General features: G+C 36.9%; 4 protein-coding genes across 6 annotated transcripts; 2 read left to right on the forward strand and 2 right to left on the reverse strand.

The window, feature by feature from the left end:
* Positions 1 to 26,484: 26,484 nt before the first annotated feature.
* Positions 26,485 to 31,902, reverse strand: LOC132284066 (protein Asterix). The gene is made up of 3 exons (XM_059786127.1): positions 31,625 to 31,902; positions 31,203 to 31,303; positions 26,485 to 26,975 (listed from the first exon to the last, which is right to left on the reverse strand). Exons 1-3 carry the CDS (start codon positions 31,781 to 31,783, stop codon positions 26,912 to 26,914), a joined length of 324 nt encoding a protein of 107 aa, XP_059642110.1. The 5' UTR covers positions 31,784 to 31,902; the 3' UTR covers positions 26,485 to 26,911.
* A 332-nt stretch (positions 31,903 to 32,234) lies between these two features.
* LOC132282704 (uncharacterized) lies at positions 32,235 to 42,623 on the forward strand. 3 transcript variants are annotated; one of them, XR_009471827.1, is made up of 9 exons: positions 32,235 to 32,587; positions 32,696 to 32,780; positions 35,541 to 35,582; positions 38,684 to 38,852; positions 40,083 to 40,135; positions 40,276 to 40,497; positions 41,208 to 41,254; positions 41,674 to 41,901; positions 42,494 to 42,623. XR_009471827.1 is itself a non-coding variant. In XM_059784455.1 (8 exons), exons 1-8 carry the CDS (start codon positions 32,307 to 32,309, stop codon positions 41,726 to 41,728), a joined length of 954 nt encoding a protein of 317 aa, XP_059640438.1. In that variant the 5' UTR covers positions 32,235 to 32,306; the 3' UTR covers positions 41,729 to 42,260. The 3 variants fall into 3 exon arrangements, 2 of the variants coding, with proteins under 2 accessions (XP_059640438.1, XP_059640439.1); XM_059784455.1 differs by lacking the exon at positions 42,494 to 42,623 and having other exon boundaries at positions 41,674 to 42,260; XM_059784456.1 differs by lacking the exons at positions 35,541 to 35,582; positions 42,494 to 42,623 and having other exon boundaries at positions 41,674 to 42,264.
* LOC132282703 (uncharacterized) lies at positions 42,264 to 57,886 on the reverse strand. The gene is made up of 9 exons (XM_059784454.1): positions 57,707 to 57,886; positions 52,038 to 52,445; positions 49,195 to 51,809; positions 48,941 to 49,086; positions 45,773 to 47,701; positions 45,302 to 45,350; positions 44,959 to 45,206; positions 44,716 to 44,823; positions 42,264 to 43,423 (listed from the first exon to the last, which is right to left on the reverse strand). Exons 2-9 carry the CDS (start codon positions 52,213 to 52,215, stop codon positions 43,189 to 43,191), a joined length of 5,508 nt encoding a protein of 1,835 aa, XP_059640437.1. The 5' UTR covers positions 52,216 to 52,445; positions 57,707 to 57,886; the 3' UTR covers positions 42,264 to 43,188.
* Positions 57,786 to 60,265, forward strand: LOC132281838 (probable calcium-binding protein CML25). Its single transcript, XM_059783503.1, has 2 exons — positions 57,786 to 57,896; positions 59,816 to 60,265. The coding sequence occupies exons 1-2, from the start codon at positions 57,786 to 57,788 to the stop codon at positions 60,263 to 60,265; spliced, it is 561 nt and encodes a 186-aa protein (XP_059639486.1).
* Positions 60,266 to 60,948: the final 683 nt, after the last annotated feature.

The raw sequence follows: 60,948 nt of genomic DNA on the forward strand, positions 1-60,948 counted from the left end.
CTCTAGTTGATGTTCAAATTGATCATTTGAGGCCAGACTGAACCACAAAAATAGGTTCAGGACTTGGCGAGGAAGAGAAGCACCAGTTGATTGATTTTCTTTCCCAGAATGCGGATGTGTTCGCTTGGAGCCATTCGAACATGCTGGGAATCGACCCCTCTGTCTCTTATCATTCCCTTTGTGTAGATCCGAACGTTAAACCTGTACGGCAAAAGCAAAGAAGGTTCGCCCCGGAGCACAACCAGATCATTACGGATGAAGTTGATAGATTGTTAGAAGCTGGGTTCATCAGAGAGGTTCAGTACCTGATCTGGCTGTCGAACGTGGTTGTAGTGCAGAAGAAGAACGAAAAGTGGAGGGTTTGCATTGACTTCACCAATCTGAATAAAGCCTGCCCAAATGATTGCTTTCCTCTTCCGAAGATTGATCAAATGGTGGATGCTACAACGGGGTATGAACGATTAACCTTCCTGGATGCCTATTCAGGTTATAATCAAATCCCAATGGATCCAAACGATGAGGAAAATACCTTTTTTGTCACCGAACGAGGGACCTACTGTTACAAGGTCATGCCATTCGGACTGAAGAATGCTGGAGTTACGTACCAAAGGTTGGTCAGCAAGATTTTTATGAATCAAATGGGCAAGACTTTTGAAGCTTACATCGATGACATGGTAGTGAAGAGCAAACAGAAGGACCATCATTTGCAACATTTACAAAAGGTGTTCGATGTACTGAGAATGTATGGAATGAGGCTAAACCCAACCAAGTGCTCGTTCGGCGTGGGATCCGGGCAATTCCTTGGCCACATGGTAAATAACAGAGGGATTGAAGTCAGCCCAGCCCAAGCGGAAGCTTTACTAAAAAATGCAGAATCAAACACTATCAAATAAGTCCAAGCCCTCACCGGGCGCATAGCGGCACTAAGTCGATTCATCTCTAAGTTATCAGACCGATGCAAGCCATTCTTTGATACAATAAGAAGTCACGGAAAGCAATCTTGGGGGGATGAACATAGGCAAGAACTGACAAAGTTGAAGGAGTATATGCGAAACCCAAAGCCAGGTGAGAAACTTTTCTTGTACCTTGGAGTTTCCAATGTTGCAACTAGTGGTGTTTTGATACGATGTGAAGAAGGTAAGCAGTTCCCAGTTTTCTATGTCAGTAAAATGCTAACCGATCCAGAGAGAAGGTATTTGAAGGCTGAATGAGCAATATTATCCTTGATAAATGCAAAAAGGAAACTCAAGCATTACTTCGAGTCCCATCCTATAGTCGTTCTGACCACGTTTCCCATAAGGGTGATCCTGCATAAGCCTGATTTGTCCAGACAAATGTTGAAATGGGTAATAGAGCTGAGTTCTTTTGACATAACGTATGAACTCCGAATGGCCATCAAAGGGCAAGTTGTGGTTGATTTCCTACTGGAGTGTGATGTGGAAGAACCAGAGGAAAATCCTGAAGACTCTACGTGGAAGCTTTTCGTTGATGGTTCTTCGAATCAGATGGGGGCAGGAATTGGGGTTAAGTTACAGACACCAGAAAGCACCACACTGAGCCAAGTGATCAGACTTGAGTTCAGAGCAACCAATAATGAAGCAGAATATAAAGCACTACTGGCTGGATTGAAGTTGGCCAAGGAGCTAAAAGTCAAAAGCTTAGTCGCTTTTAATGATTCGCAGCTAGTAGTTCGGCAAGTAACTGGGGAGTATGGAACCAAAAATGAAACAATGGAGGCATCTCGTTCAGCCGTTGTGCAGGAGGCTGAGAGTTTTGATTAGATCAAGTTCATCCAATTGCCAAGGGAGCATAATGAGGACGCCAATCGATTGGCATGTAATGCGTCGAGTTCTGGGGAAACACTGACAAGGGTGATTCCAGTTGGTGTGTTGTACCAGCCATCTATCCTTGGAGAGTCATCAAGCTCGGATCCTTGGCAAGTGAATTTCATACCATATGAGCTGAGCTGGATAGATCCAATTATGATATACATACGAGATGGTGTTTTGCCCAAGCAGAGGGATGAAGCAAGGAAGATCAGATCGAATGCTGCAAAGTATGCCATAGTGCATAACCAGTTGTACAGGAGATCTTACTTAAGCCCTTACTTGAAATGTGTCACCCCCACAGAAACTCGGCAGATACTGCGAACTATCCACGAAGGTGTGTGTGGTAATCATTCAGGGGGGAGGTCTTTAGTACACAAAGCGATGACACAGGGGTATTTTTAGCCGAACATGTCACGAGATGCGGAGGAATTCTCAAGAAGGTGCGATAAGTGCTAAAGGTTCGGACCACTGATCCACCAACCACCAGAAGACTTGCATGTAATGGCCAAACCATGGCCTTTCGCGCAATGGGGGATGGATGTGGTTGGCCCCCTACTGACTGCCAGATCACATAATAAGTTCGTTCTACTTACAACAGACTACTTTACCAAATGGGTGGAGACAGAACCATATCTCAGCATGACTCAGACACAAGTGAGGTGCTTTATTTGGAGTAATATCATCTGTCGATTTGGTGTGCCGAAGTCGATTGTTATGGACAATGGGACTAATCTTGATAGCAAGCAAGTGAGAGAGTTGTTGGAAAAATATGGAATCAACCAAAAGTTAGCAGCGGTCAGCCATCCACAGGCAAATGGTCAAACTGAGATCACGAACAGAATGATCTTTGCTTGTATAAAGAAAAAGCTTGAAGAAGAAAAACGGAAATGGTTGGATGAGCTCCCGAACGTCCTATGGGCCTACAGAACGACTCCGAGACGACCGACCGGAGAGAGCCTATTTGTCATGGCATATGGGACTGAGGCAGTAATACTGGTTGAGCACCAAGTTCCCACCATTCGAAGCCTTGCATGGAATCAAGAGCAGAATGATCACATGTTAAAATTCAACCTCGATTTGCTTAAAGAGAAGAGGGATGCAGCGGCAGTAAGGCTGGCATCATATCAGCAGACACTTATGAACAATCACAACAAAAAGGTGAGGCATAGAGACTTTGCACCTGGTGATTTAGTTCTAAAAAGAAAGGTTGGAATTGTCAAAAAATGGTGTCACCTTGGGTAGAGTTGCAGAAGTCATAGGGAAAGGGGCATATGTCCTGGAGACCATGGTTGGAAGGCTAGTAAACAAGCCATGGAACACCACATCTTTGAAAAGGTATTACAAATAGGAAATTGAGTATTGAGTTCCAATCTGGTCAGAGTTTATTTCCAATTGTGTGCTTACAAATGTATAAAATTTCAAAAGATCTATAGAAAGTATTATTTTCTTCCAAAAAAGTGACCGAACGTTAAGCAATTAAGCAAAGTAAGTGGCAGCTGGCACAATGAGCCGAACGCCAAACACTTACTAAAAATAAAAAGCCATGTGACAAATGGCATTCAGCCGAGCGCTAGGCACTAAGCAAAGTAAATGGCAGCTGGCACAATAAGCCGAATACCAAAGACTTGCTAAAAATAAAAAGCCAAGTGGCAAGTGGCATTCAGCCGAGCGCCAGGCACTTAGTGAAGTAAGTGGCAGCTGGCACAATGAGCCGAATGCTAAACACTTGCTAAAAGTAAAAGGCCAAGTGACAAGTGGCATTCAGCCGAACGCCAGGCACTAAGCAAAGTAAGTGGCAGCTGGCACAATAAGCCAAACGCCAAACACTTACTAAAAATAAAAAGCCAAGTGGCAAGTTGTGATACCCCCGGATTTCCGGATGCGGGTTGGCCAGGCCCACGCCCGACTACCCGAGGATATCAAACAAATTAGCAATAAACGAACACAGAATACAATTAAGGAAACAGGAATAAATAAAAATTTGCTGAAAAGAAACTAGAATGATAAACCAAATACTGAAACCACAGAATAAAATTAAATTAATAAAGAATTATTCTAATACAACTAAATTCCCCATTTCTAATACAACTCGGGAATCCCTCTGGTGGACCCCTAATAAAAATCATCACTGAGAAATGAACCACCGAAAAAGAATCCAATGCTAAACCATACAGGAACCGCCTACGTCGTCGGAAGAATAAGAAGACGTCTCTGCTCAGCACGAACAAGCTCTAAGACCTGGAACCGTCCGTTACCTGAAAAATAATAGTGGGTCAGGCCCACTAACAAGTTCTATCCTAATTACAATCCAAACAGAGACCCGATACGCAGATACATCCTAGACATCTCAATCATATCTATATAGTCCGTAATAGATAAATATATATCCACACTACAGGACTCTCACTAACTATGCTGAGGGTCTCAACCTGAATAGAAGGTAACATGCAATACGCACCTGAGTGGGCATGACTACCTAAGCCTAACAGGGTATACCTCAACCAACATAGCTAGCTACGCATCCTACTGCATATACGCACCCTAACCGTCGACTATGAGACTCAAGCTCAAATCGCGGTACCATAATTTATATATATAAATTCCCATCCAAACCAATGTAGTGCCGCTCAACTGATTCATTACCATGACACGACATAAAATTAGGATTTAAATGTTTTAATTAAATCCCTACTCCAATTATATATATAAGTTCCTTCCAAATACAATGTTGTGCCGGTCAATAGTTCATTGGTCAAGACACAACATATAATCAAGATTTAAACATTTTAGTTAAAACCCTATCCATCCTAACGCAGAAACATAAACAACCATCCAGTATTTTGTTCAACTGTTTTAGTTGACAGGACATGAAACCATGTAGGATTTAACTGTTTTAGTTAATCCATTCCGTATATATGAATGGGTAGGAATTAGCATTGTGACCTAATCCATCCCTCCGTATGCCACCGTCCCATACCGGTGCATATATGCAAATGATCCGTAAATGATGCAACATTATAAGCAGTACATCAAATAAAGTCCACATTATCCATATAGTTGACAAACACAGAATTTAAACAAGTCATCAACTAAATATCCAGAATCCATCCATGTAATTAAACGAGACAAAGTTTACTAATTCGTCATGTTATAATCCAGCATTCATCCAGGTAATTGACAGAAAATATATTTAATTCTTCAATTAATTCCAAGCCAGTATCCAATTGAAGTCCAAACTCTAATCCAAATAATTGCAATGTAATGCTTAAAATTACCGCAACTAAAGTTCCAAGCTTAAATCCATGCATTGCATAAAAGTATTTAGTATTTCAACAATTAACATCCAGGAAATGCATAGATCACACTTGTTAATTAAATGATCCTAGCATGCCACCAGAATAAGATTTTTAAATATAAATATACTCCGTTAAATTACTGAAATTAAACTAGGCAATTAAATTCGTTCCTTCCATTAACAGCCTGCACCGCTGCACTTTCCCTCTTACTGTTAAATCCAATAGTACTAAGACAATAATTTATTATGTGAGGCTCTAATATAACATGGTAATATTGTTTGGAATCCATGTTCCAACCCTTTTTAATTCCTAGACATAGTTTGCATAATTAAATCCTCCCGGTCCGTTAAGTCCTTAAACAGCCTGCGACTTACTTTAGATTTTCCTACTGTTTAAAACATTAGCATAAAAACAAATTAATGCATCTTAGGGCTTTAATACTCCATGAATTAGTGTTTAAAAATCATCACAGTAGCCCAGACATTGTTCAAAAACCCACAGTTGGACCAAACAAGGCACAACTGCTTCAGTGTACGCACAAAAAGAAAGAGCCTGCTCCCAAAATAAGTGGAGCAGGCTCCACTTTGCCTAGAGCCGGCTCTCCCACAAGGGGGAGCCGGCTCTCCTTGCCTAGAGCCGGCTCTCTCCCCTTTGAGAGCCCCAGTTTGTTCCTTCGCCGTCTCCGACGATCTGCTCCATCTCTGACCCTTTCCTACCCCTCTGTTGCTTCTTAAATCTGGTCTTAAGAGTCCTAGAAACATCCAACAACAACCCTATGCCTTGTTCACAATAGTTCAATTCAAATACAGTATTTAAAACCTTAACCGATTAAACATGCTTCCACTCCAAACTAGAAACCAGAGGTACAAGAACTAAAACAGATTATTTCCACATATACAGACATCTGATTTAGCATATAACGAGCATGTATAAATTAACTAATGATCAATTAAAACCCTAGAGACAGTCTAAGGATGCACAGAACACAGGCAACGGGAGAGAGAAAGGAAAGAACTTGCCTTGACCGTCTCTGAATTTTTCGATGAAATCTCCGACGACCGTTCCACCTTTGTTGCTCTTGGTTTTACCAACAAGCTAACCTCTGCTCCTCCTCCTCCTTGGTTCAGCCCTAGCCTAAGGCAAAAAACCCTAGACTTTCTCCCTTTATCTCTCTCTGTAATTCCCTCTGTAACTCTCTCCGTTTTACCACCATTATGCTTACGTCTCTAAAACCCTAAACCACTGTAAAGCTTATATTTATAAGCTTATTACCATAACCCTAGTCCATATCCAATTAAAGACTAAGCCCTAATTCCAACCCCAGTCGGCCCATAGAAACAAAACCACAGTTGTCATCTACGACACCTACATACGTGACTTCCAAAAGACTGTAAATAAATAACGAAATAAAAACACTTATTTAACTTAATTACCCAATCATATAAAAATAATAATAATAAAGAAAAATTATAAAAACACTTAAGGACACACCTTCACACAAGTTAAATCCACTAATGTAATAAATGCAACTAATTCAAATAATACCAATTAAATCCTTAAACACTAAGTCCATAAACACAAATTAAAATTCCAAGCTTATCCTTTTGAAAACTAGGGTTATTACATTCTTCCCCCCTAACAAAAGGAATTCCGTCCTCGGAATTCACGAAACCCTGAATTATTCCTTTTAAAATTCATTTCCGTTCTCGTGTAGACTCCGCTCTATCAGTACGAATAGATTGAGTCAACTTGGCAACTAACCCATGCCTCCCTAAGTATAATTATTTATACTTTGGCAAATAAACCATGCCCCCTTTTTCGTATATTGTGTTAAACCGTTGCAAATCAACCATGCCGATAATTCAACCATGTTTGTGGCAAATCACCCATGCCGCCTTAAGTATAGTTATTATACTTGACAAATCAACCATGTCGACAATTCAACCATGCCTTTGGCAAATAAACCATGCCACCTGAAGTCTATTTAGTTAAACCTTAGCAAATCAACCATGCCTTAATTTAATCATATACCAATTTGAAACTGAACAAAGAACTAAATTACCCATAGTCCGAGCCTACATATCAAACGTATAACATTAATCTAAAACCAACCCATCCAGATAGACAAATTTTTATATATCCAACATTATCCGGTTCACTTGACCAGACATTTGATATCCTGATGTACCTTATAATCATCCGAGTGCAGGGAAAAGAAGTGCCGATTTTAAATCGCAACCCATTTTGACAACACTAATAGAAACCATTAAATCTCCGTCAGTACCTTAAGCTCTAGTTAAGTAAAGTAACACCTCCACAAAGATCAACCTTAATATTTACAGTTGTCTTCCTTAATTTCCGTGATAATAGCCTGTGTCATTATTATACAGGCGAAACTACAACTACGAACTCAACAATGAGTCGCAAGATATGAATATAAGATCGGTTGTTGAGAGCGTCCACCTCCCTATTCCTTTCCCCCCGAAGAGAACTTAATGCAAAGTGTGAATCACCAACTTGATGCATCGTCGTCTTGTATTCCCCTCTATTCAGATGAACTGATGACCCACTAGTTCGCAATAAACCAGAATTTAGCTGACTTAATAAAGAAACAAACCAACATCCTAACCAAATCCGAATCCAAATCCATGAAAAGGGTCTATCAATTGAACATAGAAAATGTCTACAAGGGTTTAGGAATCTCGAATGGTCCATCTCGATCATATTAGAAATGATGTCAAAATCACTATATCCCTCTGCTTGCCAATTCCCCAAACCTTGGCTTCACACCGTGAAACGTTTTGTTTTCACCAGGATAAATAAAGAACTAAGAGGTGTGAACCTCAGTCCTTACATCCTTCCTTCCCGTTTGTCTACAGAAAGTACCAACTGGTCTGGTACAACCAGTTTCTGTCTGCACCCATTGCTTACCTCGAAGCATCATCAAAAGTTAACCCTGCAACTATATTGTTGCATCACCAGTAAGTGATAAATTCACCGATAATAAAAATGAACCGGTACTTCCAGTCAGCGTAGGTTAACTCCTTGTCTCATTTCAATTGAATATGAAACCTTTGCCATCTTCCATATAGTCATCAGTATCGGAGCAACAGCTAATTATTGTAAAAGATAACCCTGAAAAAAAAAAATTTCCATTTTTTTATACAGTGTAGAAACTTTGGTTCCTCCTCCAAGTGTAACACCAGCAACTCCTCCAAATGACACCCTCATAAAATAATGTCTTGATTACGAATAGACTGCTAAAGATTTTATCAGCCGACTATCCTTTCTCAGCGTCATTCTAATAAGTACCTACCAGTACAAAATCCTCCGTCTGAACCATAGTGGAATTACAGTGATCTTTACCTACCACAACCTCACGAATCCCCGAGACACTAACAACCACCATTATTATAGCGGTGTAAAAACGAATCCCCACCTAGCATTGAGCATATCAAACTAATCCTTTTTTATTATTTGACTCATTTTGATAGTTTAACTATCCCATCCTAACTAGTACACCATATTGATGCATATCCAGATCCATTAGATTGGCTAGAAGTTTGTATTTCTACCCAATCCTATGACCATACTGTCACAAATCCTAGCGTACATAGCGCTATTATCCATGTTATCAACATAATAGTTGGTTGATCACGTACTTGTGTCCCCAACCACTCCATACTCCCAATCCGGATAAATTAACAAAAATGAAACACGTAACAACAGAACGAAACACATAATATCAAAATGCAACACATAGATACACACAATGCAACAAAACAACCAAAATATAATTCCCAATTTAAAACATCCTCCATTCCAGAGAAGAAAACCTCCTTTGAACTCAAGTTCTCAAAAGTTTATACCATAGTTTCGTTGGTAATTATCCAACCTCGAAACGTCTCCATTAACCGTAGTTTAACTGCACAATCGTTTGCTTAAACAAATATCCAAAAGCTTAACCCTCATCCTCCTAATATGCGGAATGTAAACCGTCTATCGTGGTTTTACAAACCAACTTAGAATGTCACAACCTAATCCCCATACTCTCCGGAATGTGATATAAAATCACGTCTTTGTTCTGGTAAGAACTCCATCCGATTCCTAAACTCCTAAAGGGTACTTTTCAATTGACTCTCTGAGAGACGACATGAAAATTCATCCATATATAGATTGGTTCACACCAACTCTACTAGTATCATGCATTGTATTGCTGGTGAACGAGAGCACCCTTGTGCGATCCTTCATCTTCAAGCTTCAATATCCCCTTTCTTGGAGACGCTGATATCTCTTCCCTTAGGATCCTTTTCAGAATCCTACTCTTCATTTGTCTCTTTTTTGAGATCATCCGAAGTTATGTTGGCCCCGACATGCGGTGACCTAACACCTACACTCTGATCCGTTCATGGCGTATACTTTCTAATTAATGCCAACCTTGGAACTAAACTTTCGATCCTAAGGTCTGCTTCTGGCAAAGAACTCGACAATCTACTCATTTACTCCTTTGGGTCTATATCGCTTTCGCCTTGAACCCCATCCTCCTCCTAGTGTCAACCATTTATGGAATATAATTGACATCAACTTCTCCGAACGAACCGTAAAGAGAGTACAACGAATCCTATTATGGCTCTGAGTTTTAAGAGACGCAACGCGGAAGTCTTATAATGGAAACACTCCTAAGGACACTAGAACCTGGAGTGCTCTGATACCAACTGTGATATCCCCGGATTTCTGGATGCGGGTTGGCCAGGCCCACGCCCGACTACCCAAGGATATCAAACAAATTAGCAATAAACGAACACAGAATACAATTAAGGAAACAGGAATAAATAAAAATTTGCTGAAAAAAAACTAGAATGATAAACCAAATACTGAAACCTAAGAATAAAATTAAATTAATAAAGAATTATTCTGATACAACCAAATTCTCCATTTCTAATACAACTCGGGAATCCCTTTGGTGGACCCCTAATAAAAATCATCACTGAGAAATTAACCACCGAAAAAGAATCCAATGCTAAACCATACAGGAACCGCCTACGTCGTCGGAAGAATGAGAAGACGTCTTTGCTCAGCACGAACAAACTATAAGACCTGGAACTGTCCGTTACCTGAAAAATAATATTGGGTCAGGCCCACTAACAAGTTCTATCCTAATTACAATCCAAACAGAGACCCGATACGCAGATACATCCTAGACATCTCAATCATATCTATATAGTCCGTAATAGATAAATATATATCCACACTACAGGACTCTCACTAACTATGCTGAGGGTCTCAACCTGAATAGAAGGTAACATGCAATACGCACCTGAGTGGGCATGACTACCTAAGCCTAACAGGGTATACCTCAACCAACATAGCTAGTTACGTATCCTACTGCATATACGCACCCTAACCGTCGACTATGAGACTCAAGCTCAAATCACGGTACCATAATTTATATATATAAATTCCCATCCAAACCAATGTAGTGCCGCTCAACTGATTCATTACCATGACACGACATAAAATTAGGATTTAAATGTTTTAATTAAATCCCTACTCCAATTATATATATAAGTTCCTTCCAAATACAATGTTGTGCCGGTCAATAGTTCATTGGTCAAGACACAACATATAATCAGGATTTAAACGTTTTAGTTAAAACCCTATCCATCCTAACGCAGAAATATAAACAACCATCCAGTATGTCGTTCAACTGTTTTAGTTGACAGGACATGAAACCATGTAGGATTTAACTGTTTTAGTTAATCCATTCCGTATATATGAATGGGAAGGAATTAGCATTGTGACCTAATCCATCCCTCCGTATGCCACCATCCCATACCGGTGCATATATGCAAATGATCCGTAAATGATGCAACATTATAAGCAGTACATCAAATAAAGTCCACATCATCCATATAGTTGACAAACATAGAATTTAAACAAGTCATCAACTAAATATCCAGAATCCATCCATGTAATTAAACGAGACAAAGTTTACTAATTCGTCATGTTATAATCTAGCATCCATCCAGGTAATTGACAGAAAATATATTTAATTCTTCAATTAATTCCAAGCCAACGTCCAATTGAAGTCCAAACTCTAATCCAAATAATTGCAGTGTAATGCTTAAAATTACCGCAACTAAAGTTCCAAGCTTAAATCCATGCATTACATAAAAGTATTTAGTATTTCAACAATTAACATCTAGGATATGCATAGATCACACTTGCTAATTAAATGATCCTAGCATGCCACCAGAATAAGATTTTTAAATATAAATATACTCCGTTAAATTACTGAAATTAAACTAGGCAATTAAATTCGTTCCTTCCATTAACAGCCTGCACCGCTGCACTTTCCCTCTTACTGTTAAATCCAATAGTACTAAGACAATAATTTATTATGTGAGGCTCTAATATAACATGGTAATATTGTTTGGAATCCATGTTCCAACACTTTTTAATTCCTAGAAATAGTTTGCACAATTAAATCCTTCCGGTCCGTTAAGTCCTTAAACAACCTGCGACTTACTTTAGATTTTCCTACTGTTTAAAACATTAGCATAAAAACAAATTAATGCATCTTAGGGCTTTAATACTCCATGAATTAGTGTTTAAAAATCATCACAGTAGCCTAGACATTGTTCAAAAACCCACAGTTGGACCAAACAAGGCGCAACTGCTTCAGTGTACGCACAAAAAGAAAGAGCCTGCTCCCAAAATAAGTGGAGCAGGCTCCACTTTGCCTAGAGCGGCTCTCCCACAAGGGGGAGCAGGCTCTCCTTGCCTAGAGCCGGCTCTCTCCCCTTTGAGAGCCCCAGTTTGTTCATTCGCCGTCTCAGACGTTCTGCTCCATCTCTGACCCTTTCCTACCCCTCTGTTGCTTCTTAAATCTGGTCTTAAGAGTCCTAGAAACATCCAACAACAACCCTATGCCTTGTTCACAATAGTTTAATTCAAATACAGTATTTAAAACCTTAATCGATTAAACATGCTTTGTAATACCCCTCATTTAAAAAGGATAGGTTTGGAATTTATTTTATTGTTTAAATTTTATTTTTATTTATTTAATTATGAATTGGTTTGTTTTAATTGAAAATTTATTTAAATTTCATTATGAGTTTATTGGGTTTTATGTTTATACCTTATTTTAGTTTAATTGTTTTCATGGTTGTGTTTTGATTGCATTTAATTATTTTTTTTTTATTAGGATTAAATGCTTTACTTGATTTAATTTAACTGTTTAATTGATTTAATCTAATTTAATAAAATGGTTTGATTAATTTAATTTAAGTGGTAATTATTTTAATTTAATTGTATTTTTAAATAGGGTTTTGTTTTAAAAGTAAGTTGTTGTCGACGTAGGTTTTATTAGGTTTCTTTGGGTCGGTGAGGATTTTTAGGAGGGTTGGAATTAATCTAGGGTTTAGTAAAACCCTATAAATATATGTGAGATGTCTGTATAGGGTTTTAGAAAACAAACAAAACCCTATTCACGTCTCTAGAGATAGAGAAGCAACAGAGTAGTTTTGCAGTGGGAATCGTCGGAAAGCTTTAGAGACGGCGTAGAGATTTTGAACAAAGATCTCAAAGGCAAGTTCTATCTTAACTCTCTCCCTTAGGCTTCGTGTTCTTTGCATACTTAAATAGTTTCAGGATCAATTACATGTTTAAAAAAAAAAACATGGTCTGTTTTCATGTTTAAACCTGGTTCTTAAGAATATTTTGTGTACACTTGCTGAATTGTTTAAACATGAATGTTTCTTGCATAAATCTCTGTTTAAACTCATGTTAGTCATGTAACAAGACTCAAACAAAGGTTGGAACCTACTTGTATCAAGCTAGAAATTCTGGGAACCCAAATACTGAAGTGTAGAAAGCGTAGACGATGCCGGAAAGCGAGAACACAGAGCAAAGGAGGGAGAGAGTCGGCTCTCCCTTGGAGGGAACCGGCTCTCCTTGGATCGGAGGCGGCTCCAATGGTCTAGGAGCTGGCTCTAAGGCCATTGGAGGCGGCTCCAATATTCTGGAGCCGGCTCCAGGTTGTTTCCAACGTGGTTTTTTTTTGTTCTGTTGTTTGTTTTTTCACTTTTCAGTGATTAAGCTTCATAGTGATTGTTTTCCTATGTTTTAGTGGAGAATGAATACTGTAATGGATGGTTTAGGAGTGGTCCAGAGTAAACATAAATATTCAAAGATCAGATTAACATAGAATTGGACACAAAGCAATAATCATTAGGATTACATGGAGTTAATTACGAATGTCTGGTAGACTTGTGTGGATTTGGAGTTTCTAACTTCTAGATTATAATGGAAAATTTCCTGTGAGAGTTTGTGCACTGCTAATTGCAAATTCTTAGAATATACATACATACAAGAAATCTGTATTTTTGCTAAAGATTAATTGATGATTAAACTTAACATTTAACTCGTCAATTTTGTTGGATAGGAACTTAACAGTATGATAAATTGTCTAGATTTATTATGCATGCCATGGAAATAAATATTATAACATTTGTTTAAGCTCTGTTAATTGTGGATACCGGGAATTAACTTATATTTACAGACATAATCCTGTGGGTGATCAGGTAATGGCTTATTGTTGGATTAATTAAGCATGTTTTTCTAGTATACTTTAATGTGCTTAGTTTGGAACTGTGGGTTTTGACACTGATACTGTTAGTATTTAATCAATGGTTGGATTTATTAAAGCATGATGGTTAATCTATTCTAACATGGTTAGGTTGGAATTATTGGTTTTGACATTTATAAATTTATTTAAATGTGTGGAATAGAGTAATTAATATTGATATTTATGTTTCCAATGTTAATCGATTTGTTGGGACTATTCAAGAATGGTTGTTAATACATTCTGATATGCTTGATATGGACTCGTTAATATTGTTATGTACTTGTATATGCTTTATCAACTGTTGGATGGATTGGATTGTATGTACCGGTATGGGATGGTGACATACTAGGTTTGGACAACACCAGTTGCTAAGTCCTACCTATTTGGAATGAGGGTACAGGTTATTAAATAAATCCTCCTTATATGTAAGTAAGTCGGTGCGGTTGACTACGCCGAACGACTTAATAGATTTCTTGTGGATGGATGGAATTGGAGTTTAAATACATTTTTATGGTACCGTGACATGAGCTTGAGTCTCAGAGTCAACGGTTAGGATGCATATATGTAGTTGGATGTGTAACTGACTGTGGGGATTGAGGTATACCCTGTTTAGGCTTAGGTACTCATACCCACTCAGGTGCGATTTGTGTGATGCCTTCTATTCAGGTTGAGACCTTCTTCCTAGTCTAGCGAGGGTCCAGTAGTGTGGATATATATTTATGTACGGACTATTAGCTATTGTTGAACTATTTAGTATGTACATGCGTATCGGGTCTCTGCTTGGACTGCAGTAAGATAGAACTTGTTCATGGGCCTGACCCACTCCTATTTTACAGGTGTACATCAATTCTAGGCTTGAGCTTGTTCGTGTGGAGCAGAGACGGTCACTCATTCTTCCGACGATGTAGGATCTCTTTCCAGATGTTCGACTTGGACTTTATCTTCAGTTTTACTTTGATTCAGTTTGGGATTTTTACATTAGGGGTCCACTAGAGATGGATTCCCGAGTTGTTAAAAGATTGGAGATTTTGGATTGTAGGATTTTAAGTTATTAATATTTTAAGGTTTTTTTTTATATTGAGGATTTCTTTTATAGTTTCTTTCCGCTTAATCTTTTATTTCTTAAATCATTTTTGAAATCTGTGTTCGTTTAAAATACTTTAATTGTTTGGTACTCCTTGGTTATGTGCTCGGACTTGATCTCCCGTTGCTCTAGAATCGAGGGGTATCACAGTTGGTATCAGAGCACTCCAGGTTCTAGTGTCCTTAGGAGTGTCTTTCGTTAGAAGTCTTCCGCGTTGCGTCTCTTAAAACTTAGAGCTATGTTAGGATTCGTTGTACTCTTTTACGGTTCGTCAGGAGGAGCAGCTGATGTCAATTATATTCTATAATTATAGAATGGTTGATACTAGAAGGAGGATGGGGTCCGCGGCAATAGCGATTCAGACCCAAAGGAGTAAAGGAGTATGTTATCAAGTTCTTTATTAGAAGTAGAATCCGGGATCAAAGGTTTAGTCCCGGTTGGCGATACTTTTAGAGGTAGAAGCCAAGTAAGAATTTAGGAGTGTGTTTGAGGTCACCGCATGAAGGGACCAACACGATTGCAGTTGTACTCATAAAGGAGACAAACGGGGAATAGGAGTCCCAAGAGGATTCTAGTGGAGGAAATGGCAGCATACCCCAGAAAGAGGGTATTGAATCTTGTTAATAAAGAATCGCACGAGGGTGATGTTGTTCGCTAATAAAATAGTGAACGATACTTATAGGGTTGGTGTGGATAGTTAACCTTTTGGTTTACCTTTAAAGGAGGTAGATAAAGGAACTCTTCAGGGGTTCAGGAATCAGATGGAGTTCTTCTCAGAACGAGGCAATGATTTTATATCATGTTCCGGGAAGTGTGGGAATTAGGTTGTAAGGGTCTAAGTTGTTTTCTTAAAGCTACATTAGTTGGTTTGCATTTCGTATATAAGGAGGATGAAGGTTAAGCCTTTGGAATTTGCTGAAGCAAATGGATATGTTATGAGCTATGATTTGAGCTTATGTGTCGAGGTTGGATGATTACCTCTGGAATTAAAAAGAGATTTTGAACAAATCAAGTAAAGTTAATGTCTAAAAGAGATTTCTTTGCTAGGAGGAACGGTGTTTTATGTAAGATTCTATTGCTTTTTATTGTGTTTTAGCGTGTGTGCTGTATGTGTTCCATTTTGGTTAATTTAGTCAGGATCGGGATTACGATTTAGTTGGGGATACAAGCATGTGACCAACCAACTACTGTTTTGGCGAAATAACGTTAATTATGCTAGGATTTTGGGTATGTGGTCGTAGGATTTGGTAAGTATACATAACTTTAACCAATCTAAGGAACCTAGACATGCGTGGTTATCTACGAAATGGTTGACTATTTGGGGAATGGGAAGATTCTATATAAACGGCTGTGCCACACGAAAACGGAAATGAATTTTGCAAAGTTATTAATTCAGAGTTTAGTGAATTCCGAGGACGGAATTCCTTTCGTTAGGGGGGAAGAATGTAATACCCCTAATTTAAAAAGGATAGGTTTGGAATTTATTTTATTGTTTAAATTATATTTTTATTTATTTAATTATGAATTGGTTTGTTTTAATTGAAAATTTATTTAAATTTCATTATGAGTTTATTGGGTTTTATGTTTATACCTTGTATTAGTTTAATTGTTTTCATGGTTGTGTTTTCATTACATTTAGTTATTTTTTTTATTAGGATTAAATGCTTTACTTGATTTAATTTAACTGTTTAATTGATTTAATCTAATTTAATAAAATGGTTTGATTAATTTAATTTAAGTGGTAATTATTTTAATTTAATTGTATTTTTAAATAGGGTTTTGTTTTAAAAGTCAGTTGTTGCCGACGTAGGTTTTATTAGGTTTCTTTGGGTCGGTGAGGATTTTTAGGAGGGTTGGAATTAATCTAGGGTTTAGTAAAACCCTATAAATATATGTGAGATGTCTGTATAGGGTTTTAGAAAACAAACAAAACCCTATTCACGTCTCTAAAGATAGAGAAGCAACAGAGTAGTTTTGCAGTGGGAATCGTCGGAAAGCTTTAGAGACGGCGTAGAGATTTTGAACAAAGATCTCAAAGGTAAGTTCTGTCTTAACTCTCTCCCTTAGGCTTCATGTTCTTTGCATACTTAAATAGTTTCAGGATCAATTACATGTTTAAAAAAAAAAAACATGGTCTGTTTTCATGTTTAAACCTGGTTCTTAAGAATATTTTGTGTACACTTGCTGAATTGTTTAAACATGAATGTTTCTTGCATAAATCTCTATTTAAACTCATGTTAGTCATCTAATAAGACTCACACAAGGGTTGGAACCTACTTGTATCAAGCTAGAAATTCTGGGAACCCAAATACTGAAGTGCAGAAAACGTAGACGATGCCGGAAAGCGAGAACACAGAGCAAAGGAGGGAGAGAGCCGGCTCTCCCTTGGAGGGAGCCGGCTCTCCTTGGATTAGAGGCGACTCCAATGGTCTAGGAGCCGGCTCCAAGGCCATTAGAGGCGGCTCCAATATTCTGGAGCCGGCTCCAGGTTGTTTTCAACGTGGTTTTTTTTTGTTCTGTTGTTTGTTTTTTCACTTTTCAGTGATTAAGCTTCATAGTGATTGTTTTCCTATGTTTTAGTGGAGAATGAATACTGTAATGGATGGTTTAGGAGTGGTCCAGAGTAAACATAAATATTCAAAGATCAGATTAACATAGAATTGGACACAAAGTATTAATCATTAGGATTACATGGAGTTAATTACGAATGTCTGGTAGACTTGTGTGGATTTGGAGTTTCTAACTTCTAGATTATAATGGAAAATTTCCTGTGAGAGTTTGTGCACTACTAATTGCAAATTCTTAGAATATACATACATACAAGAAATCTGTATTTTTGTTTAATCGATTATGGTTTTAAATATTGTATTTGAATTGAACTATTGTGAACAAGGCATAGGGTTGTTGTTGGATGTTTCTAGGACTTTTAAGACCAGATTTAAGAAGCAACAGAGGGGTAGGAAAGGGTCAGAGATGGAGCAGATCGTCGGAGACGGCGAAGGAACAAACTGGGGCTCTCAAAGGGGAGAGAGCCGGCTCTCCCATGGAGAGAGCCGGCTCTAGGCAAAGTGGAGCCTGCTCCACTTATTTTGGGAGCAGGCTCTTTCTTTTTGTGCGTACACTGAAGCAGTTGCGCCTTGTTTGGTCCAACTGTGGGTTTTTGAACAATGTCTGGGCTACTGTGATGATTTTTAAACACTAATTCATGGAGTATCAAAACCCTATTTGTAACGACCCACTCTACCATATGGTATGATATTATCCGCTTTGGGCCTGAGCCCACACGGTTTTGTTCTTGGGCTTCACCCAAAAGGCCTCATACCAATTGGAGGTGACACACTTACATATAAGCACTTCACCTTTCCTCTACCTAGGCGATATGGGACTGTGCACCCGTAACTCGCCAGTGTGGTAGCCTGACAGTGTCTCTCGCACCCGCCCACGGCACACCCGCCCGTCTGTTTTCATGTTTAAACCTGGTTCTTAAGAATTATTTTTGTACACTTGCTGAATTGTTTAAACATGAATGTTTCTTGCATAAATCTCTGTTTAAACTCATGTTAGTCATGTAATAAGACTCAAACAAGGGTTGGAACCTACTTGTATCAAGCTAGAAATTCTGGGAACCCAAATACTGAAGTGCAGAAAGCGTAAACGATGCCGGAAAGCGAGAACACAGAGCAAAGGAGGGAGAGAGCCGGCTCTCCCTTGGAGGGAACCGGCTCTCCTTGGATTGGAGGCGGCTCCAATGGTCTAGGAACCGGCTCCAAGGCCATTGGAGGCAGCTCCAATATTCTGGAGCCGGCTCCAGGTTATTTTCAACGTGGTTTTTTTTTGTTCTGTTGTTTGTTTTTCCACTTTTCAGTGATTAAGCTTCATAGTGATTGTTTTCCTATGTTTTAGTGGAGAATGAATACTGTAATGGATGGTTTAGGAGTGGTCCAGAGTAAACATAAATATTCAAAGATCAAATTAACATAGAATTGGACACAAAGCATTAATCATTAGGATTACATGAAGTTAATTACGAATGTCTTGTAGACTTGTGTGGATTTGGAGTTTCTAACTTCTAGATTATAATGGAAAATTTCCTGTGAGAGTTTGTGCACTGCTAATTGCAAATTCTTAGAATATACATACATACAAGAAATCTGTATTTTTGCTAAAGATTAATTGATGATTAAACTTAACATTTAACTCGTCAATTTTGTTGGATAGGAACTTAACAGTATGATAAATTGTCTAGATTTATTATGCATGCCATGGAAATAAATATTATAACATTTGTTTAAGCTCTGTTAATTATGGATACCAGGAATTAACTTATATTTACAGACACAATCCTGTGGGTGATCAGGTAATGGCTTATTGTTGGATTAATTAAGCATGTTTTTCTAGTATACTTTAATGTGCTTAGTTTGGAACTGTGGGTTTTGACACTGATACTATTAGTACTTAATCAATGGTTGGATTTATTAAAGCATGATCGTTAATCTATTCTAACATGGTTAGGTTGGAATTATTGGTTTTGACATTTATAAATTTATTTAAATGTGTGGAATAGAGTAATTAATATTGATATTTATGTTTCCAATGTTAATCGATTTGTTGGGACTATTCAAGAATGGTTGTTAATACATTCTGATATGCTTGATATGGACTCGTTGATATTGTTATGTACTTGTATATGCTTTATCAACTGTTGGATGGATAGGATTGTATGTACAGGTATGGGACGGTGACATACTAGGTTTGGACAGCACCAGTTGCTAAGTCCTACCTATTTGGAATGAGGGTACGGGTTATTAAATAAATCCTCCTTATATGTAAGTAAGTCGGTGCGGTTGACTACGCCGAACGACTTAATGGATTTCTTGTGGATGGATGGAATTGAAGTTTAAATATATTTTTATGGTACCGTGACATGAGCTTGAGTCTCAGAGTCAACGGTTAGGATGCGTATATGCAGTTGGATGTGTAGCTGACTGTGGGGATTAAGGTATACCCTGTTTAGGCTTAGGTACTCATACCCACTCAGGTGCGATTTATGTGATGCCTTCTATTCAGGTTGAGACCCTCTTCCTAGTCTAGCGAGGATCCTGTAGTGTGGATATATATTTATGTACGGACTATTAGCTATTGTTGAACTATTTAGTATGTACATGCATATCGGGCCTCTGCTTGGACTACAGTAGGATAGAACTTGTTTGTGGGCCTGACCCACTCCTATTTTACAGGTGTACGTCAGTTCCAGGCTTGAGCTTGTTCGTGTGGAGCAGAGACGGTCACTCATTCTTCCGATGATGTAGGATCTCTATCCAGATGTTCGACTTAGACTTTATCTTCAGTTTTACTTTGATTCAGTTTGGGATTTTTACATTAGGGGTCCACTAGAGATGGATTCCCGAGTTGTTAAAAGATTGGAGATTTTGGATTGTAGGATTTTAAGTTATTAATATTTTAAGGTTTTTTTTTATATTGAGGATTTCTTTTATAGTTTCTTTCCGTTTATTCTTTTATTTCTTAAATCATTTTTGAAATCTGTGTTCGTTTAAAATACTTTAATTGTTTGGTACTCGTTGGTTCTGTGCTCGGACTTGATCTCCCGTGGCTCTAGAATCGAGGGCTTCCACTCCAAACTAGAAACCAGAGGTACAAGAACTAAAACAGATTACTTCCACATATACAAACATCTGATTTAGCATATAACAAGCATGTATAAATTAACTAATGATTAATTAAAACCCTAGAGACAGTCTAAGGATGCACAGAACACAGGCAACGGGAGAGAGAAAGGAAAGAACTTGCCTTAACCGTCTCTGAATGTTCTGATGAAATCTCCGACGACCGTTCCACCTTTGTTGCTCTTGGTTTTACCCACAAGCCAACCTTTGCTCCTCCTCCTCCTTGGTTCAGCCCTAGCCTAAGGCAAAAAACCCTAGACTTTCTCCCTTTATCTCTCTCTGTAATTCCCTCTGTAACTCTCTCCGTTTTACCACCATTATGCTCACGTCTCTAAAACCCTAAACCACTGTAAAGCTTATATTTATAAGCTTATTACCGTAACCCTAGTCCATATCCAATTAAAGACTAAGCCCTAATTCCAACCCCAGTCGGCCCATAGAAACAAAACCACAATTGTCATCTACGGCACCTACATACGTGACTTCCAAAAGACTGTAAATAAATAACGAAATAAAAACACTTATTTAACTTAATTACCCAATTATATAAAAATAATAATAATAAAGAAAAATTATAAAAACACTTAAGGACACACCTTCACACAAGTTAAATCCACTAATGTAATAAATGCAACTAATTCAAATAATGCCAATTAAATCCTTAAACACTAAGTCCATAAACACAAATTAAAATTCCAATCTTATCCTTTTGAAAACTAGGGTTATTACACAAGTGGCATTCAGCCGAGCGCCAGGCACTTACTGAAGTAAGTGGCAGCTGGCACAATGAGCCGAACGCCAAACACTTGCTAAAAATAAAAAGTCAAGTAGCAAGTGGCATTCAGCTGAGCGCCAGACACTAAGTAAAGTAAGTGGCAGCTGACACAATAAGCCGAACGCCAAACATTTGCTAAAAATAAAAAGCCAAGTGGCAAATGGCATTCAGTCGAGCGCCAAACACTTAGTGAAGTAAGTGGCAGCTGGCACAATGAGCCGAACGCCAAACATTTGCTAAAAACAAAAAGCCAAGTGGCAAATGGCATTCAGTCGAGCGCCAAACACTTAGTGAAGTAAGTGGTAGCTAGCACAATGAGTCGAACGCCAAACACTTGCTAAAAATAAAAAGCCAAGTGGCAAGTGACATTCAGTCGAGCGTCAGGCACTTAGTGAAGTAAGTGGCAGCTGGCACAATGAGCCGAACGCCAAACACTTACTGAAAATAAAAAGACAAGTGGCATTCAGCCGAGCGCCAGGCACTTAGTGAAGTAAGTGGCAGCTAGCACTATGAGCTGAATGCCAAACACTTGCTAAAAATAAAAAGCCAAGTGGCAAGTGGCATTCAGCCCAGCGCCAGGTGAGGTAAGTGGCAGCTAGCACTATGAGCCGAACGCCAGGTACTTTAACCGAGCGCCAAACACTTGTGACGAATGATAAATGATAACTCAGAAGCAACAATGAAAAAAGCACTATGAGACACAAATTAGTCAAAAGTCTTCCATTCCATTAAATTCATGTTCATTAAGCATTTACAAAGGTAGTTCTGGTGGAATGAGTAGAGTATACAAACGAAGATGATACATTTACAGGTAATTATTCAGTCATGTTTATGCCCTCGGTCTCCTGCCAGCGTTCAGAGTTCCCTTCACCTTCATTGACTGTACTCTTCCCTCGGAGAGGAGAGTCAAGTTAGATGATCGTTCCATCCGGCTGGGATCCGCCCTGAGCAACAAGTGCAAGAAGAACCATGGTGGAAAGAGGAGGAATGTCCAACGATTAAGCAGCTGAGGGGATAGGAATAACTCCTGAGGAAGCAATTTCCTGGCACTCATCAAAAATACATTCGGCATGAGTGGAGTCCGGATCAGCATAAACTCCTGGGGGATCGATCTCCAGTTCCTTGTCAATATTATCTGGATTGGCGCTTAAACTAGTCTGACCCTCAATAGGGAGACGGTCACTGTAACCCTCCCTGTACCCCTTAGCATACCTGAGGGCACCGATCCTAAAAAAGCGACCATGTAGAGCCGTCACTCCGCCATTAACCTTGCCGATGACGCTGAGCAAGGCATTGCGCTCATCCAGAGCCCTCTTTTCAAAAGCCATACGCTCTGTCTGTTCGTCATGAAGCAAGCGCTGAAAGTTATCTCTTTTAGCCTTAAATGTTTCGCGCTTGGTCTGCCAGACGCTCTTCTCGATCTGAAGGGTGTCCCTCTCATCTTGAAGGGAGTCCGCTTCCTTCTTCAAACTGTCCCTTTTATTCTCAGCTTTATTCAGTTGCACCATTAATTCAGCGTTTTTGGTGCCAATGATATTATTCTCCTTGGTAGCTGTGTCAAGGCTGTTGGCGAACTTTCGTGCCTTAGCATTGGCAGCCTCAACAGGCTTTTGCATGGCCATCATGCCAAACAGAGTCTGCAAAATAATACATGAGTACTAATTAAGCCGAACGTATATCCAGAGGAATTATAATATGAAGACATTTTTAATGCAATTAGAAGAGGGGTAGGGAATTACCTCCATAGCAGCCAGTGGAAAGCGACTGAAGACTTCTTTTTGAGACAGAGATTTGGCAACCTCAATGTCTTTGGGAGACCACATTTCTTATAATAGGCCATGGCGGTTGGGCCTTCTCTGAACATGGTCTCGCTCGGCTTAACAACCGATCCATCCGCTCAGACGAATCAGGGGGTCCACGGAGCCTTTCCAAAGAGAGAAGCGGGTCTGTGCCAGACCCAGAAAGAGCAATTGGTCTGATCTGAGGAGGAATAGGCACGCTAGGCCCAGAAGTTCGAATCCTCCTTGTTAGAGGAACATCATCAGGGCTGCCTTCATTGTCAGGCTGAGGCCTTTTTCCTCGCTCCTTATCCTGAACGGATACAGTGGGGGCAGAGAGATTTCGAACTTGAGGAACAGCATTCGGGTTGACAGGTGAGGTGGTGATGATCGGACTGACAGCCATTACGTTCGGAGTGGTGCTGGAGGTAATAGTAGAGTAGGATGCCGAAGCTGGAGAAGAAGCGGCGCAGAAGCAGCAACAGCCCTAGAGGGTCCTTCTTTCTGCGGAAAGAAGGGATCCGGAATTGGCTCATTGTAGTGCAGAGGAGTGAATTATCACTGAGATTCTCGGACATAAGAAGCTCCGAACAAGAGGGGACGTTGTTCAGAACGTGTTCCTTCAGATATGTGACCCTATCCCTACAAATGTTGTAACTGGGTTCATTATTCTATGAGATACCCAGAGAATTGCAAAGAAATGAACAAAAGTGGGGAGTGCAAATTTTACAAGGGCAGTCGGTTGTATGATTCTTGAATTTTTTGTAGGAGGAAATAGAGCATTCGCCAAAAGCGTTCAGGACGAGATAGTCCTTGGTAGCTGGAGCGAACCAAGCCCCTCGAACTCCAACTATGCCCTTCTTCCACCCTTTCTCAGATTTAAGTTTGTCCGTACAGATGGATCTTTTATCGATAGGGTAAAAATGGTAATATGACTCTTCCAACCTGATCTTGCTGACCTTGTAACAAAGGAGAAGATCAATTATATCAAGATCTAAGCCTCTATCATGGTTCAGAAGCAGCAGAACAGATATAACCCTAAGAAAATTGGGGTTAACTTGGAGAGGGGAAAGGTTCAACCTATTGAACACATAACAGAAGAAAGGGTGTAGAGGGAATCTAATAACGTTTAGGTGGTGAAGGGAAAACAAGGTTTCACCGGGAAGAAGGCCGGTACCAGTTTTGATGTTTACACTTTTGGGGCATTCCTTCAGATGGATATTATTAGGGAGTCGGAGTTTCATGCGAAGAACATCCAGATCGATGGGCATAGTGAGAACAAATACGATCCCTAAAGAAGTATGCAGAGATTTTAAGAAGGAAAAAGGCAACAAGACTAACCTCGAGGGATTGAAGGCTGCAAAAAACGTTGCAAGATCATTGAAAACGGAGATTCTCTTGCAGGAATTAGCCAGGAAAAGTTTGACTTGCTTGAAAAAGATGAACAATGGCTTGGTTGACAGCGAGATGTGATAGAGACGATAAAGGAGGCTGATGGTACATCATGAGGGCTTATAAAGGGAAAGTGGACCCGAAAGCCGAGACGTCAGGAAACTGAAGAGTTTTCGAATTTCAAAATATCGAATCCTTAACCGACCGCTCGCTCCCCCACACAATCGTCTTGAGCCGTCTAATCATGGTTGGTTTCCATTAATAATCACTCCCTCATTAATAAAGGAATGATTATGGGGGCAGTTGAGGATATCAAAAACGGCTCGAGCCGGGTACAGCCCATATGATGAGCAATGGACTTGACAATTGACCTAGATCCGAACCAGGCCCTCAACAAGACAGGCCCAAAGCTAAAGAAATGGCGGAGGATTCACTAAACGTAATCAGGCCTTGGCTCGAGAAGCCCAGGAGGAGGCCCAACACCAGGAGTTAGGTAAGAAACTTCTAGAAGGCATGTAATTCTAGAAGGCATGTAACAGCTTATAAATAAGCTGAAAGATAGAGGGAAAGGGGATTGAAAAATTCTTGAAATGCATAATTACTCTGTCAAAATAGGGAAAGGAATTTCTTGCATTTTCACAAGGTGACCAAATACCCAAAAGTTTGAATCTGCTATTATGAGTCTAGAGACCCAAAAACCCAAATTTTGAATCTGCCTGCTATTATGAGTTTAGAGACCCAAAAAAACCCACAATTTTGAATCTGCCAAATACCCAAAAAAATCATGTGTATATATATAATGCTTTTGATAACCCGTTTACCAAGTTTAAGCAGTTGAGTTCAAGCATAACATACTAATAAGTACTCTTTTACCACAGAATCTAAAAGGTCCATATAAACAATATTCAACTAATATTGATCATCCTAATCAGCATTTACAAAGGAAGGCCAGTGCTACGTGAATGGTACTCATTGTCCAAATAAAAATATGACGTAATGTAAGAAGCTAGATCTTTTCAGGTATTCCATATATATATATATATATGTATATAAAGCACAGATAGATCCTCCTATATATATACATATATATATATGTAGTGAATGTGCAGAGTGGAGGAAATGGATCAGATCTAGAGCGAGAAGAAGGGAAAGTTTGGCCGTTCCATATTTTAGAGAGAGATAAGACAGGAAAGGCTCCTGCAATCGCCTAAAAAAAATATATATATATATATATATATATATATATATATATAGGGACTTTTATGTCTTTTAAGATTACAAATATTTTGTATTAAAAAATTAAGGGTAAAAGGGTCAATTTGTATGTGTTAGAGGCCAATAAAAAATAAATTAATGTGTAAGTGAAAGTTAAAACCCAAATCTTCGTTTAGCTAAAATATGACCTAATCTCAAAAGATGTGAGTGTAATTTATCCTAAGTGTTAATAAGTGAATATGTATTTGAAAAAAATATATATTACTACAGTTGCACGGAATTGGTGCTTTGAAAAAGGAATCGCGAAAAAAAAATAGTTCAAACTGAATTGAAGAAAAAGTAGTTTAATGTCTGAACTAATTTTTCAAAAGATCCTCCTCCCCATACACTTTTTAACCAGTGCTATAACACCAGCGCAAAACTTCAACTCTCATATCTTCTGCTGGATGTTATGCCTTGAGACATCTTCGTTTAAGGTATAAACCAATTCCAAAACTCCAATCAGTAATATCAACGACATGCAATATTACCACCGGATCAGTGACCTAGCAATACCAAATTCCTGCTTTCCAAAGAAATCTCAGAGATTTGAGTCTCCATAAAAACATGTGTGTATAAGTCCAAATCTAGAAATAGACACATGAACATTCATCCTAGCATACATAGACATATAGATAGAATTAAATGATCAATTGAAAGTTCGAAGAAATCTTCGATCCATTCATATTTTCAGCATTTTTGACCTTTTTTCGGAGGAAAAAAAAAGAAAAAAAAGAAATGCAATATCAAAAGCAACATTAAATTAAACAGAATATTGCCAAGATTAAAGCTTCTGATAACCTAACATGACTATTCGTACAATTATTTGTATCACAACAACATTAAATGATTTGATGATAGACATGTCATATAGGCAATGTAGTCACTAGTTTCAGCAAGCACGGTAATGGGCTATCGAATATCAACAACCAATGCAACACCGTAATGGGCTATCGAATATCAAACAGCAATGCAACAGATATTAATGGTTTGTTACCAATTGACTTTGATTTCATTCAATCCATCAATTGTGGAAGGTAACATAACAACTACCTCCGTAGAGAGTTTTGTAGTCCTTCCCACTAAATGTACTAAACAGAGAACATCGCAGATGAAAATCACAATCAAAATGCTTTCAATGTAAAGGGGCCGGTTATACTGCCATTTCTTCATTCATAATCTAAGGAATCCTAGCTTTGTGTTCCCGGTCGAGCAGGCCCAAAGTAGTTCGTAGCCAATCCCATAACGGCAAACCTGGTATTGAAAATATAGTATCAGAAAGAAAGAAAAAGATTAATTTACATATTTGCGAGATTGACTTAAAGATGAGAAATATAATCATAATATCAAGTGAGACATTGCTAGTCAAGAAAAGATCAACCTCATAAAGCTTGAGACTTTTATGCAAGGAAATGGCATAGTCTAACATCAAAGTCAAAATTATATTGAGGAACTTCAAGAAGAATTTCCGAAACAGGCCAGATTCCTGTTCAGATTCTCTTAGTGATGAAAATCTGTACCATGTCAAGGCTTTTAATTCAAACATAACAAATATTAAGGATTTCTAAAAGTTGGGACGGAAATATTTGATTAACAGACTTGGACTAAAAAGAAATTTGCTGGTGCTTTTTTTTTTTTTTTTTTTTTTAAATAATAATAATTTGAGGCAGCATATGAAGTTCAACAAATTTACCACCTTCAGAACAAGTTGGACACCCCCACAGTGAAACATGTCAGTATGTCAGACCCACGATCAAGCATTGAAGGGTAATAAGTTAATCAATTTGAAAATAAACAACTTATTAATCAGCCTTGTGATAAAGGCATGTGAAGTTCTCCAATCATTGGTGGTTGAACAGCAAATAAAAGCTCTACCAAAAAACTTGATGTTAATGATTTTCCCTGTAAACAGGTAAGGTCATCCATCAATGAAGAGAAGACTTTTTACCTCTCAAGAAATGAACTGCATACAACTTAAATATATACAACCCTTCAGGAATCTAGCCACATGAGCCCCAAATCCATGTTCCTTTAAGTTTTCAAGTGATGCAGTCAGCCAGTCACTAGGTTAGAGAGTCTTTAAATTCATCAAGCAGTTGCATCTAACAATGGTGCTTGAACCGAATTGAAAATAAACTACTTCAGCGTGTGCCAATTTCATTGTATATTGTTTTTCTATCTCACCTACTTAATTTTTTTTTTTTTTTCTCTATTAATTCAAACACGTTGTAAATTTGCAATGTAATTTGACATTACTTCAAAAATTAATTGGACATGCACTAGCTCTGAACCTATGAATAATAGAGCTCATTAATTCCATGAAAGAAATTTGTAGTACAATTATCATAATCGCCTAGTGATATAGAACAGGAGTTTACACCACCTAATTTCATGCACGAGCCCAAAATTAATAATAAATAAGCCTAATCAAGGAATCAAGCTTTGGCATTTTTCAAAGCCCTTTATAGTGCGATGGATGCAGATGTTTATAGCCATGCAGATTTTAGCTATCAACTTGAGTTGGATGGAGGAAGTAAGCCCTTTCAGAAATTGAAATAAACTTGCTTTCAATGTGGTGAAGATTCAAATTTAACCTCAATTTATCTTTTATCGTCCAAGATTTCGAGTTTATCCTATAAAAGCTCAATTTAGTCATTGGTAGCTTTCCAGGTTTACCCAAATATTATAATTGAGGTCTCAAGGCAATTGCATTTATAGATTAAAAAATGAAGTATATTTTCATCCTTAACACTTCTTTAAAAATGTTTGCACTCAATTTGATGGATCCGTTAAGATTCATACACTTGACAATAAATATTATTACAATTCTATTCTTGAATCATAATAAACCATATATTAAACACTGCGGGCTAGGTTTTCTCTTTATATTTTCAAGATAAGAGTTCATATTTTACTTTATTTAATTTCTGTTGTGTTTCTCCAGGTAGGAGACAAGGTCCAAAAAGGCCAGGTTGTTTTTGACCCGTTTTTGCTCATGAGTTGTGGACCCTAATTAGTCTTTTGTAACCCGATATATAAGGTCGCTTAGGGTTTGGAGTGGTGGTAAGAGAGACACTGAAATTCGTACAGAATTGAGAATGAGGGACAGAACCTTGTAATCTTTGATTTTACACATAGTGAAGACTTTTGCCAGATTTCCACCGTGGACGTAGGCTTTGCCAAACGTATAAATCCTTGTGTTCTTTGTGTGGTGTGTTTATTTTTCTGTCGCGTTTTGTAATTGTTGCTTGGTTCGTTTATCGTAACAATATATAATGCATTGAAGTTAAAAAAATAAAAAAAATAAAAAAGAAGAAAAAAGTCATGTTAGAATTCGTGGTCGGTTTGGACTCGAGTTATCGACCTTAACCCAAGCCCAACCCAAATTAACTTTGGTTAAGAGTTTTGCTACCCAAGCTCAACCCTATTGATTTGGGTTGGCATCAGACTAGGTTCGGATTAGGCCGCCTAAGTTGCACCCCTACACCTTATACTATAAAAAGAACTTGAAAACAAGAGTGGGTTGAACTAAGGACCATAAAGGATGAAACATAGATATACGGTAAAGCTTCATCAAACTTGTGTTGACTAGAAAGGAGTTTATGCACCAGCGGAAAAGATTACCATCATATCTATTCAATTGAAGCAAATATTATAAAGTCCTTATCATTTTAAAAGTTACGACCATACAACAAAAATTTTATTTGGAGCATCCTCTGGTTTCATCCCCATTGGCTCAGCAAAAGTTCATAAAGTTAGGTTTTAGTGGAAAGAAGTGAAATTAGGGCTTAGGAACGAACAGAAGAGTATGTCCAGGTTATGCCTCCTAATGGAAAGCAATTGGTGGGGTATAAATGGATCCATGCTTCAAGTTCAAAATGAACAAGCCACGGTAAACATACGTAGTAAAAGTAAAATTAGCGAGGACAGACATACTAACAAGACAAAAGCATATGGGGTCTTCTTCTTCTCAAAATCTTTTGCTATCAAGTTTGGTTCACATCCCCTCATACCCAAATATAAAAATAACAAATAAGTTTTGGTTTGTGTCAAGTCTTACGTATGCTAATCTAGGCTAATATACCATTGGTTTAGTTCTATTAGTGTATTCTTATGCTAAACTGAGAAACTTGTCATACATGAATTTCATATTTATTGGCCTCTATAGTACCAGAATTAAGACAGCCTAAATATAATAATTTTTGCTTCAACGAAGTTTAATTCAAAGATTTTTCCAGCAGCTTTATATTCTTCACATTTCCATCTTAAAAAATACCATTATTCCCCTAGCCCTTCCCTTAGAAACCTTTCTACTAATGCCCAACACCCTAAAATTTTAATGTCCAAAACCTAATCCTATAAGTAGCTCATGATCTAAGCCCACCATAAAATCAATAATAGGCATTGCTAATCTGGAATCTTTAGTACTCCTACAGTCCTACATCACAATTGGACCCTATACATATAAAACCTACCGCACACAATTTTGTGCCATATCCAACAATTCATCTTTTGATTTGAAGCAAATTTTCGTGACGACTTCATTTATAAGACTTTTATGCATTCCTACATGGGCATAGCATAGATAAGCATAAGATAATAAGCCTGCACACAATTTTAAGTTTCTGGAAAATTTTCACATTTCAAAAACACTTTGAATAAGTTGAAACAATCTTCTCCAAAACCTTGATTTAAAAAATTTAGTGACTCATAAAAAAAGAATCATCCAAAAGTGAAGGAACATGCCTTATTCGTGAAGCACTTAGGCAAAAGAAAAGGAATCCGAAACAAGTAACAACTAAATAACATGGGGGAAAAGGTAAAAGAAACACTTCATATCATTTAAATTGATCCTGCCTTCTGCAATATCAAAAAAGTACTTACAACAAAATAAAAGAAAAGAAAGGTAGGTTTAAGATTGAATCTTAAACATATAAAAACAAAATTGTATTTATTCATATTTAAGGGGGCCATCCTATTTTTATCAATGGATTAAACAAGTCTCCACATTTTCCATACACAATGGAAGCAACTTTTGGCTTCTAAAAAATTCCTTCTAGATTTTCAACTTGTTTCCATTCTTTTGTGATGAAATGATTAAAAAAAATAAAATAAAAAAGAGGAAGAAATTTATAGCATGACATGTCATGTCATGAGTAACATAACGCTCTCATCAAGTTCCATCCAAACCACCCATGGATTATGGTGATTTTAAATTGACAGTTACATACAATTATGACACTAAAGGAAAGCATAAATTTGAATACTTACTTCCATGAGAATTACTTGTGTAAGAATTTAATTAGTATTTTATAAACTAAATTATAATCATGAACAAGTGTCCATCAATCTAGCAATTTAACAGAGCAAGTAATCTAATGGAACATAAGCCACAAATTATACACACACACACACAAACACACACACACACACACAAAATGCCTGTATAAAAACAAAAATCCATGCGTAAGAGCTACTTACATCATCGCCATGGAGACCTGTTTAAGGTCATTTTCCAGGCTCCTCATGTTGGCAAGGGATTGGGCACAGAATATGATAGCTAGCCACGAGCTAAGTTTATACTGCAATAAGATTACAAGTGTAACTCATCAAAGTGGAGAGAGATCTAGATTCAAACAAAGTAATTTGTTTAGAGATAAAGCCAAAGATTAAAGGAAAGGCATGTGCGTGTATGTGTGTGTGATATAAACGAAATTAACAGAGAAACTGAGATATATACATATCAAGATTATGCAAGACAGAGATAAAAAATACCAGTAAGAGAACAACATACATTTTCAATTACATATACATATACACGGACAGACAGACAAACATGTATAAGTATGATGAATCTAATAACCATCTGAAAATACATGTGTGTAAAGAGAGAGAGATCGGACCCTGAACATGACGCCGGCGATGCCGAATATGAGGGCGATGAAACCAGAATAATCAATAGGAAAATCTTGCGGAGCCACCATCGCAGCCACGTAGGGCTTCGCCGTCGACGGTTGTCGTGGATCGTTAGCCGCCGAAGATGAATTATTATGCGACGACATCTCTGAGCTCCGATCGATCTCTTCTTTGACAGACACAGCAAAAACTACGGTCTCTTCCGGGCCAAATATGAGCTGGGCCAGAGTAATAGAGTATGCTACTCTGCTAGACCGTCTGATCTGTATGTTGTCTTTTATAAGACCTTTGTACTCCCTTATAAAAAAGAAAGTGGAGTTAAAAAATAAAAATAAAAATAAAAATGTGGAATACTGCTGAAATTATTGTCAATTTAGATTACTCTTAAGTATAAAAATTCAATATGTAATTTTTACGGAGTAACATAGTTCGTGTTAGTTGAATTAGGCTAAAAATCAAATTAATCTTCTAATTAAATTACTCTTAAGTATAAAAATTTAATGTAAATTTCTACGAAAATTATTAATATATAATAAAGATTTAAATAAATATATAAAATATATTTAAAATATAAAATTCGAAGTTTAGAAATTTGGTTCTCCGTAATCTCAATTAAAAGAAAGTTCTGAAAAATTGCTGATTCTTAACAACCAACCTTGAACCTTGACAATGGAAGAAACGAAAACCCTAAATTCAATCCCTTCCCAATCTCTCTCACCTTCTACTCCATCCCAAGAATCAACAGAAACGAAGCACCGGAACCCTAGCACAACCTCTTCCACACCCACTCCACGACCTTCTTCTGTGACTCGTATATGGAGACCAGCTGCACAGCGAAACCTCAGAAACCAGTGGTCCAAATTGGCTTCATACAGGCGAGACTGGGCCTCTTCTTCTTCGAGTGGTCGATCACACGCCACTTCCATCGTCAACTCCTATCTCTCACAAAGGCATTCTCAAAAATCCCCTCTATATTTATGCGCACATGTGTGTGTTTTCATATATACATATTTGTGTCTATGTGTTGTTTGGAAATGAATGTGAATGTTTTGGTGCAGGTACATGGACGCTATGGACTTTGGTGTTTTGAGTGACATGCCTGATATTAGAAAGAAAGCTTGTCGTAAATTGTTTAAGCAACAAGTAATTTTCTGTTCCATTTTAATGATTTTAATACTTGGATTTGAGCTACTTAATTTATCTGAGTATTTGTTTCTCCTTGTCTTTTGCGATTGCTTCCGCCTATAAGCATGGGAAATTTGGCATTTCTGCTAGAAAATTGGACGAATTATGCGATATTGGGGAGATTTTTAGAAAATCTGATTCAATTAATCGCGATGTTGGTTAAGATAAAAAATTCTGAACCTGGTTAGTGAAAATCACCTGCTAATCTCTCAAATTATATAAAGATAGAATTTTGGCATCATTTAACCAATTCAAAGAGATTGTTGCTGAGATGCAGAACTGAAAAGAAAGAGTATCCTGAACTTCCACAAGATTGGTCGTTGGTTTGTTATTTCTCTCTTGGTTTCTAAAATATATTTGGTATGGAATGTATGTTTGTGACATATTTGAAAATTTGAGTGTGTTTGGTTCTGCATTTGTTATAGTCATCAAACTTAGTCAACGTCCTTACATAAACTGATTTATGCTAAAGCAAAAGTAAGATATTATGTGAATTAATGGGTCAATTTAAAATGAATAGAAGTGGTATAGGTGCAGTAGTATTTTAGATTCTTTTAGGCATCATCTATTGAAAGAATGATCAACAAGTTTGGCCCATCATTGACATGGCTTCCAACAACTGTAGCATGTTTAATGATGATAACCTGCCAAGGAAGGTTTTTTTTTTTAATTATTTTTTTATTTTTTATAGTTTCTCAACAAAATTCAATTGATTCGGTGGAGGGGCTCATCATGTGATTATAAATATATTTGCTTTGATGTTGGCCAGAGAAATTGTGAACTTGCTGAATTATTGCATAGACTTTTCTGAAACTCTGCCTAATAAAGAAGTTTAATCTCATTGTTTTTGTTGAAGCCTGGCGCGATTAATTGTGAAACAAAAAATAAGTAACTAAAACTAGGAAAAGAAAAAAAAAAGTAACTAAGAACTTTATGTTCAACGGGGCTTCTAGTTATCATGCAAACAACAATTTTTATTATTTATTAATTTATCTATTTGATGGTCTTGGGGCTATATGGCTTCTAGTCTGCCATGTGAATGACTTTAACCTCACCTTCATTATCGTTTTACGTGCAATTTTTATTTATTTATATATATATTTTTTAAAATTTTGGTTTTATTTTTAAATTATAAATAATTATTTATTTGAATTAAATAAGAATGACTAAAATTTATCATAAATCATAATTCCAAAAATAGACGGTCTCCAGAACTCTTTGCACTCGAGGCCTCTTAAATAGAATTTTAAACATCTATATGTACATGTTCTCTTAAGATATATGTGTGTGTGTACATTGACTCTAAGATATATGTATAGGTATATATATAACTAATTTATGATGAAGTATCACTGATTTATTATGGACTTCTTTACATTAAAGGACTCTATAATAAATCACCAAATTCTGCATATTTTAGGCTTCTCTAAATATTTCTAATCTCGGCTATGGACCGAGGACCCAACTCCTTTCATATTATGGTGTCAAGATAGAGAAGACAGGTGAGTTCCTGAACATTAAATAACATCGGTCCCAACTCGCAACTCAAAACTCTTCAATTAGAACTTATCAAAAAAAAAAAAAAAACTCTTCAATTAGAAGGTTTAATAGATTATATGTTGTGGCAAGAAAAATGTCTTTGACTTGCAACTGAAGCCATCATGTAGATAAGGTGGATCGACAAAGGATCTGCTGGAAACAATTGCAAGCACTTGACTTTGTGCTTGTCTTGTGGCAAAAGCATGGCCAAGAACCCCCTGGGCTAGCCCAGCTGGTATAACCTCTCATCTCTCAAAGAGAAGGTCAGGGGTTTGAGTCCCGTAGGGGGCAAATGTGAATGCGTGTGTGAGTACTTACCTAACAAAAAAAAGAAGCATGCCGAGAAGCAAAGAAAATACTATGAGTGCTGTGCAACAATGAATTGTTTGATTCAGATTTGCTTCTCTTTATATATATTAAAGTTTAAGCACACATATAAAACAGTCAAGTTTGCTCTCTTCTTCTTTTAGATTCTATCTCTGGGATAGTTGGATTGAAATTGTCATATCATAGTCTTTATTATAATCAATATTGCTATAGTGCTATGATTCAATTGTGCTCTTGTGCCAGATTTATGGAACAAATTCATGAGTTCAGTCATTAGTGTGGTAAATTTTTTGACCACAATACCGTTTTCAACTTTTATACTATTAATCTAACCACAGTCATTTTTTTAATAGGAAATTAATGCATAGAATCTGGTTTTATGCACTGTCTTTTCTTGATGACCAAAAAGAAGAAGTGATTTTTAATATATCTTGTGTGTGTGTGTGCATTCCTTTAAAAGAATTTTCAGATAGTGTGCTTTAATTATTCAACTTCTTAAGGATCTTTTAGTTCAGTACTATTTTGATGGTGTAGAAAATTTGGATGGAAGACGTGCATCTCGTTTAACAATGGAGACATTTTTCTACATTTTTGCTTACAAGAAAACCACTTTATAATTACTCTTTGTAATAATATATATAGATATATATATGTATATGTATATATACTATACACACACAAATGTGGATAGAAAATTTTAATTGAGGCTATTTGTTCACTTTTGACCATGTGATTTTAATTGAGGCTATTCGTTCACTTTTGACCATGTGCATCGCATGTGCACTTAAACTAGTATAATACAATGAAATGCTCATATCTCTGATAGTAGTTATTAAAAAATATTTCTTTCAGGAGCTTCATCGGGGCAAACTTTTATCCAGTTACGAGGATATGGTACGTTGACTTAATGGCTTTTAGTTTCATTAGAAACATGTCTCATCTTAGATCACAAGATTGAATGCAGTTAAATAAACAGCCTTCTAATTGAGTGAGTACACATTTGTTTTTAAGTTAGAAACTTAAAATTGCAGCATTGAAGGAACATCATTTTTTCAAAATTGTTACAATGTCCCCAATTATAAAGTCAACCAATAACAGAACTCTGAAGATATATGTCCATGTTAAACCACCATGAATTAACTGCTGTGCACCATCAAAGATTTTCACTTTGAACCATTGTATTACTAGTGCAGGACTTGGAGGAAATTAGTTTATATCCATGAGGATGGCTGACCTTTCATATGCTCAGACATTGAAATCTACTTGTATTGTTTTCCATTTTTTTATCTCTCTTTACTTATAAATAAAAAATGAATGTTATTATCTTTTTTTGCAATTATGGACTAAGAAGTGATTTATTTTATTTTATTATTAATTTATTAATTTATTTTTGCTAGGTCTAAGATGCTGATAGTTAAAAGCCACTTTTTAATAGAATGCTAAGGAGACATTCCTCAAACTGATCTACCTGATATAGCTAAACCATACAGCATTAACCCCTTCCTAAAATTTAAATGAATGTTTTTCCTTACACTGAATATGGCATGCTGCACACAATCATCTCATAAGGTTGACTTTTGGCCTGAAAGTTTATTGAGGATCTGTTCATCAGTGAACTTTATCATTTTCTGCACCATCATAGAGATGTAGAATGTTTAGTCTTGTTACCCTCTTATTCTTATCTGTTGTAAAGAAGGACTGAAAATATCAAATTAAGTTTTTTTCTTTCTTTATTTTTCTTTTGGTGCTGGGGATTGGGGAAGCAGAGGTCCACTATGAGAAAGGAACACTTGATTCCATTATGTTACGTGATCAATTACTTAATGTCAAACTTTGACCAAATTTACCAAGTTCCTGCCTGAGTGATTTTAATGTGCCAGCCCTAATTCTACCATACTTTGGAGTTGTGTTGACAGTGTTTTGCATTCTGTAGCCTTTTAGATTCTTGATAGCTTTGACACTGTCATCACAACCTTCTTTCTGTTAGGAATCCACATCCTTAAATGAACATCATATTGCAATTCAGCAAGTAAATTTTTTTATTGTTTTTCTATCAATGTTACGCACAAGGAGAAAGGGCTGTTGAAAGGCATCGTTATAATGGTTATTGTGATTTTACGGTATGATTGGTAGTACTGTTATTGGATCCTCTAGTGTCATGTGAGTTTCTTTTTAGGCTCATATTGACGTGTTTGTATATATATACTATGTAGTGAATAACTTGAATGCATAAGTAGTTAATTCTTCATGTGAGTTTCTTTCTTTTCTGTTTTCAGAAGTGGGTTTCATGAGATGAACTCCAATAATGCCATAAATTTTCAAGATTTCTAAAGAACCAAATTGGAAATGCGATTTTGGTTTTGATTTTTATATAATTTTTTCAAACATTAAATTTTAAATTTTGTTTTTGTATTTGAAACTTAACACTGTGTTGACACTAGATTTTTTTTTTACTGAAATCTCATCATCTAGCTTTAGCACTGATTGCCAAATCAATTGAGCATATTTCATGACATTGAGTCATGGCACCAAGACCAAAGCAAGAATTGAGCAGTGGCTCTACACTTCCTTTCTGCTGGACTGACCACAGGGAACAAGTCCAGATCCTTTTCATGTGTCTTAGTGTTTGACGCCTACCCAGGTCAGAGGTTGGGCTAGAGAGAACCTTGAAAATTGGTCCTTTACTTGTCTAAGGGAATTCTGACAGTGTTGGGTATATTCGGGGGCCCGCTGAGGTGGTCCAACCTCAGGAGTAATGGTGGGAGGATTCATCTTTACTGGACTAGTAAACAAGGGAAAGCTATTGCAATAGATATCACGTGTGATGTGAGAAGCGCTTCTCCCTTGTCTAAAGATGAATTTCCAATACCTGACTTGACCGACCAAGCTTACAAGCCTAATAGTGCAGGTCGTGCAGGTTGGCAGATAGCATCAGATAGCAGATAAGCAATGGCTAAGCGTATATTCTTTTAGTTATGTCTAAGCCTATTTTGAACCTCTAGGCACTAACACATGTCCTTATACCAATCTACTTCCAATCCCCTGAGCTCTCAGCTCTTATTGAACTACCCCAATCTTATCTAAATGTAGCCCACCGAGCTTCATGTTACTATGCGTCTAACCTCCTCTACTTAGGACCCCTCACTTAAAATGCACAGTAACCTATTTTTTCTTGTTTGATTGAATAATGAAATATGTTGTTTGAATTTTCTTATACTGCATAAATTAGTCTATTAGGATCAAAATTGATAAGCATAAAGGGACGGACAAAGACACAATAATTCTAAAAAAGGTAAGGCATGGACATGGCGGACATGACAATAAATTATATATTTTTATTACAACATAAATATTCTATAATTATAAATAAATAATATTATTATAAATAATTTCTATCATAGAGAAAGATACATCTAGAATTTTAACTTATCTTTATGCATGTTTGTGCACATAATTTGATGACTTCCTCCTTTACTTGCATGCCTGCTTCAAAAAAAATCTTACTATATCTCTGTTTTTTAAATATGGTCAAACTTCATAGAAATTTTGTATAAGCCTTTAATTTGTAATTTATTATAATTGAACTTTACTATTATTATTATTATTATTTTCATTTTAAAAGAAAGTCTTGGCTAAGGTTAATTTTCACTTGTTAACACGAACAAAATGTTCGGCAACATGTTTGAAAGTGTCTGAGATATGTCAGCGCAGGCACTTGTTGAACGGTGACAGCTCCTTCTTGGAAGTACCTGTACTCTTTAGGAAAATATATGTTTCATCATTTTTGGTACAAATAGCATGAGAACAGTAAAGATACACTAGATCAAATAAGCATCTTGAACTTCAAAACATGGAGTGTGCTTATAGCTCCATTAGTGATTATTGTTATTATCTGTTATGCGTGATGCATTTTTAATGCATAATGATCCAGTTGCTTTCTTTTTTGCTGCTGAATTTGTGGAGGTATGTCTCTGATGTTTATTAATTATTTACAGGTAGCTGTTGTAAAAAACATGGTCAACACTAGTGGATCAATGAGGTGTTTCCTTAAGGGCACTAGTAGTAGTCCGCTTGTTCAATTTTCTAGCTGTTCTGAGGATAAGGATGACAATGGTGATGGTGGGGGGATCCCAATATTTACATTTTGGTCAATTTCTTCCTTTGGTATGTACTTATCTGCAATTCCTTTGCTGCATCTACTTTTTGTTAAACTTTGAGACAGCAATTCAACTTAAAAGGATATTACCATTATGAAATCTGAAGTGTTTCTGCCAACTCTGGACTGGCCTTGTCAAATTGTTTTTTTCTATAAAGGGCAGTATCACATCATTTAACAATTTTTTTTTCGGTGGTTGTTGCTAAAGTACTTTACCTTTTGCTTAAAATTTAACTATAAATACAATAAAATGTTTCAGAAATTTGACCAATCGTTGTCACCTGTTTTTTAGTACAAGTGTTCCACTTTCCAATTAACCTAATGGGCTGCATAAGGGAAAATTAATTTAGAAGCTTACTTCAAGGAATTAACCTAAGTTCTTCAATTATACACTCAGATGGAATCAAATATTGGAAAAATGTTATACTATCTGAATTAAATCACCTGAAGCATTAGAATGTTGTATAGACAAAAGCAATTTTCATTGGCACCAAAAAAATATAGGTGTTAGTTGCTTTTCTAAGGATTTTGTCCTGTTTTATTTCAAATCTTTTGAGATATAATCAACATCATCCTTGCCTTTCTCCCACATGAATGGGGTCAGCCACATTAATTATCTTTTTCCATTCTATTCTATTATTATACACCATGCCACCTTTAGTATTTCAGTTTCTTAAATCATTTTTAATTACTCCATTCCATCTTTTGAGATGTTTTAATCACAAAACAAACAGAATGTTAATGTTGGACAGAGAGCCTATACTGTGAGGTTAATCTTTGAGAATATATGACATCGCGGTGTGCTATATACATACTAACTTACATGATATGTTCTTCATATTTGTCAATTGTTGTTGGTATGGATAGCATTTTTTTTTAGAGAAATGGCCTGTGATATTTATGGATTGCCATGGTTGCATATACTTGCAGATAGAAATGGTGTATAGTTTCATAGCCCTCAAATTTGTTGTGGATTAAGCCACATATTGTTAGGGGTCAACTTTGGGTGTATATTTGTACTGAAGTTTTTATATGAGCCCTGAGAGATAGAAAAAGAAAGAAGATGTGCAATATCTAAATTACATCACAGGCATTGTTGTTATTCATTTATATGAGAGATTGTGTGGTTGGTCAGTTCCATTGAAATTCTGTTACTTTTGGAATTGTTCTTTCAAAAGTTACCAGATTTTTTCATTTTTCTGATGTATATTGATGGAATTATTTTTAAACTATTACAGAAAAATTAGCACTTGAGCTTGTTCAGATGTTTGCATTGGAATTAAATTTGAAGGTAAAAGACAGTATCTGTTGGCTTATGAGAAATCTATATGGGGAAAAGAAGTTGGACATGTTATGAATCAGTTGTCTTAGTTTGTGTACCTTCTTCCCTCTACTCATCCGACATATTAATTTGAATATTTGAATGAGCAGCGGTTGCTTGTAGTGGAGTTACTCTCACTTTGTTCTGAAGAAGTTCCAATCAGTGAATTTTGTTGGTCAGATGAACTCTATCCTGGAGAATTTGATGATTTGAGTACATGCAGCTTGTATTCCAAAGAAGCTTGTAAGCCTAATCTTCCAAAAATAAATGGGTGGAAATCTGATACACCTGCTGAAGGATCTAACCATCAACTAAACCATGAGATTTTACAGGTATTGGCTCATTCAAAACTTCAAAAACCATAATTAGTTATATGGTATGATGTAAAAAGTTCGATACATATTTTAAATACTTCATGACATGGAACTTCTCATGGTACATTATACATTAGTGTATGGTATTACACAATTTTTTAATGAATAATACACACACATTCACATCCAAACGAGCGCTTGAACCCTGCACCTCCTTTTTGGGAGTGGCCAGAGATTCCACTCAAGCTAACAGTCGGTTATAAATGGCCATGTCACTATTTTTTGGGTGATTATTTTTCCAATCTTTTACTATTTTCAAAGATGCACGTCACTTATTCTCATTCAGAATCTAAAAGTAAAATGGTAATTTCAAATAATTCAGATTGTTTTCAATCAACCACTGCTGCCAGAGCACACACTATTCCCTGAATTGCATCCTAGCTTTTGGTTTTCCATCGCCAGTGGTGAAAAAACATATTTCCACAATTAGACATGAGGTAAACATGGATGGAATGACCCGATATTATGGGTCTAAGGACTGGGCCAATGTTCTGAGATTCAACAGTGTTTCTTTAAACAGTGAATCTCTAGTAGTGATCAATCATTGAAATTGAAGAAAACAAAATTTTCAAAAGTCAATGTGGCGTTCCAAGTCACCAAGCTTGAATCTTCCCTTAAATTTGCAAACCTCTCTCTCTCTCTCTAATTCCTAATTGTTTGAGTTGCAGGTTTACTTAACAACCTGGCTTGCAGAGGTTAACGTAGATGTATACAGGTAATTGCAGGGTTAAAGTTTATTTTGAGCTAATTTCTTATATTTTTTACTGTCTGACTTTGATTTGAACAATGATAATTGATGTTAGAAATTATCAATTGCAATTACTGTATGCTCCGCTCTGTTGTTTCTCGTGTGTGGAAGAAAGAAAAAGGAAAGGCAGGAAGCAAAAACTTCAAATCAATGATAAGATAGCTGTAGTTTGTTTTCAAAATCCCAAAAATTGGGAGTATTCCAGATGCCAGACCACATATGCATAGCATAGGCATGATTTGAATTCAAGTGTTTTATTTTATTTTATTTTATTTCACCCTCCAATTTAGGGGGGAAAATTGATTTTTGCCACTGTGATTTGCAATTCTTGCTTCAAAGTTTCAGCTTAGTCACAGAAGCGTTGATGCTTTCATTTTTCCTTACAGGGTTGATGAAATATTTGCTGTCATCGGAGAGGAAATGCATGTTTGCCTTTCTTGAACCTGCTTCAGTGTTAGCAGTTGAATTTGAAGGAAAAGGCCAATGGAAATTCTACAATTGCACAACTTTGACCGGGGCTGCAAATGTTTGGAATCAGAATCTAAAATAATTTGGAAGTCTTGGAGGGATTGGCATCCCCATTATACATGGAATTCTTGCTGCAAAATCTTGAGGTAAATCGAATGTTACTCAATACCTTCTCTGACATCATGGTGTTATGTTAATGAGGAAGGAATGAAAGTTTATTTGGCTCGATCGCCATATTTTATATGGTATAAATGAATGAATTGTGTAAGAATCGTAGCAATAGATTCTGCGAGTGCAGCTTGGATGCAATTACAACTGCTAATCTCGTTGGATGCAAACAGGACCAGCTTTTCTTTTCGGCTGATTAGTCATAGTAGTGTCTCTGTGGTGCCTGAGAAATTTTTAGATGGTGCCTGCTTCGGCATGACATGGTGATTCCTTTCTAATTGGGCAAAGGTGCATTAAAGATAACAATCATACATTTCATGTCTGATGGTTTTTCGTCATGTTGTTTTTTTTTTTTTTTTTTTTTTTTTGTTGCCCTTCTCGGTGAAAAGGGCAAGTGTTTCATGTCTAATGGTTGCCTTTATAGAAGAGCCAATTTTGTGCTATGGTCATGTTTCTGGTCTGCCGTTTCTGATATTGGGAGATGGAAATTAGACTAAATGTTGCAGTACCATATCCTAAATTGCACTGCCGCTGCTTATGCTTACACTAATCCCTTGAGAATTTGTGCAGTTGGAAACAAAAAAAACACGCACCACAACCGGTGCCTTTAAGAAGTGCTTGCTTGTACTTGAAGCCTACAGCAAGTCATGGACGCCAATGCAAAAAACAAAAAATGCCCGGATCGAATCCTATTTTGAAGTTTAATAAGTTCAACAGCAACAAAAAGGCTATGGCAGCTAAATCAGTTTTTGGGTGGATGTTTAGACAACAAATTTGGCCATCTTTTCAACCACAAAGGAAAAAAACCAAGGAAATCGTTATGACCATTGATATCATTTAGGAATAACTTGGACCTGGGCCAATTTGCAAGTAAAAAACAATGCTACAATCTGGTAAGAACAAGAATTTATATTTATGTCTAATTGAAGGCCAAGTGTGAACATCGTCAGAAAATATGGCTGCATTTATATTCTCCCCATTTGCTGCAAAAATGATGGGGGCACCCCAGTTTGTTTAAATTTCAGAAATGTACAAGGACTCTTTTCTATATTCTCAATAATGAAAGTTATGGCATTGACAGAGAATATCAACAGCCTCCATTGCTTGCAAGGAGACTTATCGAATATCCATTTTCATGATATGGATGTGCAACTATTTGTGTTGGTGCAAGTGCCAGCGTATTGCTTGCAAGAAAATTGATTAGGGTAGCAGAGGGATGCGGAGACAGATGACCAGTAAAGGGGAAAAATCAATTAAATCAATGATCAAAGTGAAAGACATTGTACTCTGTCAGGGACATTCCTAGGCATTGGAAGTGCAGTTACATATCTCTTGGGGAAAGGTTTTTGAGCATTTGCAGCTGCATCAGGATATGATGAGGACTCAGCCCCATCAGCTTGCCCCCTGCCGTGGAACTTGGCAAAACGATTGATGACAGAAAACTTTTCTAGGTCCTGGCATTCCATTCGTAGGTCCAAGACTGAGGCTCTCTTGTCCAGTCTGCACCAAAAAGGGTAAAGGATTAACAAAAGAGAGGGACTCTTCTTTTGAGATACATTAATTTGATTGAAACTTGACTTCTGAGTTCTTATCAACGATTAAAAAAATAAAAATGAAAAGGATTCCAAAAACAGTAGCAACTAACAAAAGCAAAAAATTACTCGTTTCAGCAACTGAAGTCAGACAACAATACCAATTATATGCCCCCACCTGGAAATACAAAAAAAATAAATAAATAAAATAAATAAACTCAAGCTACTGGCCCAATGACATCCCAGCACTACCTACAAGCTTTCTATACAGTACTGATACCAATGACGATGGTCGTCATTCTCACGACCTATGAAGACTACCACCAAGTTCTCCAAGGCGTTCAGTTTTCTTATTCCATCTTCCTGGTCTATGTAGTCATCCATGAAACACCCATGCCTCCGCTGTACCAATTCCATGAAATATCTCCAAGTTGAACATACTATGAACCAAAGAGCATAATTATTTTTATATTTAATATTTCTAACTTCCTTAAGCTCGGCTAGGAAGTTGGAATGTGATGATAATGTGAAGCACCGCATATGTTATCAAGGAATGAAAATAAATGCATCCTAGGAAACTTCTAGTCCTTGGATTAGTCGGAATCGGAATCGGACCTACTGTTGGGTACGTGTTCAAAAGTAGGCACGTCAAACGCATATCTTATGCCCATACGCCATTTTGATCATGTCTATATTCAAACATGGAACACCAGGAGCACATGTAAACTTTACTCTCACAGACCTCTCCAAAGTGACATCCTTCCCTTTTTCCCACCTAAAGAGGATGAACCTGGGCATTAAACTGGAAAGAATGGCATCATATAATCATCTATCCAAAGCCCTATCCCTCTATTTTTTTTGTTACCCAGGTGACTCCATCAGTCAACCTTTCATTTTTTTCCTTTTTTAAATCAAGGGCCACATATCATCTTTCATAACATCAAGAAGCAAATATTATGGCAGCTTAGAGAGATTAAACCCGGACACAAAAGCAGAACATTATTAAGGTCTACGAAAGAATGAGAAAATGTTCATCTCCATAGATTTTTATCCTGACTGCTCAACTGCCAAATAATATTTCTTGCAATTACATTAGAGTTCTAGACTAAAAGAATATAATAAAGGAATTTCAGGAAAGCTTAGAGATATATGTAGAAACTGAAAAAATACAAAAATTTAGACATTAGAAGGCTAAGGATAGTGTAACAGAATTAGCTGGAAAATATGATGTGTACAAATAAAGTAGACCAGAAGCATTACCTCAAGAAATCATTTTCTAGCTTCTGTGCTCTACCAATGTAGTCTTCCATGACTTTTGAAATATGCCAATGACCAATTCTCTCAGAAGATTTATGCTTATCAGACGAGCTAAAAAAAAAATTAAAAACAAGTGATTATGTGCAGAATGATAGTCCTCATTAAATCTACAATTATTCAAAATGACCAAGCATGAATATTGATGAACAATTTCAGCCTTCAGGTAACTTCCAGAGTAGTTCTTACAGGTTTATATTGTCATGAAGCCCGTGAGAAATAGTTCCCCAGCAAGAGATTAGGCTGCATGCACTCCCTAATGCTAGTCTAGCAACCGAGTACAAAATACTCTCATAGTTAGAACCAGCATCTGCAGAGAGAACTGCTGCTGGGGGAGGGCGGAACAGTTGCTGCATTAGCTGTGTGGTCAAGATAAGCCGTCTTTTTGGCCTAAGCATTGGTGGTCCATCTTCGATCATTTCAGCCTCATCTTCAATCTGTCATCAGAAATGAAGCCATTAGGACAATTGGATAACTAGGCCAAAATTAGTGCAAAGTACATGAATAGTACAGGGTGGTTACACCAACACACCTTGTCAATCAGCCGATTTGATGTTTTGGCCCAATCTACTTCTGCCATGCTGCAAGCAACAAAACTTCTATGAGAAAAACCAAAAAAGAAATGAACAAAAAACATTAATAGGAAAGAAGAAAAAAATAATTGCACATATAGCAACCATATACCATCCTGACTACCTAAGTCTAATCAATGATGAAGCTTGTCAAATTACACTAAAATTATTTGCAGTGTTTCATTAAGAATTATTTCACCATATTTTGGCTGAAATTGCATGCATAACTTTAGAGTCAACTAACCCAGAAAAAGAAAAGATATAGCAAACATATAATGCTATGCAAACAACATAAGGGGACCAAATGCACTGCATATTAAAGGAACCAACTGTCAGAAAGAAATAATGAAATTGGGAATGGGAGTGGGGAGGAGAGACAGAGAGAGAGTAAACATAGAACATTCAGCAAATTTGCCATTTAAGACCCACACCTGATACTCCAAAGACTTTGGGAATCCTGTGTGACTTCTTTACGCCAAGAAAGAAGCTCACATGTTGCACTTTTGCGCTTCTTTGGTCTCACAATGACCAGACGCTGATCAATGACATCCGGAGGCAATGAATGGAGAGAAAAGAAATGCTCATTTGCAGCTGCAATCGGGATTGAAGTATTACCAACCTGACTTGCATCAGCATCAGCATCAGCATTTACTTGCACTGTTGAATTATGTGCATGCACACTATCAGAAGGCTTCCCAAGAGTGAACGGTTGTCCCAAACTCTTACCAGCAGCAGTTTTTTGTGCATCATATATCGGCAACATTTGCCCCTTTTTAAAGGTTCCAAATTGATCAAACCAAGAGGGTGCCATCTGAGGACTAATCTGAGAATGTTCAGGTCTAACAGAAGGTGTATTATTACTAGCAGGGCAAATCTGAGGATCATCCCGACTAAATCCAAGTATATCCTGAGATGGTACACTGCCAAATTGAGAAGATGAATTTCTTTCACAATTATTTACTGAACCTAAGAAGCTTAGCATTTTAGAATCTCCAGATGGAACAGCGTTACGATGAACTAATGCATCTCCATCCCTAGTAATGTAATCGTTTGACAGTCCTGTACTTGGAGCTTCCTGCTGAACTCCCTGACCACTGTGTGTTGCTTTAAATCTCTTTAACTCCCTATTACTTGGATCATTCTCTGAACTCTTCATCGCCCGCATTTGATGCAGCAAGGAGTAATTTTGACGCAAGAAATTATTTGGTTTTAAAGAATGACCAAAGGTTTCAAGGTCTCTTTGAGTTGAAGCAGGGTTCAGAGGAGATGCATCTGTGAGATGCTTGACAGTGGTTTCATTCTCTTGAGAAGCACACGTCTTTTCGGCACGGAAAATGTTCCCAGATGAAGCTCGCTGACTGGTGCTTTCTCTCTCTGACTGCTCTTCACCAGAGACAAAATCTTGTGAGCTCGCAGAACTAGCAACAAATGCAGATGGGCCACTGCCTCCTTTACGGGAATCTTCAACCTCTAAATTCTGTGGAGCGCATGAAGTTGAATCCACGTTAATATTTGATTGATTGGAATGGAAAAAATTCAAAGGAGCCTTGCGAGGTTGGGCACCTAATAAACGTTGCTGCACTGGAACACTAGTCCACAAGTTAGGTATTCTTTTCAAGGAGGCACCCTGTTGAGAGATCCCAGATGTAATGGAAGGCTGGGAGACACGCACAGCTTCCCCCGCTGAAATTTGCGGGGCTAAGACTCCATGCGGAATATGGCCAACGGTACTAGGCAAAGATACCGGTGCAGACTGACCAGTAAGAGTTTGAATAGACGAATCATCTGCCTCTTTAGAATGGGAAGCAAGCCTGTCAAAAGGTGTATTCATAGAACGATTTGTTGTCACTTGTCCACTCGTACTGGTCACGTGCTGACTTCTGGAATGGGGAAGACCAGAATTCAATGCTGAAGAGGAGGTTCTCTGCATATTATACTGTGAGGATTCATTGCCAGTTTGTCCTGAAATATCAAGTTTACTATTCTTGAATTCTCCTTGAGATGTTCCATAAAAAGGAGACAAAGATTGAGTTTGAGCTGCAGGTGCCAACGTCGTACGAGCCTTGTCTTTTATCTCAGTAGTGGTGTTACTTGAACTAGCAGAAGTTATCGTCTGTGCAAGGCTCTGAGAGGACAATGTATGATCTGGAACAGGTAACTGTTGTGATGGAGGTGCCAGCTGTAAACCAAAACCATGAGAAGCAGAAGAATGATTTTTCTGAAGGTGACCGACAGATCCATCAGAATTATCTACTTTGGGTATCTCAGATGATGGATTGTGCACAGAAGAGCTGAAATGCATCGGTGTGCCACATTCCCTCGATTGATCCACCTTGTGAAGAAGCTCAAGCATATTTTGACTGCAATGAATAGAAACAGTTAAAGCATGTTGGTGAGAACATAAAATTTCTAACGAAGGGAAAAGAAAAATTAATATAGATTTCAAAAGGGACTTAAAAGGAGAACTAATCAGTAATTTTTTTATATAAAAAAACTCTTTAGTGAATTAGTATTGAGTTATGGGCATGGGTGTCAAGTGTTAACACGACATGGTCAAATGAGGAGTTCAATGTGGAATTATGGGAATCCCTAACAATCAAAGACAGAAGAACACAATAGTACATAAATATATTTGTCTTTTCAAAAATTCTAATGTCTTTATACCATCATTACCTTGCAAATTGGCAGGATCTAAGGTCAAATTTGTCATCATATTTTTGCGTTCGAGGAAAAGGTAAATTTGCAAAGAATATTGACATGCAGTGGCAAAGCCGTGAATTTATTTCTAAGGGGGCAACCATTAACAATAATAAGTTTAAAAAATAAAAATTTGAACCAATATAATAAATGGCAAATTTTTTAAATTTTAATCTTAAAAATTTTGTGGGACCTGCAGGAGGAGAAAAAAAATAGGCCTTTCTGAATTTGGAAAATCACATTGGGCCAATGAGTTAGAAAATGAAGGGGAATTTTAAAAATTTGGAAGTTTTTCTTAAGGTCTTTAATGATTTTTTTAGGAGATAGGTGGAGGCATTTTGTTAACAACTAAATTTTATGTATAGAAAATAAAAATAAGTAAAAATTCCAGTGGGGTCAATTGCTCCCACTGGACCCAACGTAGCTCCGCCACTGACGACATGAATATTTTTTGAAACTATTATATTCTCGGAAGTGGTTTACATAGTTCGATAATTTATTGGGTCAATTTAACAATTATCAATAATAGGCTTTAAGGCACAAATGAAGAGAAGGAATAGATGACTACTCTCTCTCAGCCTGTTCTGGACACAAGATAAGTCAGTGTGGGTTCTTTTTGCATTTTTATTTTCCTTTATAAATCAAGTGACAAGTGTCAAAGGGCCATGTGTCTCCAATTACAAGTAATCAGGAGATCAACTATGACGGCACCTAATATGGGTCAGGTAAGTACTCACATACACATTTCGCAAATTGCCCACTACGGGGCTCGAACCCCTCACCTCCCCTTGGAGAGAGTAGAGCTTATACCATTGGCCTAATAGCCTAATAAAGTATAAGATATAAGAAATCAAATTAACATGCATCCTATATAATAATCTTAAACCTCAAATAAACAATACCTTGATGGAGCATCCCTATTTGGTGCATATTTGCTGACAGATCTATCGAAGGGAGTAGACATATTATGCAGAGAGCCTGGAAGAATGCCTCTGGAAGGCACCTCGTCAAACTCTGTTGTGTTTTCTTGAAAATCAGGTAAATGTCCCTGTAAATATAATATCATTCATAAAATATAATAACATCCATACTTTAACCCTCATGTCAGAAATAAAGTAAATATATAATAAAAAATAAAGCAAAGCCCACAACTCACCTTTTCCATCTCCGTAGATTTTTTAGGAATGGGGCGAAAAAAATTTGACTGCCCAAAGTACCCTTGACTCTGACTTTTTGATCCTCGAGAAATCTGCTGGGACACGGCCTGTGAATGGGTAGACTGTTTCGTTCCATAAGAAGGTTCCACATCCTCATCCAAGTTTCCCATTGGATGATACTGAAATTTACGAGGGGCAGAAGTTCTCCGACCAGCATGACCAGATGACTTTTGCTTGCCTGCATGTAGAATCCGTGAATCATTTGCATCTGACCAAACATTTTCCCTCAACCCACCAGTGGAATTGCGGTGGGAGCGATAGCCGTCACTAGGATTCTCCTTTTTATCATGGTTCTCCATCTCATCTATTCTGACCGCCTCCCTATCAGAGCTATTCACCGGTGACTCCAAAATCTGAAGACCCTTGTTCTGCGGTTTCCCTGAAGCTTCACTTCCTCCACATTTCATTGAAGAATCAACATGTCTCCAGGAATTAAGGTTATGACTATTTGGAAGCAGTTCACTGGTTTCCTGTCTGGCCCTTGCAGTTCTTGAATTTTTTATGAGCCCAACATTATTCAAACTAGAGTCCTCTCTGTTTACCTCTGGATTTCTCATGGCAGATTTGGCATGTTCCAATTCAACAGTTGAATTAGGAAGAGAATCAATATTACATATACCATCAACGTGACCGATTTCCACATACATTAGTCCTTTCTGATGATTACTTTGTGAAAATTGCAGAGAGTTGTCATTCTCATTATTTTTTGAAGTTGCATGTTCACTTTGTGATACAGACTCAATAACATTACAACCATTTGGTTTCTTCCGTGGTTGGCCCCCAGAGTGATACGAGGACGTGCCATTTTGAAGGGTCCAAGAACCTCTAAGAGCATTGCTCTTTGCATTCATTTCTGTGTCTAAAGAACGAGCAGCATTTCCATAAACCTGACTCTCTTCGGCAGGCGGCTTTTGTAAAGGACCTCGATTTAACCACTTGCTTCCTTGATCTGAAGATTGCTGGATGGATCTGTGAGATAGCCTTTCTCCATGTTCGTAGGAAAATTTGTGTTCAAGTTGCTGAGACCCTGGGGCACAGAAATTGTTATTCATATTGGGATCTGATGACAGGGTAACAGATCTAGAACTTAATGCAGTCTGCAAATTGTTATCAGCCAAAACTGATTGTTGTTTTTCACTATCCTTATATGCTAAAGACTGACGATTCCGTGTTGGAAACTCCGTATTCTGAAAACTCAGACCACTCCACTCTTCCTGCAATTCTATGTCACTGCTAGAGGTTTCCGCAACCGCAGACTGCATAAGAGCACTCCAACTCCCACTTTGAACAGAAGGGAAACCATTCAAAAATCCTGTACCATTTAACGGATTACAGCCTTCTGCACTTGCGTTGATACTCCCACCAAAAGCATCCCATATATTTTCATCTGCACCAAACAAAATCTTTTCTTCCGTAGGGTCTAGGCCAACCGCATTCTTTGAAGGACCGACCTCCATTAATGGTTTTTCCTGTGACTTTTCTAATGAACCAGCCAGCTCCTGCCTTCCGTGGCATTCCTGCATGGACTCATTTCTTTGAAGGGCATTCATTTGCAGGCGGTTCTCCAAATTCATCCCATTATTTAAACCTTGATCAGAAGCATGCCCAACTGTATTTTTACCTTGAAATCCCTGTCCAGACACCAAACTTTCACCCTGCATGCTAACCTGATCTGGCAATACAGAATATTGGTTACCTGGAAAGGAATTACTGCAGGTTGACATTTGCTGCATTGGAAGCTTGTCCAGAGGGATGTGAAAATGCTGGTTCTGATTGCCCCTTGAGCTGGAGATAGGAACCCCATAAAGAGATTGATCAACCTGTTGAGGAACCAATCCCGTTAAGCACATTGTCTGACCTTGCCCGGGGGGAAATATTTGTCCGCTAGAAGATCCTTGCATAGCCGGAGAAGCACGCTGCAGCCAGTTTGTGTTACCTGTTGCAAGTTCAGTAGGCCAAGGATAATTAGATGTTTCAGCAAGGGGAGTATCGTTAATCAAAGCGGCTGAATGGTTGCTAGATCCTTGTTTAGCAATGGCAGAGAACTGATTCATTGAATTCCGTTGCCTTGCTTCTAGCTGCTGAAGCTGTTGCTGCCTCTGAAGTTCTTGCATTTTCCTAAACATTTGTTGTTGTTGCAGTAGCTGAACGTCACTAAACCCAGATTGCTGCTGAGGTAAGGATTGAAGCATGCCCAGTTGCTGGATGCTCATCTGCGGTTGACCACTAAAAAAATCAAAACTAACGGGAGATTCAGATGTTTCAGGCCCAACTGAGACTTTTGTATGATATTCAGGACCATTCACTTGCTGTGAATCATAGACGGATAAGCCTCCCGATGTTACATTACGCTGATCAGATTCTGTATCCACTCCCAGAAAGTTAGCTTCATTCTGCCTTGTCTGGAATACTTGTTGTTCATTAATATAGCCATTCAAATTTGTCTGTGGGCTTCGAGACTGACTTTTTGCAAAATCTGGCCTATAAGAAGATTGTGTAAAGTTCAAGCCATGTGGCACTCGCAAAGAATGGCTGCTATGTCCTCTCTCATTATCTGCTTATGCGAATAGAAATGGGGATAAATTTTGAAAATCATGGTGCTGAATTTGAACCATACATCAAAATTAATGTCAGAACCATTACATCCTCATTCTCGCATATTTCTCATATATTTCAAAGAAAATTTATTTTAAAAAAATAATAATAAAATAAAACTGTTAATGATTGATAAGAAACATCACAACAAATAGAACTAGTGGATCAAAATCCAGATCACTGATACCTGAGAGCTGAAGATTGTAATTTTTCAACTTGGAGTTTGGAACAACAAGATGACTCTGGCTTCCAACCCACGGATTATTACCTAGCACTGGCCAGTTCCCATCCACAACCTGTCCTTGGGACAAATTGTCTGGTGCAAAAAAATTGTGAACCTTGTCTTCAACTTCGTTACCAGGCATAGATAATTCAATCCCCAAAAATTTCAGCAGTTAAATTTTTAGTGTGTACAAAGAATAACTTTAAGAGCTGAATGAATTTTTAAACTTCGACATTCCTTCAATTAGGTATGTAAAAAGCAGAAGCTCCAACCAGAACGTAATTTTAATCAGATATGATCACGTTCTGAACACCGCTTATCTTCTGTTAAGTGTCACTCCGACTACCACATTCCCAACCTCAAAACCTCATCCTGCATCAGATCAGTTCAGTGTGGGTAAAAACTAAATGGGGTGGGATAAACAATGGCCAAATGACAAATAACTTCATTATGCCCAAAATGTCATACGGACACTAAAGTGTCACAATATTTTAGTAATTAGTGTTCTTCATTGCTTTATCTTGGAATGATCATATTATTAACAGCATGTGATTGCAAAAAATACTGAGGCAAAATTTTAACATATAAATGCATATGTTCCACTTCAACAACACAGAATCACAAGGTCAAACCAGTTTTCTTTTTAGTCAACTTTTTAGTTCTCTTAAATTTGACTCCATATTGCAACTTTGAACTCATATGCTGCCTTCTTCTTTCCATGAGAAAGCCATTATAATGGCCAAGTAAAAATGAAAATAATGTGGCACTTAATCAGTCAAACTAACCTTCCTAAGAACATCATCTAAAGGTGTAATTGAATGGGGAGCAAAACAATTCAAAGGGAGAAAGCTTGTTATGCATGAAAATACCAAAGTTTTTCTCTCTCTCTCTCTTAATATACCTAAACATCATTCGAGCCCATAGGCTTGGCTCCAAGTTTCCAACCACACTTTATAGCTCTTAGGCCCTTAAAAATAGAAACCACAAAACTCACGAAAGAAGGCAACTAGAACCCAAGAACACTTAAGCTCACCAAATTGGGTCCTTATTCCTCAAACACGATTTCCCAAAGAGATTCTCCTTCCCAAATTACAAGGATGGTCCACATAATTCAAAAACATATATTTTGAGCAGTTAAAATTACAGGGAAGTAGCTATTACCTTTGACTAATACTTGTAATTATCCCAATATTTTCCCATTTACCCTTTTGCCTCGTATAGTACCGGTTATTGTAATCATTTTTAAACCACTTTAATGTCAATGCCCTTGCCATATTCTGCAAGGCCATGTTACAGATTCAGTATTCAGTAAATCATTCATTGATCCTTCAGAGGAAGAAAACATTGCCCTATAAATTCCAACAACTAGTTGCATGTTAATCAATATCCTCCCTTTGTTTTCCTTACACTGAAAACCCGAGTTTTTCCATTCTATTATCCTCATCTAGTCGCTTATCAAAAAAAAAATTATCCTCATCTAGTCACCTATAAGTCTCCAGACCAGATTGGATGGGCAAGTAATCTGTTATCAATTACTTATCAAAATAATAATAATTAACTCTCAATGCTTTGATGTTGAACAAGCTCTTGGCCTACCTCGGTCTATCACTACCTATCACAGTTCAGTCTTTGTGGGAGCAGGACGCGATGTATACCAACCTGAATGCACAATGATCTACGGGATGTGAATACTTTAAAGCACTTCTATTAACCTCTTCTGGGAGTAACAGATAGACCTAATAGATTTTAAGGAACCCATAGTTTTATCTCTCCTTTTCATAATATATCCTTACCAAAACCCTAAGAACAGTTCAATAGAATATATCATGTTCACATGTAAGACTGATATTTTTCCACCACTAACACATACCATACTAGAGATGCAATGACGTTAAAGCATCATTTACTTGCCTTTCCAAATAATAATTATCGTTGACAAATCCATATAAATTGCATCTCCCTCCACACAAATAACATCCCTATCAAACTCACAGCCTAACAACCAATCATCCAGACCTTGTCATATAAGCTCCTTTAGAAAAGGTACTCCACCTTTTCTTTTTTTCTTTTTTTATTTATAAGTTTTTTTTGGATGATTAAGCAAACACGCACACTCAATTTTTTTTTCCCCCACCGGGGCTCAAGCACTCAACCTCCCCTTTGAGGAGGAAGAGCTTATATCATATAGACTAGAGCCTATTGGTAAGGTACTCTTACCACATGTTACGAATGAGGCTCATACATTTTCCCTTCTGGAAACAGCCCATGAAGTTAAAGTTCACAATGGCATCCTCATTCCGATTTTACATGTTTGAAGTGCTAAAACTTCAGAGAGGAGACTGCCTACAAGGCCCCACTGTGAAATTGACCGTCCCACCTTTTCTTCTTGTTAGATCAGATATAATTTCATGAAGAAAAGGCTTCAATGAATGCAAACACAAAGTGCACAGAAAAGCTATAAAGTAGGTCACGAGAACTAGATTCAAGTGCTACTAAAATCTAATATTGAGATCATGGGAAATACATTAATGCAGGAGATACTCTACCTCACAAAAGAATGAATTATTAAGATATTGTTATAAATAAATATATAAATCTACAAACCCCAAGGGGTTGGCTCAAGTGGGTAAGAACTTGGCCCTGGTGCCTCGGGAAGAATTAGGTCTAACGTTAATAGATATAGATATAAGTATATATATATATAAATCTATAAGGGTCCTTTGCTAAGTTCAATGGTAAAGGCTCAGGAAGCACGGGAATATAGGTTCAGTCAGGAATAAGAAAAGCCACTTTGTGTAAATAATGCCAAATTTTGGTTTGTATCCACCCCATCTCTCTCAAAACCTCAAATCGGCAGGGACAAGTACTAGATTATAGTCTTTATAAGCATAAATATAATTGTTAAAACTTTTAACTAAAGTCTTATTCTTGCAACACTTTTTAAGGAAAAGGAACACTTGTTAGTGAGGAGAAATGACGAGAAGATGTTGAATATCAATTTGGAAGAGGTGATGATTCAAGAGTTATCCGTGTGATTAGGAACGGATTTATAAAAACCTTCCAAGTTTTGTTCCATTTCTTTGGATTATGCAAGTATTTGTTGATATTTTGTTATTTACTCATTTACATGTTTATAAGTTCATTGCATACAAGGCTAACCCAAAATAGGGTTATAAAAGTTGTCATTGTGAATTGTGTTACAGCTGAATGTTGACCCTTCAATTAGTGTTAATAACTTAATAATTCTAATAATTGATTTTGGAGGAACTAATGTGATTCATGGTAGATAATTAACAATTCAACTACTTAATAATGAAAGTAAATAGGATACATTACTTGTCAAATACAAATAATAATAATAAAAGTAAATACAAATAAAAACACTCCCATAAAAAATTTATTAATAATCTCAATTATGCCGTGCTTTGGCTAAGGAATTTATAAGTTAATAATATAATCATACTGAGTAAAAAAAATAGTTAATAATATAATCTTAAGAATATTAAGAGTCTTTTTCTTTTTGTCGTGGAATCAGTAGACATGAGATATATATTATGTATGAAAAATGTTACGAATATTGTAAACTAACAATGATAGGCTTTCATTCACAAGGCACGAGAGCTATAAACACTTGAAACAATAACTAGCTTCACTAAATTTTAACTATAAAACATAAATTCAATGATTTAAGTTATCCTTTTAAAGATGGCTAGCTAAAGGTTGAAAATCACGGCCCCCATTTAATTCCTAATCCTACTCGACCATACGAAGTGAATATTGAGAGATTGCAGAGGTAACACAAAAGGGGCCAGACTCCTAAACGTACAGCAGTAAAATTCCTAAAATATTGTATACGAACTCTATAAATATTTACCATAATGTTCCAAATTCTAACTCAAACAGGTACTTTTCAACCAATATTATATAAAATAAATAAAGAAATAAATAAAAGAAGACAGAGAGTAATGAAATGTGCCAGAATGTGGTTGCTGGTACATAAATTAAGGTAGTGTTTGGGGGATCAGAAGTCCTTTATTAAGAAGGCCTTTTTAGAAGAGATTTTATTAGAAGGAATTCAAAATAACAAAGATGTTTGTTGAACAATTTTTCTAAAAGTCATTTAACAATAAAGATGATTTTTGATCCACAATATTACCCTAAGCCATGACTCGATTATGTAGCAGTCAAGGGTGTGACTAGAAGATTGTTAGTTTTAAGAGAATGTAAGGATAAGAGTGGAGAGAAGAACTTGTAATTACCTGACGAAATGGGGTTAAAATGGGTAACATTCAGTTATAAGAGGGGACAAATGGTATTTCTATGTTCAATGCTAAGGATTGTTGCTGGGTTTGCAGGAATGAGAATCAGAAAGCAACTCTACGTGGCTTTGGCTGAACGGGCTTTCAACAGGATGGGTGGGTTTTTTTAGAAGCCCATTTGAAGAATTTTACAAAACACTTGTTTTTATTTGGGAATGCCTTCCTTGACTTAAAGCCCGTTTTGAGGCAACAGGAAGCCCTCCCAAACAGGCTATAAAGCAATCTAGAGTTTGTACAGATAAATACGTCGAACCCTCCCAAACAATTTTACGTGCGGTGACTAAAATTTCACAAGAAGAAAACAAGGTCATAAATGGATGAATTGTTCGAAATTTATTTTGTTCACTATAAAACAACCTATTTATTTGACAGCCTCACGTATACACTGATGAATTTCATAGTGCCCCTACTACTCTCATTTGTTTATGAACAAATGGTGCTAAAACTCATTTCACCAGATGGTGCTAAAACTATCTTTATACTTCACACGTTTCATAAGTTACTTTCTTAATTCACCGTGATTTCGACATAGATTCTCTGTTCTCATGTGAAATACGACAATAGTTTCGCAACTCTCACATTTACTAGATAAAAAGGAGACTCGTGAGAAGCAGGAAATCAAAAAGTCAAAGAACATTGAATAACATTATTAGGCATAGTTCAACAAATCAATTCCGACTGTAACCATTAAGAAAGCACAAAAACTAAAAGTGATGCCTACACAGGGTTCTGGGAGAAGAGGACTAGACCTTTGATTTTATGTAAACAAAATGCTTTCATACTCAAACTCATAATTTTTATGCATGTCAAACGAGCTTTTACAATTGCACTAGGCAATGACCCCTGAACAAAGCACAATATTGAAGCAAATAAATGTCAAAATACAAATAATAAACCCACATTAAGAAAAGAAAGAAACAAGAGCGCCATAATCCGGTAAATATGAAATGCAACCTCGTTCTAGAATGCACACGCATAAGACCAACAAATGCCACCAGACCGACGTCAATTTTGTCCAAATATAACACAACCCCAAGTCACCAAAACAATACATATACAGTACATATAGGTAAATGTTCATATAGAATAAACGCCGGTCAGAACCAGGCATTTATCACCAAAAAAACACAATTTTCATGAAAGCCCCAACGAGATCGAACCTTGAAGCGATTAAATCGACTATAAAACGTAAATTGATGATACAAACAGTGTGCACTCTGCCCAAAAATACATGCCAATACCTTATTGAAAATTCATTCGTTAGCATAGAGAGAAATTTAGGGTTTGTGAAGAGAGAAAAAAGTGTGAACTTACTGTGACCTTGAGGGGACCTCCATTGAAGTTCGAAATAGATCCTTCAATATTTTTCGTAGGGTTTGAATCGAAGAGATAGATGAACGTGTTCGGAGCTTCAGGAGAGAGTGATCAGCGAGAAAACGAGGCGTTGCGAAGAGATAAAAGTGATCGCAATAGTGCGAAATTTTCAACGAACTGTGGAACAAAGGTTTGGTTCGGGCCGAGTCTGTGGCTCGGGTAGCTAAGCTGGATTGTTAGGAGTCCGAGACTGGGGCGGTTTGGCGTATTTGATATTATAATAAAATACACTCTTTTTATAAAATATTTTTTTATAGATACTTTCTTCTTCTTTTTTTTAAATACACCTCTTTCTATATGTTTTCCACATCTAATAATTCAAATTAAAAATACTTTAAATCCCTCTAACAATAACGTCAAACGTGTGTGAAGTAAAAATTAATAGGCAACGGGATGGAACAATATATTTCTTTTTTTTTAATATGTTTGTATTATTAAGTAAAAAAATATGAATTAACCATAGTTGCAAACTTCTAACTAATCTAAAACGCTAGACCAAACCTTGTAAAGTTTACGCAGATCAAGTTAGAGGACTCTGGACTTCTAGACTTCTCGATATCAAATTCAAAAGGTTAACATATAAGTCCCATATTTCTTTATCCACTAACGGATGTGAAACTTGTTCAATTATTCAATAAAATTTCTTTACTTATCGGAAGCTGATTTGTATTAAGTAAAAAAATATGAATTAACCATAATTCGCTAGATCAAACCAAGTTAGGGGGCTTTGGACTTCTGGATATCTAATTCAAAAGGTTAACATATAAGTCTCATATTTTCTTCTTCACTAACCGATGTGAGACTTGTTCAACTATCTAATAAAATTTCTTTCTTTATTGAAAGCTATGTAAGGAAGGCGGAAAGAAATATCACTCTCATGAAATAAGTCGGAAGGCGGAGAGAAATATCACTCTCATGAAATAAGTCGTTGCACAACATACTACACCTAACAATACTTGTAACCAACTGTATATGATAATACCAATATATTGAGAGAGTAATAATTAAAAATAATTAAATTAAGGCTACTATGAAAATAAAATTGCAAAAGGAGAGATAGAGTAATAAGTCTGTTCCCAAGGAAAGATCACGTTTCATATTTATAATGTGAAATGTAACTTTTCAAAGACATATTTTCAATTCAAATACCAACGTATATTATACATAACCTTTCATGGATGTCAAGAAAAGTTGTGTCTGTTATTCAAAACAAACACCCTTCAACTCAACCACATAAAAATGTCAACATTTGCACTCTGTACGTAAAATATTTTCACCTAATATAATATATATATATATATATATATATATATATAGTGTTTGACAAATGTTTAAATTGAGATTGAGGTGGAGTCTATCGAGCTGGGTATATAAAGTAACTTATGGAAAGATTTCGATGTGTAAATTGTTTTTTTATATTCTAATAAAAAATAATATTTTTTACAACCAAATACTAAAAAGTAAAAAATAAAATATTTTCTAAAAAATATTTTAAATACAAACAAACGGAGTTTGAAAATATATTTAATATATTTCCGACAGCTTGATACATTGAGGATGCAATATGAATTACTTTTGAGTGATAATTTTTAAGGCTAATTCCATAAAATCTCCATTACTTTCAAATTTTTATCATAAACTCTCACATGTTTCAGAAAACTCTCTGCACTTTAAAAATTGATCAAATTGCCCTAATATCCATGTCTGACTCTTAAACCAGGTTGTGAAATGACAAATTTGATCTTACTATTTATTGTTAAATTAAAAATTAAAAATTAAAAATTATTTTTTTTCAATTACAAAGATGCCTTTTTTTTCCTTGCTATTCTTCTTCTTTACTTTTTGTTATCGTCGACAGCCTTGCTGCCAGCAAGAAAAAGCATTGGCCGGTCACTGCCGGAGTCTTTGACCCAAATGATAGGCAAAATTCACAAATCACTGACAAAAACCATTCATAAACCACAGACAAAATTCAAAATAAATAATTATAGGTTTGTGAAATCTCTTCAATCATAATAAGACACACATTAATTATTCACTGTTAATCAGGAATGCTCTCCACCAATCCTTTCGATCGCCGTATTGACATCGAACTTCATCTCTCATTCCCAGATTGAGGAAGAGTTGACCCAAGTGTTCAAGAAATTCAACGTAAACGACGAGGACAAGATCTCGTCGTCGAAGCTCGGCGCAATAATGGGCATCATGGGCAACAACACCATCGTGGAAGAACTGGACATGATGATCGGGGAGGTGGACGCTAACTGCAACAAGTTCATCAACCTAAACAAGTTCCTCGAGCTGAACACAATGGACATCAACTACGACGAGGTGCTGGAGAATTCTAAAGATGTGTTCTCGGTGTTCGACATGGACAAGAACGGGTTGATCTCGATGGATGAGTTGCAAAACGTGATGAAGAACGGCAACGGTGAGTGCTCGCTCACTAATGGTGTGGTCTTTCGGCAAACACCACACCCTTCACCACAATTCCCTTGATCAATCACCAATTATTAAAGCCAGTTGTGTTTGAAAACCTTAGTCAAGTACTTTAACTGAAAACCCTAACTCACTTTGAATTCAGTTACCAATCTCACCAGCAACAAACATAAAAAACATATGTGAGGGTTTTAGAAATAGAGTTTTAGATAGAGGGGGTTGAAGAATAATACTTAAAGGGTATTTTTATAATTGTTTTTTGTAAATATAATTTAACATTAAATAGTAAAGTAAGGTTAAATTTGTCATTTTATAGCTGACTTACTTCAACATTAAATATAATATAAAGATATAAATGATACCAGAAAGCCAACCATCTCTTTTACTTCTCTTTCCAAATTGCGTTTCTCTCCACTGGCCCCGCTACCTCCTCCATCGGTTAGAAAAAAGCTCATCCAGGAATTACAAAGATAGGGGATGATAAAGAGAGGGATTAGGAATCGTGAATATCATTTGAGTTGCACAATGCGAAATGATTGTGAAATATAATATAGATAAATAACCTATAGGAGGTAAATAGGTTTTACTTTCTCCTTTACCCAATTTTTACTTATTTTAATTTTACCAAAATAAAACTAAAATCAAACCCACAAAACAAAAATAAAATGCAAGTAAAGTAAATATAGTTTGAAATATGACACCAAGATTTTTAGTAAGGAAACTCCAATTGGCATAAGAGACTA

The sequence above is a fragment of the Cornus florida genome, unplaced genomic scaffold, assembly GCF_030987335.1.
Source record: "Cornus florida cultivar Cherokee Brave unplaced genomic scaffold, ASM3098733v1 CherokeeBrave_3.0.0_Hap2_Chr11, whole genome shotgun sequence".
NCBI lineage: Eukaryota > Viridiplantae > Streptophyta > Magnoliopsida > Cornales > Cornaceae > Cornus > Cornus florida.

What these genes read in the sequence shown, in the direction of transcription:
- LOC132284066 (XM_059786127.1), bottom strand. Translation starts at nt 31,783, where the DNA reads ATGTCGTCGCATAATAATTCATCTTCGGCGGCTAACGATCCACGACAA. An exon ending in TCGCCGGCGTCATGTTCAGG is followed by an intron (nt 31,304 to 31,624) that starts GTCCGATCTCTC and finishes ATCTTATTGCAG; the next exon opens with TATAAACTTAGCTCGTGGCT. An exon ending in CAGGTCTCCATGGCGATGAT is followed by an intron (nt 26,976 to 31,202) that starts GTAAGTAGCTCT and finishes TTTCAATACCAG; the next exon opens with GTTTGCCGTTATGGGATTGG.
- LOC132282704 (XM_059784455.1), top strand. Translation starts at nt 32,307, where the DNA reads ATGGAAGAAACGAAAACCCTAAATTCAATCCCTTCCCAATCTCTCTCA. An exon ending in AACTCCTATCTCTCACAAAG is followed by an intron (nt 32,588 to 32,695) that starts GCATTCTCAAAA and finishes GTTTTGGTGCAG; the next exon opens with GTACATGGACGCTATGGACT. An exon ending in GTAAATTGTTTAAGCAACAA is followed by an intron (nt 32,781 to 35,540) that starts GTAATTTTCTGT and finishes TATTTCTTTCAG; the next exon opens with GAGCTTCATCGGGGCAAACT.
- LOC132282703 (XM_059784454.1), bottom strand. Translation starts at nt 52,215, where the DNA reads ATGCCTGGTAACGAAGTTGAAGACAAGGTTCACAATTTTTTTGCACCA. An exon ending in TTACAATCTTCAGCTCTCAG is followed by an intron (nt 51,810 to 52,037) that starts GTATCAGTGATC and finishes TCGCATAAGCAG; the next exon opens with ATAATGAGAGAGGACATAGC. An exon ending in CAAATCGGCTGATTGACAAG is followed by an intron (nt 45,207 to 45,301) that starts GTGTGTTGGTGT and finishes TTCTGATGACAG; the next exon opens with ATTGAAGATGAGGCTGAAAT.
- LOC132281838 (XM_059783503.1), top strand. Translation starts at nt 57,786, where the DNA reads ATGAACGTGTTCGGAGCTTCAGGAGAGAGTGATCAGCGAGAAAACGAG. An exon ending in CAACGAACTGTGGAACAAAG is followed by an intron (nt 57,897 to 59,815) that starts GTTTGGTTCGGG and finishes ACTGTTAATCAG; the next exon opens with GAATGCTCTCCACCAATCCT.